General features: G+C 33.0%; 2 protein-coding genes and 1 pseudogene across 5 annotated transcripts; 2 read left to right on the forward strand and 1 right to left on the reverse strand.

Annotated features, from left to right (window-relative positions):
* Window positions 1-22,117: 22,117 nt before the first annotated feature.
* LOC108460625 (60S ribosomal protein L3-2-like) lies at window positions 22,118-25,240 on the forward strand (annotated as a pseudogene).
* Window positions 25,241-26,311: 1,071 nt separating this feature from the next.
* Window positions 26,312-29,273, forward strand: LOC108467016 (uncharacterized). Of its 3 annotated transcripts, XM_017767453.2 has the most exons (4): window positions 26,312-26,652; window positions 27,519-27,654; window positions 27,815-28,211; window positions 28,878-29,273. In XM_017767453.2, the coding sequence occupies exons 3-4, from the start codon at window positions 27,927-27,929 to the stop codon at window positions 29,019-29,021; spliced, it is 429 nt and encodes a 142-aa protein (XP_017622942.1). In that variant the 5' UTR covers window positions 26,312-26,652; window positions 27,519-27,654; window positions 27,815-27,926; the 3' UTR covers window positions 29,022-29,273. The 3 variants fall into 3 exon arrangements, with proteins under 3 accessions (XP_017622942.1, XP_017622944.1, XP_017622943.1); XM_017767455.2 differs by lacking the exon at window positions 27,519-27,654; XM_017767454.2 differs by lacking the exon at window positions 26,312-26,652 and having other exon boundaries at window positions 26,689-27,654.
* Window positions 29,274-29,396: 123 nt separating this feature from the next.
* Window positions 29,397-34,815, reverse strand: LOC108467015 (MACPF domain-containing protein At4g24290-like). 2 transcript variants are annotated; one of them, XM_053025130.1, is made up of 8 exons: window positions 34,280-34,815; window positions 33,508-33,784; window positions 33,073-33,311; window positions 32,610-32,811; window positions 31,885-31,953; window positions 31,591-31,777; window positions 30,893-31,059; window positions 29,397-30,406 (listed from the first exon to the last, which is right to left on the reverse strand). In XM_053025130.1, the coding sequence occupies exons 2-8, from the start codon at window positions 33,766-33,768 to the stop codon at window positions 29,720-29,722; spliced, it is 1,812 nt and encodes a 603-aa protein (XP_052881090.1). In that variant the 5' UTR covers window positions 33,769-33,784; window positions 34,280-34,815; the 3' UTR covers window positions 29,397-29,719. The 2 variants fall into 2 exon arrangements, with proteins under 2 accessions (XP_052881090.1, XP_052881091.1); XM_053025131.1 differs by having other exon boundaries at window positions 34,663-34,810.
* Between the last annotated feature and the right edge of the window lie 37,274 nt (window positions 34,816-72,089).

The following is a 72,089-nucleotide window of genomic DNA, read 5'->3' on the forward strand; positions in this document are numbered from 1 at the left end:
CCATTCCTAAGGATAAAATGCATCACCAAGTATTTGAGTTCGGGAGTTGGCTTGGATGCTAAGACGTTAGTCACTTTGTACCTAACCTGCGCACGAAAATAAACCATACGTTGAGTATACACTTAGTGGTATTTCTATAAACCAATACTTAACATGTACTTAAAACATAACCATAAATTCTAACAATAAGAACTTCATAAGTTTTCATTCAATTATCCTTATATCACAGTAACACTTATCAATAAAATCATATTCAATAAGAAAACACAGTTTCAATCAGTATCTTTCAGTATTCAGTACAATATTTTTCCCCTATTAACATAACTCGGGCCTGGACGGATACGCGGATCCAACTCACACACAGGGATAATATACAGTGTTTCATCGGCAGAAGCCGGAATACACCGTAATGATAACAGTAACAGGAACAGTAGCGGTATACAAAGTACCTCATCGAAACGAATCCGGAACAGTAACAGTAAAAATAAGGCGACACTTATAGTGCCTTATCAACACAAAGTCGGAATATCTCTGAACACTTCCAATCCTATGGCATGCCAATTATATCCGACTAGCCTGATACTGTTAATAGGGTATTCAATTCACTTTCAATTCATCATCAAAAATCAATAAACATTTCAATTCAAATATTCATAAATCAACACCATACCACAATATCAATACTTACCTTAATTTCAATATCCATACATAATATCAATAATATGTATCAAAATAACTATTAAGTTTGGTTATAGAAATACAAACCGTAATTCTCGAGTTTATTCATTATCTTCGCTCACTTTCTCTTTTCCCTTCTTTGATGACGTTTTCGGTGCTACGTTAGCTATGGAAAAATTAACATTTAAAATCATTAATACATATCATTTAATAACTCACTCTTTTATTTTCCATGTAACTTTTACAAAAATTCCAATTTAGCCCTTCCACCATAACCATTCTTTTTCTTCAAATAAATCTCATATTTTCATTTAATACCTACTTTAAACAAGTTTCAGCTCTTCATATTCAATATAAAACATCAATTCTAAAATTTAGACAATTTAGTCCCTACTATAACAAAACTTATATCTCTTTTTACAATTCAATCCTTCTACCATTTCTAACTTGAATTTCTATCACTTTATAACATAATTCATCTATTTATTCAACTTATTTAACATCTAAAAATCCACTAACTTTCTAAATTTCAACATAATTCAAGTAGAGCTTTGTTGTAGGATTCCAAAAACATCAAAATTACAAGAAAATAGACTAAATTGACTTACCAATTAAGCTTCAAACCTCAAAACCCTATTTTTCCTTTTCTTTTTCTTTTTCTTTTTCTTTCTTTCTTTATTTCCCTCAATTTTCGTTACTTCTCTGTTCTGTTTCTTACTTTTGTTTCTTTATTCTTTTTATTATTTCTTTTATTTATTTTACTTTATATTATTATATTATATTTTTAATTATAATTATTATTTCTTAAAATAAACAAATACATATATATATACATACATTTATACCAATTAAAATAATACACATGTATTTATACTTGCCACACACTTGTCACATAAGGCTTATTTGCTAATTTAGTCCCTTCAATTTTCTTTAGTCTATAATTAAACTTTTACCCTATATTCAATCTAGTCCTTTCACTAAATTAGCCTTAATTCAAGCTAATTCACTTAACCAAAGTCTAATTAGCTACACTACTAGCTTCGTAAATATTTCTAATAAATATTTACGAATTCATTTTGCAGAAATTATGACCCGAAAATTTAAATTTTCAATACCCGTAAATTTTGGGTCGTTACAAAGTTACTATGTTCAATCTTATAACTAATTTAACATATGTTTATGCCAAATTAATGTTAAGAACACAATTGCAAGCACCATTCCTACAGGATTATTCACGGTAATAATATATGTCTATATAGGGGTGTTCAAACGGTTAATTGATCGGTTAACCAAATCGAATTAGTATTAACCTAATTAATCGAACTTTTTAATCCTTTAACCGTTAAGCGAACTGAATTATTTCGGTTAATTTGGTCGGTTAACCGAATTAACCAAAATTTATATAAATATTTTTTTGGTTAAAGCAAGTATAAAACATATAAAATAAATAAATTGATAATGTTCATTTGACCGAATTAACCAAATTAGTAATAGCCTAATACATATAATATATAATGTTATTTATTATGTTCGATTAATTTGGTTAATTACCGGATTTTGAACCAAGTTAACTGTTAACCGAAATTCTAAAAAACCTTTAACTAACCTTCAATCGAACTAGATCGGTTAACCAACCGATTAACCGAATTAGATCGGCCTGGTTGATTAATTCGGTTTTTAACTGAAGTTTGAACATCCCTATGCCTATATCATTATACATTTAAAACCAAAGTTTCTCTTCAGTTTTATTTGTTGATTTTGAAACAACAGAAAGAGTATTTGCTGATTTTTGATATAACAAAAAGAGGAGAAGGGAAGAGAAAGGTAAATTTAATTGGTATTTGGTTGATTATTTTTTATGACTAATCTTTTAATGCCTAACAACTAAGTGACTATTTTTTCACTATCAAGTCTTTGTTTCAAATTCATAAAATCAAGTCATTGATTCAAATTGATTTTAACAAGGGGGAGTAACAAATTCAAAAAAAAATTTACATGTTTTTTTATTTAAAAAAGTGGGAGATTGTTAAACTGACTGTATTTGATAAATTGTTTTGATTTTAAATAAAGTTTGTTTTTGAACAAAGAAATTATAAAGTTTAAAGTATAAAAATCATTTCAAGACTTCCAAACATCTTATCAAATGTCTTGAACACTTAGAAAATTTTGAACAAAGTTTCAAAACGATTTTAAACTCTTTAACTCGATTGAAACACTGCTCCTTACAAGAAGTATCGATCTTTTTCAAAAAGTATCGATACCCATACAATTTTTATTGATACCCTTTTCTATATTGATACCAAACCTGCTTACTGATTTGAAACAAAAATTGAAGAAAAGCACAAAGTATCGATACTTTTCAAAATATATCAATACCTATTGTATTTTTATCTACACCATTTTTGCATTCTGACTTGATGATTTTTCAAATAATCACAAAAAGTATCGATGCCTTTTACCAGGATAAAACATTTTTGGTATCGTTGTAAACTAACTTTAACAGCCAGTTAATCAGGTCTTAAATGCTAATTGTATCAATACTCGTAGAAAAAAATATCGATACATTTTGTTGCAGGTGAATTTAATGATCTAGTATTTTCATCCCCAATGGCTCTATTTATTTTGTCAACAACCACAATGGTTGAAAATGAATTAGAAGGTATAAATACCAGCATCCAAAGGTCCTACAACAACAAGAAGAAAGAATATTCAAGCTTAAAGATCAATCAAACAACCTTTGTGCTAAAAATTTTCTATACTTTTCTCAAATAGCTTCATTGTTATTCTTTCAATTCAAGTGTTCTTCTTTGTAATTGGGCTTAATTTGCAAACATTCTGATCTTGCGATGGTTATTTCTTTGTTTGCTTATTTGTATCTCTTTGAGAGAGTTTGTGTCATAAGGTTTGGGTAGAAACCTTAAAGAAATTTGTAAGGTTAAACATTATCCTAAAAGGTTGTCAAACTAGTGAATTTGGAAAAAAATCCTCAATAGTAGAAAGCTAAAGTAGTGGAGTAGGCAATTGAGGCTTAACTACTCTAAATTCTTATGTTCAATCTTTCTATCATTATTCTCTAGCATCCACAAAATTTTAAAAAGTCAATTCACCCCTCTCTTGGTAATTTGGATTTTGATTATTTGAGCTAACAATTTGATTGGGACAAATGATTTAATAATCATTGGTATAAGTAATGATCATTTCCATCATAATGGTGACCATTATATAAAAAAGATCAAATTAGGTTGATAAAAGAGATCAAATCAGGTGAATAGATTTAGTCTTTAAGGATTATGAATATCCTATGAGGGTAACACATATGAGAAGTTTGCTAGACTAAAGTGTAATAATATAAGTAGCTTTCGTGATGGAATATTCTGGGAAGTTCAATCATAACACTTTTGGTGGTTTAACTTCATTATTAAATAACCTTGTAATTAATAAAAAAAAGAGTCCAAAGTTAATTACAAGTTATTTTAATCCTAATTATATTTATTTAACCAGTGTAAGAGTATGCCCAAAGATCAATCACGAGATGGTTGTAATAACATACTTGAATTACCATGTTTATTAATATAAGGCGTTGCCATTATTATTTCAGTTTCTTTTCAGTGTGTATAAATAAACTGTTTTATAATAATGTCCTGAGAATAATATGATTATTCTTAAAAGGTCCTTAGTCAAGTATTATTGTTGACTAGGACAACAATAGTGCATTAAGACTAACATGTAGTTGATTGATGATAAAAAGTTGTCATTGATATGGCATGTCAGAAGCAATGCATGAATATGTGTGTTAGAGAACAACATATTGGACTGACCCGCTATGAGTATGTTTCTTGGATTATTATGTAATTGTCACAACATTACTCATAGTGATTAATATGTATATGATCCTCAGACTGGAGATCATCATTATCCCAACATTGTGAGCTGTATATTTTGATACAGTCAAACGTACACCATAACTGGTTGTTTTATAAAGGTTGATGTTGGATATACCATAATCTATGTAGAGGGATATGGTTGATCAATATAGGATAAGTCCCTCCTACATAATGGGAGTAATATCTTAGGCCACTTGATTGAGTGAGACTAGAAATGCATGGCCATGCTCAAATAAGTTGAAATGAGATGTCATACTTATTTGTGTATCATAGTCTACTCAAGGTGTCATAACCATATTTTTGCAAAAAACGGGGATCGACTTTGGTTTTGAAAATAGAAACGAAAATTGGGAGTCGCCACCAATCTTTTTAGGTGTGATTGGATCACCTTGTAAAAGTGGTTGTTTTTAATAAATGGTTTGATTTATTTAAACAACGATTTTGGTCTACGTAAATCAAGAAAATAGGTTTGGGAGTTGGTTACGTACGAGGAAGAATTAGCACCCTCGTAACGCCCAAAATTGGTACCTAATTGATTAATTAATGTCTTAATATCGAAAATTGAAAAGATTTAAAATAAATTTTGAAATATGATCCCTCTTTATGAAAATGCTCTAGTGTTAAAGACCTTCTCGTCTCAAAATATGAAATGTCACATCCAGTAAGTTAGGACACGACATCTTGAATTTTCGAGAACGAGCTTGCCTTTTATGAAATTTGTGTATTTTAATTTATAAAAAGGGTATTTGATTATTGAGAATAAATGAGAGAAATCGAAACCCAGTAAGTTAGGGCACGTTTTCTCGAATTCTCAAACATCGAATATTGCCTTTATTTTAAAACAAATTCTTATTTTGAGGTGACAAAATATCATACCCAGTAAGTTAGGGCACAACACTTCGTATCTCCGAGAATAAGCATTTTTTTTTAACTCATATTGATTAAAAAGAATACTCCGTTATTTAGGTAAAATGAGAAGAAGTCGAAACCCAGTAAGTTAGGCACGATTGTTTCAAATTACCAAATACGGAATATTACTTTATGAAAGAAATTTTTAATGTATTGATTAAAATATAACGTGATTTATAGTAAAACACGAAAGCAAATTATGGTGCTAATACGCAATAATAAGTGCGATAGTGTTAATAACAATGATATGGGCAATTATAAGAAGATAAAAGCAAGGTTTAGTAATATAAACAAATACATAAAGAAAATGCAATGGTCGAATGCATAAGTTAATAAATAGAAATAAATAGAACATGGTAAAATGGAGTGACAATGATAACTAACGATAATAATAATAACAGAAATAATAATAGTATAATGTAAATATGAAGTAATGGGAACATATATATGTAAAATACGTAGTACTAGATTAAAAAATAATATTTATTGAAAACAAGTGATATATATACAATAGTAACTAATAATAACAATACATAAATACATACATGCATGTATTGAAATATATACGTAATAATAGAAATAATAATAAAATATACGTGGTATTGAAAAATATGTACATAATATAGTATTAAGAATGTACACAACATGCATGGTATTTAAAATAGTATTAAAAAACATAATACAATGGTAATAGTAATTACAATAAGGATGATAATGGTAATAATAATATTAAAGTAAAGTAAACAAAAATAATACTATATATCAATATATATATACATATAATGCAAATACACACTACTATATAATAATAATAATAATAATAATAATAATAATAATAATAATAATAATAATAGAAATACAAAGAGCAAATAAAAATATTAAATTTAAAAAATAATACTATATATAAAAGTATATATATACATATATTTACATAAAATATACACTAATAATAATAATAATAATAATAATAATAATAATAAAATGCGAAAGTAAATATGATATAATAGTAATATTAAAATGAAGTAATAAAATAATACTTATATATAGAAATGTACATACGTATATATATAATAAACATACATTAATTAATAGTAAAAACAATAGAAGTGCTAATAATACTAGTATTAGAATAAAATAAGAGATAAATGCAAACATAATAATATAAATAAGGTAAATGTAAACAATAAAAATAATAAGAAGGACATAATCGAATCTGAGAACAATATTTTGGGGCAAATCCTTAATAAATAAAAGAAGAGGGGATTAATTCGCACACGCAAATAACCGGAAGGACTAAAAGACAATAGCCCTTTGACCCAAAACGCACTTCAAGGGGACCAAATTAGAAAAGAAATCAAATTCTTGGGCATAAATTAAAAGCAGAGGCAAACAAAGTTCAAAAGCAAAAAAGGCGGAAAGGCTAAAAGCGCAATTAGCCCTTCCGTGTGAAAACACGCGGATCCTGAGGCCGACGGGTAGGGTCTCGCGCGGGTCAAGCGAAACGACACCGTTTTGGGTGTTGAGTGTTGGCCCCAAAACGACGTCGTACCGAGGGCTTATAAAAGTCAATTTTTTTGAAATTTCATTTTCTGAGTTTGGAAAGAAAAAAGAAAAAAAGGAGTTTTCTCTATAGAGAACTCGAGTCGGCTTAGGATCCGGCCACCCCTACTGGAGTTCGTGTTGTTGTTTACCACAGTACCTGTGACCTAAATCGCCTAGAGGTAACTTTTTTATTCTTTTTTTTATATTATGTTTTAGATCTAATATATATATATATATATATAAATATTGTTTTCAAGAAGAAAGAGTTGGAATATATAAATAAATTCGAAAATAAAAAATAAAAAATGAAAAGGAAAGAATATAAACCTTTGATTCTATCCCTTATTTCTTACTACGATTTGAGTGAATATAATGAAAACCTTTGAACCTTTTTGATTGCTATTGATATACTGATTTTTTTGTTCTTGAATCTCAAAAAGAAAAATCCCCTCTTAAATCACAAAAAAAAGCCAAAATCCCCCCCGGTTACAATGAACATAGGGCTTTTATATAGCCCAAAATCCAAAGAAAAAAAATACAAAGAATTTCATTTTTTGGTGTTTTTCTTTGCTGTCTTTTTTTGTCTTCTTTTGCAGGCATAGAGTGGTGGAGGCAAGTGGGTGTGCTGGTGGCAGACAACTGGTAGTGGCGGGCCAAGGTGGGCGGTGGCTAGGGTTTTTCTCCTCCCTTTTTTGCTGAAAATTGTTTAGGTTTGGGCTGGGCTTAGGGTTTTAGTCTATTGGGCTAAATTGGGTTTGGTTAGGGTTGGTTTAAGTTGGGCCAAAATTGGGCCTCAACAATGCCCTCTTTGCTCATTGTCGTAAATGTGAATAGAGCAAAGACTTTAAAAGGGCCAATTTTGGTCGGTCTCTCCAGTCTTAACTTTTGGTGCTTCTCTTCTTGGCTAGTCTCATTGCGCCTCGTGGCTTGTCACTTTACTTTGCTCTATTGTAGCTTCAGAGAAATAAGATTTGCTATCTTCATCATTGCGACTTCAAGAAGATAAGACATGTGACTCAATCTACTCATTGAAACTTCGAAGAGATCTGCTGTGGCTTCGAGCCGCTCCAACGCCATTTCAGGAATATAGAATCTATAATTTTCAGCCTGTTACCCTATTACTTTGGGGTTTAAGGCCCATCACCTTCGATTTATTTCCCTCTTGCTAGGGGTTAAGATCTTGTAAATTCAAAGATGTTACCCTCTTGCTTAGGGGTTTAAGGTTCATCGCCTTCGGTCTATTTCCCTCCGCTAGGGGTTAAGATCTGTAAATTCCACCTGTTACCCTACTGTTTAGGGGTTTAAGGTCCATCGCCTTTGATCTAATTCCCTACTGCTTAGGGGGTTAAGATCTGTAAATTGCACCTGTTACCCTACTGCTTAGGGGTGTAAGGTCCATCGCTTTTGATCTGTTTCCCTACTACTTAGGGGGTTAAGATCTGTAAATCTAGCCTGTTACCCTACTGCTTAGGGGTTTGAGGTTCATCGCCTTCGATCTGTTTCCCTACTGCTTAGGGGGTTAAGATCTGTAAATTCCAACCTGTTACCCTACTGCTTAAGGGTTTAAGGTTCATCGCCTTCGATCTGTTTCCCTATTGCTTAGGGGGTTAAGAGCTGTAAACCTATTACCCTACTGCTTAGGGGTTTAAGGTTCATCGCCTTCGATCTATTTCCCTACTGCTTAGGTGGTTAAGATCTGTAAATTTAGCCTGTCATACTACTATTTGGGGAGTTAAGGCCCGTCGCTTTCGATCTGTTTCCCTACTGCTTAGGGGGTCAAATCTTCTATCTTCAACTTGTTCCCTATAAATACCGGGATGCCATGCTGAAATCTTCAATCTGCTTCAATGTAAGCACAATAATGTCAGATCTGCTATCTTCGATCTGTTCCCTATAAATACAGGGATGCCAAATCTGCTATTTTCAACTTGTTCCCTATAAGCACAGGGATGCCATGCTGAAATCTTCGATTTGCTTCACTGTAAGCACAGGAATGTCAGATCTGCTATATTCGATCTGTTCCCTATAAGCACAGGGATGCCAAATATGCTATTTTCAACTTGTTCCCTATAAGTACAGGGATGCCATGCTGAAATCTTCGATCTGCTTCACTGTAAGCACAGGAATGTTAGATCTGCTATCTTCGATCTGTTCACAGGGATGCCAAATTTGTTATTTTCAACTTGTTCCCTATAAGCACAGGGATGCCATGCTGAAATCTTCGATCTGCTTCACTGTAAGCACAGGAATGTCAGATCTGTTATCTTCGATCTGTTCCTTATAAGCACAGGGATGCCAAATCTGCTATTTTCAACTTGTTTCCTATAAGCACAGGGATGCCATACTGAAATCTTCGATCTGCTTCACTGTAAGTACAGGAATGTCAGATCTGTTATCTTCGATCTGTTCCCTATAAGCACAGGGATGCCAAATCTGCTATTTTCAACTTGTTCCCTATAAGCACAGGGATGCCATGCTGAAATCTTCGATCTGCTTCACTGTAAGCACGAGAATGTCAGATCTGCTATCTTTGATCTGTTCCCTATAAACATAGGGATGCCAAATCTGCAATCTTCGATCTGCTCTCCGCCACTACAGAGACGCCAAATCATCTTGGATTTGCTTCAATGTAAACACGTGAAAGCCAAATCAGCTATGTCTTCGATCTGCTCCCCGCCTGATACAGAGATGCCAAATCATCTTGGATCTGCTTCAACGTAAACAAGTGAAAGCCAAATCAGCTATGTCTTCGATCTGCTCTCCGCCTGATACAGAGATGCCAAATCATCTTGGATCTGCTTTAGGGAAGGTCAGATCTCCTATGCTTTAGCCTGTTACCCTACTGCTTAGGGAATTAAGGCACATCAATCTTCATTGTCCCTTGAAAGACTTAACCTGTATAATGTGTATGAGTTCATGCCTAATGATTAAGATGCCATGACTCGATTGAGCCAAACGCTCCTAGGTAGATGTGTATGAATGACATTTGTGTGAATGCAAAAATGTCATTTTTAATGCTTGGTTTGATATTACTTGTCGTTCACCGAGGTTTTATTGTTGACGCATTATTCTGTCGTCTTGTTTAGCTGGCATAAAAAACTCGAAGAAACAATCTCATCTGCTCGACAAGCTTGTCCCACTCAAACTTCATGGAGTTTTTTTGCTTATCTAACCCACTTCAACTCAGGGTATGGGGTTTGTTTCATCTTCAATCAATTTGATCTGTTACACCATTCCTTGGGTGTAATGACCCATTGTATATGCTCGATATCTGTATGAATACAGAATACCATTTTTATTTTCTTGAGAATAATCCCATTACTTGTTCTTTGTCGGGATTATAACACTAATGTTATTTTTCTGCTCAACCAATATCTTTGACAGAAATCCCAATGAGATAATTTCAATTTAGGCTCAAATATTTCCAACCCTTAGGCTTGGTGAGTTCTGAACAATAATCCTGTTTCAGGTTCTTGTATTATTTAGAAACTTCCAAAGTAATATGCAGAACTTCTTTTGTGAAAGTATTATTGGTCCATTAATGTTATTTCAATGCAAAATGCTCGAAAAGATCAAAACAATGGACAAAAAGGAAATTGATTGGGAGCATAGCTCGAAATGAATAAATTAATCAAAGATTGCAAATGCAATAGGAAGGAAATTAACTCAAAATGAATAAGTTAATCAAATATAGCAAATTCAAAATGGGTAAAATAAAAAATTAGGTGCCCTAGATATCGCAGCTTGAGCTTCTCTGTACCAACTTCTTTAGGACTCTTCTGAGCTTAATATGTGTTTAGGGGATCCGGAGTACTTTGTCGATGCCCTAAGATGTAGCATACCTTTTTTATTGTTAATTCAGGCATAGTAAGACTACTGTATGCCCCACTTTAATAAAAATTTGAGCCGCCCTTTTCGGGTTTTCAACTCGAATCCCTTTGGTCTCAAGGTACCCTTTGCGAGTTTTCACCTTAGCCTCTCCTTTTTTTTTTGCTTTTTTTTTTAAAAAAAAATTTTTTAGGCTCCCTTTGCGAGTTTTCACCTTGGCTTCTCCCTTTTTAGGTAGAATACTCCTTGACTGGATTTAAATTCACTGATTTGGGAAAATCTTTGCCATCCATTTCGATCAATATCAATTCCCCTCCAGAACAGGCCTTCTTTACTATATAAGGTCCTTCTTAGTTCGGCAATCACTTTTCTTTGAAGTCCTTTTGCATAGGAAGGATCTTCTTCAATATCAAGTTCCCCTCGTGGAATTCTCTAGGATAAACCTCTTTATCGTAAGCTTGCCTTAATCATTTTCGGTGCATTGGACCTCGACAGATAGCTTTCGACCCTCTCTCTTCAAATTCAATTGATCTTATCAGGATTGGATCCATTCTGTCTTATCCAACTTCAGCTCTGACAAAACTCGGAGAAAAGAAATCTCATCTTCAAAATCATTTTTATCCCATAGACTAATGAAATATGTTGCCCCAGTGAAGGTCTTGGCCAACGTTCGACGAGTATAGAGGGTAAAAGGTCACTTCCTTATGCCAATCTTTACAAGTTTCAGTTATCTTCCACAATTTTTTTGCTACCTTTGCTGCACTGTGATATGGCGTCTGATCTTCGAACAAACTACGAACTTTTGACATTGTGCAGTTAGATATAATCTTTTTGGCATTTTTGTTGTTTTTTTTGTTTTTTTTCTTCTTCTTCTTTTTTGTGTTTTTTTTGTTGTTTTTTTTAATTTGATAACTATCAACCTTGTAATATCGACATATAAAGTTACCTTCACCCTCTTAGTGAAGTAACCGACAACTACAAGGATAAATCGGTGTTGACCTGAAACTTTTGACGAGATCAATCCCTTAACATCAATGCCCCACATATGTAAAAGCCTGTGCAAAAATAAGGCACATAAATCTTGTCTTCCTTAATCCAGTATTTATGGCATAACTGATGCAATCCCCTTCCATGGTGGACTAGCAGTACCCAATCCTCATGATTAGCTTGGCCATTAAAAAAAACCATCATCATATGCCTTTCGAGCATCTTCACGTCTTAGTAGCTTAGGCATATCTTGATTCAATCATGCAAAAACATCTTTAAATTGGGAATAACTCAATGATGTCTTGCTTTTATCTTTTTGGTGAGCTAGGCTTTGATCTTCACTTCTTTCCAAGGCTTGCAATGCCAATGGCCCTTTGCATAATTGGATCTGTTTTTTTTATCTTGTTCTACCATCCTTAACACATCAAAAGATATGTTACAATCTCTATCATTTTCCAAGTCCTGAGATCCCTCAAGACACATATCTCTCTTAAAAGGAGACTCTGGGTCAATAGCAACGTCGCTCATGTCGTTGATATCTGGGGACCTATTAAAGGCAGATGCCAAAGAGTAAATGATTCTAAGGATGATTATTTGTATGGTATGATCATGAATGGAGAATAAATGAATATTTGAAAGAAATTCCAAAAAATAAAAAGAATCTATGAACAATTATTTGTATAGTATGAAATAAAAGAATATTTACTCACAAAAAGATGTATTTTATTAAAATAAAGACTTAGGACACAAGCCTACTTCACAAAAGGATTTTTATTGCTTCTAGGCTCAAAGCAACAAGCGTGTTTTGAATATTACTCTAGATTAGCTCTAAAAATAAAGGGATCTCTTCCACAATCCCATTATTCAAAACACTCCCGAGTATGCAAAAGTTTGGAGACTTTTATTCCTTAGTTCCCTCTTCAGTGATAGTCATAAGGGCCTTTCCTTTATCTGTTGCCCCTTTCAGCACCTGAGCCATTTCAGCAATCATATTCCTTTGGGCCTCCAACATTTGATCTTTCATTTCCTGTTGGATTTTTGCCAATTGTTCCTGTAATTGCTCTTGCATTTTTTTCTGGATCTGCTCAAGTCTTTGATCCATATTCTTTGTCCTGGAGCGTATACCGTGAGGATGTATTGCTTCCAGATTTCCTCTTTCTCTCACTCTCTTTCTCCCCATTTTTAACCTTAATTATGGTCTTTTTATGGATTTAAATGCATGTGCTGTGATGCAATGCAAATGCATGAATGCAAAACAAAAGGAGATGTTGATCTTGAATTCAATTCCATTAGAATAACTTTTCAAGAAAACATATTTCTTTACATGAAAATAGATTACATATGCGGTCTTACCCTTCATAGTCCAAGTAATCGCTGATCTTTTCTTCATGGTCGAATCTTGTAAATTCTCCAAAAGATGCCTTTGCTAGCTCCTTGCTACTTAATTTGAGCCTCGATCTCTTGCTCGCTTATCTCCATGATACTCATAAAAAAGTGTTGGCTCTTGGATAATCTTCGTCGGGAATTAAATCAAGTCATGTATTCCTTCGTGGACTTCTGGCTTTCTCTCGTCATGCTCTTGGATAACCTTTGTTGGCTTGAATCTCCGGCAATTACATCATGTGTTCCTCCGTGGACTATCAGCTTTCTCTCGTTGTGTTTATTTGGACTATATTCAGACGACCGCACTATAATTTACTTTATCAAGAAATTTGTTTCCTTATGACAAACTATTCTATTTAGGAATCGAATTTCGAATCAACACATTCTTTTCTTTGATGTAATGTAATGCAAATGCATGAATGCAAAAAAAAGGAAGGCATTGATTCTAAATTTAATTTTATTAGGACAACTTTTCTAGAAAGCAAATTCCTTTACATAAAACGGATTACATATACGGCTTTTCTCTCATATTCCAAGTGAAGACACCTATCTTCCTCTTCATATCCAGATCTTATGGTCGAGTCTGACGAATTCTCCAAGAGATGTCTATATTAACTCCTTTTTTGCTCGATCTAGGCTGCAACTCGTTGCTCACTTATTACTGTGATACTTGTCAGCTCCTTTAAGAAGGTCAAGACGTGACGGCTCTCGAATAGTCTTTGTCAGTTTCTGTCTTCAAGCAATGAAGCAAAGTCTTGTATTTCTTCACAGGCTATCAGTCTTCTTTCATGTGTTCACTTGGACCATATTTAGACAATCGTATTATAATCCACTTTATCAAGAAATTTGTTTTCTTATGACAAACTGTTCTATTTAGCAATCAAATATGAATCAACACCTCCTTCCTAGGATGATGTAATGTAATGCAATTATAAACAAAACAAAAATAAAACATGTTAGTGTAGGATAAATAAATAACAAATAAAGCAATTCGGGTGACCACTAGGGGTTCGGAGTGGCTCTACATAGGGTGGGCTCTTAGGTCTCTCTATATGTGGTTTGGTTCTAGAGTAAGGGTACCTGAACCAACAGATTCCTCGATCCTCACCCATTATAGGCTCATTTGAATCGAGTTCAATTCAGGGGAATACATTTCCCTATGGCTACACGGAGATGAAAATCTCACGAAGCCATAGGTACGAATGTATTCCGAAAGTGATCCATTATCTTACACAGAGGCGAAAACCTCACGAAGGCGTAGTTTCTCACTCCCACTTAAGGGTGTGACCACAACGGTCATGCAATGCAATACGAGAAGATATATGCATAAAAACTTGAAACGATTAAAGAAAATAGGAATAAAATGATGAAAACAGTACGAAAAACGGGTGAAACGCAATGAAGAGATCGTATATCAAAACTAAATTCTCAATTTTCGAAAAAAGACAAAAGTTAATCAACTTGTGGCTTGACTCTCTTATAAAACTCCCCAGCGGAGTCGCCAAGTTGTCGTAACCATTTTTTTGAAAAAAACGGGGATCGACTTTGGTTTTGAAAATGGAAACGAAAATTGGGAGTCGCCACCAATCTTTTTAGGTGTGATTGGATCACCTTGTAAAAGTGGTTGTTTTTAATAAATGGTTTGATTTATTTAAACAACGATTTTGGTCTACGTAAATCAAGAAAATAGGTTCGAGTCGATTACGCATTTAGGAAGAATTAGCACCCTCGTAACACCCAAAATTGGTACCTAATTGATTAATTAATGTCTTAATATCGAAAATTGAAAAGATTTAAAATAAATTTTGAAATACGATCCCTCTTTATGAAAATGCTCGAGTGTTAAAGACCTTCTCGTCTCAAAATATGAAATGTCACATCCAGTAAGTTAGGACACGACATCTTGAATTTTCGAGAACGAGCTTGCCTTTTATGAAATTTGTGTATTTTAATTTATAAAAAGGGTATTCGATTATTTAGAATAAACGAGAGAAAGCGAAACCCAGTAAGTTAGGGCACATTTTCTCGAATTCTCAAACATCGAATATTGTCTTTATTTTAAAACAAATTCTTATTTCGAGGTGACAAAATATCATACCCAGTAAGTTAGGGCACAACACTTCGTATCTCCGAGAATAAGCATTTTTTTAACTCATATTGATTAAAAAGAATACTACGATTGTTTCGAATTACCAAATACGGAATATTACTTTTATGAAAGAAATTTTTTAATGTATTGATTAAAAATATAACGTGATTTATAGTAAAACACGAAAGCAAATTATGGTGCTAATACGCAATAATAAGTGCGATAGTTGTTAATAACAATGATATGGGCAATTATAAGAAGATAAAAGCAAGGTTTAGTAATATAAACAAATACATGACGAAAATGCAATGGTCGAATGCATAAGTTAATAAATAGAAATAAATAGAACATGGAAAATGGAGTGACAATGATAACTAACGATAATAATAATAACAGAATAATAATAGTATAATGTAAATATGAAGTAATGGGGAACATATATATGTAAAATGCGTAGTACTAGATTAAAAAATAATATTTATTGAAAACAAGGATATATATACAATAGGAACTAATAATAACAATACATAAATACATACATGCATGTATTGAAATATATATGTAATAATAGAAATAATAATAAAAATATATGTAGTATTGAAAAATATGTACATAATATAGTATTAAGAATGTACACAACATGCATGGTATTTAAAATAGTATTAAAAAACATAATACAATGGTAATAGTAATTACAATAAGGATGATAATGGTAATAATAATATTAAAGTAAAGTAAACAAAAATAATACTATATATCAATATATATATACATATAATGTAAATACACACTACTATATAATAATAATAATAATAATAATAATAATAATAATAATATAGAAATACAAAGAGCAAATAAAATATTAAATTTAAAAAACAATACTATATATAAAAGTATATATATATACATATATGTACATAAAATATACACTAATAATAATAATAATAATAATAATAATAATAATAATAATAATAATAATAATAATAATAATAATAATAATAATAATAATGCGAAAGTAAATATGATATAATAGTAATATTAAAATGAAGTAATAAAATAATACTTATATATAGAAATGTACATACGTACATATATAATAAACATACATTAATTAATAGTAAAAACAATAGAAGTGCTAATAATACTAGTATTAGAATAAAATAAGAGATAAATGCAAACATAATAATATAAATAAGGTAAATGTAAACAATAAAAATAATAGGAAGGACATAATCGAATCTGAGAACAATATTTTGGGGCAAATCCGTAATAAATAAAAGAAGAGGGATTAATTCAAGACACGCAAATAACCGGAAGGACTAAAATGCATAATAGCCCTTTGACCCAAAACGCGACTTCAAGGGACCAAATTAGAAAAGAAATCAAATTCACGGCATAAATTAAAAGCAGAGGCAAACAAAGTTCAAAAGCAAAAAAGGCGGAAGGGCTAAAAGCGCAATTAGCCCTTCTGTGTGAAAACACGGGTCCCGAGGTCGACGGGTCGGGTCTCATGACGGTTGTTAAACGACACCGTTTTGGGTGTTGAGTGTTGGCCCCAAAACGACGTCGTACCGAGGGCTTATAAAAGTCAAAATTTTTTTTTGAAATTTTAATTTTCTGAGTTTGGAAAGAAAAAAAAGAAAAGAAAAAGGAGTTTTCTCTATAGAGAACTCGAGCCACCTAGGATCCGCCACCCGACCAAGTGGTTTCAGTGCGTCGGCCACCGCACACGGTGACCTAAATCGCCTAGAGGTAACTTTTTTATTCTTTTTTTATTTATATTTTTAGATCTAATATATATATATATATATTGTTTTCAGAAGAAAGAGTTGGAATATATAAATAAATTCAAAAATAAAAAAATAAAAAAATGAAAAGGAAAGAATATAAACCTTTGATTCTATCCCTTATTTCTTACTACGATTTGAGTGAATATAATGAAAACCTTTGAACCTTTTTGATTGCTATTGATATACTGATTTTTTTGTTCTTGAATCTCAAAAAAAGAAAAATCCCCTCTTAAATCACAAAAAAAAGCCAAAATCCCCCCCAGTTACAATGAACATAGGGCTTTTATATAGCCCAAAATCCAAAGAAAAAAATACAAAGAATTTCATTTTTTGGTGTTTTTCTTTGCTGTCCTTTTTGTCTTCTTTTGCAGGCATAGAGTGGTGGAGGCAAGAGGGTGTGTTGGTGGCGCATAACCTGGTAGTGGCGGCCAAGGTGGGCGGCTAGGGTTCTTCTCCTCCCTTTTTTGTTGAAAATTGTTTAGGTTTGGGCTAGGCTTAGGGTTTTAGTTTGTTGGGCTAAATTGGGTTTGGTTAGGGTTGGTTTAAGTTGGGCCAAAATTGGGCCTCAACACAAGGTATCAAGAATGCAAGTGTGACTATTCCATGACTTGTGTCCATTCCAGAGATAAAGGACTTAAGGATTAATGCATGAAAGGTTAATCACAAAAGGTTATGTCGAATCATGACTTCTTGTAACTTAGGTAGCAATGATGCATTGCTAGATGCCACTCATTGTTTGTAACATTAGAATCGTTTTAGTATTACTGCTAACGTTACAAGAACCTACAAGGTCGCACCCTATGGTTGAAATGAACGGAATAAAACATAGTTGGTTTTGTGTTTGGTTGTCACATGAATTAAATTAATTATAGAATTAATTTAATTGGGCAATCAAATATCGAACATAATATATGTACAAGGATGTTGTACACATAAGGAGAACATAATTCTATTAATATATGAATTTGGTTAGTATATAAATTTAAATAAATATAGTTTATCAAATCTTTATTATAATTAATGTAATCATGATTTTCGGTTAAAACATTATTATATTTATTTATTTTAATAATGATTATTATGTTCGGATTAAAATTTAATAAATTAAGAATTCATTATATACATACCAATTATAAAGGGAGTTATATATAGAAAGGGAGAAAAACCCTAAAAGTGAATATATATACAAACCCGAAGCTTTACTACTAGGTCTAGTAGCCGTCAAGCAAAATATCTCTGAAAATAGTTTTGGGGATTTCTTCCGTTCATTGTCAACTGGGTGGATTACATAGAGGTCGGGATCATAAAGATTGCGGCTTGGATTCGAAAGTAAAATAATATTCTCATTGCCGAGGCTTCACTGTCTACTCAGATTGAAGTTTCGATAATTTCAAAACCTTTTTCACCCCAATTCGTTCCTCGCACATGGATCCATGGTTTGGATCACCGGAATATTTTTTTTTCTGCTGTGCCATGGGGGTACCCGTGTTCCAACAACCAGTTCCTCCACTAACTCATTATAACTCTAAACATATTGTATATATGAACATAAAACTAATAGACAAATCAAACGGAGAGAAATAGATTGCATAAGTTACTATCCACAATAATTGTACTTCTCGATAAGGTAAGGGACGACTTAGAATTTGTAACACCCCTAACCCGTATCCGTCGCCAGAACAAGGTCATGAGGCATTACCAGAGTTTACAGAATATTTTCAGATAAATTGAGTCAAACACTGTTCATTTCCTGAGATTAGTCTTAACGTCCCTTAAGTGGACCCTCGAGGCTCAAAACAGGCATTAGAATCAATTCGGGACTAATCGGGATCTTAGAGAAATTTTTCGCAAAGTTCTAAAAATTTTTTACTTATAGGAGTCACACATTTGTGTGGGCAAAACAAGGCTATTTCCCAAGCCCTATTTTTCACCCATTTCATCTAAAACCTGCACAAAACTTTCCCAATGCCAACCAACCAATTCAAGCATGATTTACAAGCCAATTTTAAACATTTAACATGATATGTATCCTTACAATCTTAACTCATATCTCACATTTCCATAACATACATGTTTAAATCTAATTAACCTAAAATGTACCAAGCATACATGTATAACCATAATTTACTTTATAAACACACCAAAATCAAGTCATTACTAGCCATTCCAATGTTTAGATTACATTCATCCAATTCATAATTAACATTGGTACTAGTAGCCTATTCCTGCCATTATACCAAAATAATAATAAAAAAAACACACATTTTTGTATACCAAAATAAGTAGGTTAATAGTGTGATGTTGCTCCGATTTATCTCCAACCTTCCCGAGCTTCTGAACACTATAAAACATATAGAAAATAAAACCTAGTAAGCATTTAATGCTTAGTAAGTTCATGTGACCAGAAACCAACTTACCAAGTGTTTCATTAAATTTAATCAAACATGCATGCATTCAAGCAAATAATTCATTGTCCTATCGTATACAACTTCATCATCAACGTTAGTCAAGCAATTACACATAATATCATCACACAGATGAGCTCATCATGTCATAGTTTATACTTGCTTATAATTCCATACCATATGTACATTTTCAAGAGAATTTCATTCAAATCCATTAACCATTTCCAAGTTTTGCCCGTTGAATTTATCGAAGTATCGATGGATACTCCATATAGTACACTTAAAGTGTACGTAACTCTCGAGCTACCCTTTTTAAATCATTTGGGCAATTCGTATGCTTCGATGCTCACACATAGCTAAGGTAGTCCACAACATATGCGGAATACTACTAATCTTCGATGCTCACACAGAGCTACGGTAGTCTGCAACTTATGCGGAATACTACCAATCACTATACTCATGGAACTTTATCTCATAATGCCCGAGAGACTTATCAGGATTGCTCATCCAAGCTAAATCCTGTCTGTAACATATGCAGAATCACCTTTACAATATTTCATTGAATTTCCTTCATTCAACTGAGACTTACATATCCCTTTTCTCAAGTCATAATGAACATACAATCATATTTTATATATATTAAATATTCATTTAACATTCATATCACATAATCATACAGTCCAAACATTTCAAAAATCAATATTAAGTTACACGAACTTATCTCGATACTTGTTTGTATACAAAAGTCTACTAATCTGGGACTTTTTCCTTTTCTCGATCTAGCTTCGTATTTGAGTTTTCCAGATCTAAATATATAAGTTAAATCATCAATTTAATTCATTTCATATTCATTTAGACTCGATTTACACTCTATACAAAATTACTATTTTGCCCCTAAATTTTTCATTAATTCCAATTTCATCCCTATTACACAAAACTTTTAACTTATTCTTCAATTTAATCCTTTACCCAATTCTAACTTGAAATTCTATCAATTCAACCCCTAATTCATCAATTAATTCAACATAAACCATGTCCACAAATCTACTAACTTTCAAATCCCTATTGAAATCCCTATTTTAGGATCATAAAAACTCAAAAATTATAAGAAAATGAGCTAAATTGATTTACCAAATTAAATTTGAACCCTTGAAATCCCTATTTTCTCTTTCCTTTTTCTTTCTTTCTTTCCCCTGTTTCGTTTTGCTATTCTGTTTATGCTCTTTTTCATTTGTTTTGTTTTTATATTTAATGATAATATATATGTATATAAAATCTAATAAAATCTATGCCGCCACAACCTTTTTAATTAACATAATTGTCTATTTGGTCCTTTTAACTTTCTTTAATCTATAATTAAACTTTTATCCTTTATGCAATTTAGTCCTTTTCATAATTACTTCTAATTAAGTCAAATTCACCTAATCAAAAATAATTAACTACATTAATTAACTTCATAAATATTTATTAAAATATTTATGAATCCAATTTACCGAACGGAGTCCCGAAATGCACTTTTTTATTTGGTCTTTTTAATCAATTAACTACAAAACTAATAAAATTTTCTTATCAAAATTTTCATGCCACCTTTCTATCATAATATAGACCATGCCATAATATTAAAATAAAATTTTCTTTTTAACTCGGATTTGTGATCATAAAACCACTATTCTGATTTCACTGAAATTGGACCGTTACAGAATTAATTTAATTTATTTAGATTATTGTTTAATTGGATGACTTAATTAAATAATTGAGTCCAAAGTGAAAATTAAATTAAGTAGTCATCGAAAATAAGAAGCGCATTACTATAGATAATTAAATTAATTTATTGACCAAAATAGATACACCCTAATAGTTGGGTACCACTTAGTATAAATTACATAAATATCTAGGTACCATGTAAATTAGACTAGGTTAAATTATGTTATTAGTTCCTATATTTTATAATCGAACCTCCACGATCTTTAGCACAAAATTTTGAGTCTCATGTATCTACCATTTCACCACCAAGACATCTTGAAAGTGAATCGTATTCCATGAATATGATATCTATTTAGTATGATGTATGGAATATATAACAAAGGTGGAGTGTTAGAGTATTTCTATTGATCGGTCATGTCATATAGACTCGAGCCGAATATCCAATTACTTCGATTTGAAGTATCCAATTAAATAAATATTTTCTAGGGCCCATGATTTGGCTTCGATGTAAAACCCTAAAACTTGGTGGCCATGATGTATTGTAAAACAAAAGAACCATTTTTCAAGTTTTTGAACCAAAAAAGATTATCAATGGAGCCCATTTTCATTATTGGACAGTTTGTATTATATAATGAGGCCAAAATAATTAAACATTTAAGTTAATATTTAAAATTTATTTAAACTGTCGTTTAAAATTATTGTTAGAGAGATAATAAATTTTAATAGTAGAATGATCATTTCATAAAAAATAATAATATAATATTTTAAATATAAAATATTAAAATGTAATATAAGATAAATAAAACTGATTATTTTTGTAATTTACTTTTCTCTTTTCCGGTCTTTTCTTTCAGATAGCGTTCAGATTTTCATTTGGATTCCATATATAAGGTTTTTTCTAAATATAATTTTGAATTTTTCTTTAGTATTTTGGTGGATGCTCTTTGTGTATGAAACTGAAACATATTGATTAAACTTCAGTTTCTGGCGATGATTGAGATGGATTTCCCCATGAAAAGACATTGTTGGGAAAATCAAGGCTGGAGTCTCGAAAAGGGCGCTTCTCGCCAGAACCCTAATGGAGGGGGTTTTGGAAAGATATACCAAAAGAGCCCGAGAATTGGCATGCTTACAGTTCAGGCCATAGGCCTTTGGTCTTGGGGTCCATTTCTTTCACTTCGCTAGATCTGCTGTTATACACATGTTTCTACAACTAGTGTTAACTTCTTTTTGGACTGTTTTTCATTTACATTTATCTAGTTGATGTTTTTAGAAGAAAATTCTATGGTTCTTACATTGATTCTGTCATTCAGAATTTCAGGTTTGCTCTTTATGATTCTGCTTTGGCTGAAATAAGGCTTATTTTACTTGATCGAATGGGCTACTGCTCTACTTAACAGATTTAATTTTTATCTTATACTGCTTATGTTATTAACTTGAATTGTTTTTTAGTTGTTTCTCTTTTTCTTATCTTATGATGCTTTGAGTTATTCTGCCCTGATTGAAATCCTCAATGCTCAATTTTTATGTTTTGCTTGTATGATTTTATGAATATTGTGGACGCAAGTTTGCTATCTGAAAAAAGAGATGAGAATTTGGGAGTCGAGTTATAATTTAATTTATTAATGAAATCTTCAGTGCTCAATTTAGGGATTTGATTTATATTTTGCTTGTACGATTTTATGAATCTTGTGCACACAAGTTTCTTATCTGAACTTAAGGGATGAGGATTTGGGAGTCAAGTAATAATTTCATTTATCAAAGAAATATCAATTGCGCATGTGCCAGTTTATAATTGTTGTAATATTTATCATTCAGGAGGTATTTCCTTTATTTTGTTTGATTTGTTTTATACATTCCAATTATTTTCCCTTGGTTTAAGACTCTATTTGGCGGCTTGAATCTGTTGGCATTATACTTGAGCTTAAGTTAATAATGGAATTGAGTTGATTGGAATTTTGCAGGATACTTAATATTGAAGAAAAATGTCTCATCGCAAATTTGAGCATCCAAGGCATGGCTCTTTGGGATTTCTCCCAAGGAAAAGAGCCTCCCGCCACAGGGGAAAAGGTTTCTCCTATTTTCCCTTCAATTGTTTATAGTTGGATTCTGCTATATTTGTTTAGTAACTATTGTTAGATTATTCTATTATTTGAATGGCTTATTGCATCTTAACTAATCATACTGATGCAGAATTAGCTGTGACCAGGTATAATCTTTTCTAGTATAGTAGTTTGCCTTTTAGATTTGATATAATCCCTGAAGTTGTAATCGCTAGCACGCTCCCTTATTATTAAGATTTTTAGCTTGTTCAGGATATATCTTTAATTCCCTCTATGAATTTTTTTTTTTTTTATTATAAAATCTTCTGATTTTTCTTTCTTCTTTCACGGTTGTTCAGTTAAGGCATTCCCAAAGGATGATCCTACTAAGCCATGCAGATTAACTGCGTTTTGGGGATATAAAGCTGGAATGACCCATATAGTGAGGGAGGTTGAAAGCCTGGTTCAAGTAAAAATTTCTCTTCTGACTCATCATCTGTAAATTTTGGAATACTAGTCTGTTGCTTATCTGCTGCTATATGAAATAAAACCATGTGCCTTTTATGTGCTTTCTTGCATTGTTTACTTTCCTCCATGGTTAAGTGGATAGCATAATGTATTTATATGTTCTTTTCTTCCAGAACTTCACAAGAAGGAGACATGTGAAGCAGTTACTATCCTTGTGACACCACCCATGGTGGTTGTTGGAGTTGTGGGATATGTCAAAACACCTCGTGGTCTTCGTACTTTGGGCTCTGTGTGGGCTCAGCATCTGAGTGAAAGGTGAAACGAAGGTTCTATAAGCACTGGTGCAAGTCTAAGAAGAAGGCTTTTACCAAGTACTCAAAGAAGTTTGAAACTGAAGATGGTAAAAATGACATTCAATTGCAGCTGGAAAATTGAAAAAATATTGCACTGTAATTCGTGTTTTGGCCCACACTCAGGTATTTCCCCCTCAAGCAGATCTATATTTTGTAGTTATGTTTTAGTCCTTCCAATTCTGGATGATTGAATGCTTTAACTACTATGTTTTTCTTTTTTTCCTGATTTCTTTTATGTCCTTTATTGCATATTTCTGTAGATAAGAAAGATGAAGGGCTTGAAGCAGAAGAAGGCCCATTTAATGGAGATTCAAGTAAATGGTGGAACTATTTTGCTCAGAAAGTTGACTTTGCTTACGGTTTTTTTTGAGAATCATATTCCAGTTGATGCTGTGTTCCAGAAAGATGAGATGATCGATATCATTGGGGTGACCAAGGGTAAAGGGTATGAAGGTGTGGTGACCAGATGGGGCGTCACCCGTCTCCCACGCAAGACCCATCGTGGTCTTCGCAAGGTTGCCTGTATTGGTGCATGGCATCCAGCCAGGTTTTCTTTTACGGTTGCCAGGGCTGGGCAAAATGGCTACCATCACCGTACAGAGATGAATAAGAAAGTATACAAGATTGGAAAGGCTGGACATGAGTCGCATGCTGCCATGACTGACTACGACAGGTTAGCCAAGTGCCCTCTACTCAGTTTGCTATTTATTTTGTAGGATTATGATAGCCACAGGGCATTATTAATTGCTTCCGTCTTCTGCTAATTTCAGGATAGAGAAGGAGATTACCCCAATGGGTGGATTCCCCCATTATGGTGTGGTGAACGAGGATTATTTGGTGATCAAAGGGGGGTGTGTTGGGCCAAAGAAACGGGTAGTGACTTTGAGGCTATCCCTGGTGAAATCAAACTTCAAGGGTCGCTCTTGAGGAGATCAAGCTCAGGTTCATTGATACATCATCCAAGTTTGGGCATGGTCGCTTCCAAACAACACAGGAGAAGGCCAAATTCTATGGAAAGCTCAAGGCATGACGAGGGACTTACTATTTATATTTTCAAGTTATGTAGGGCTAATCTACAAGTTCACATTTATTTGCCTTCTATTTCTGGTACAATTCACACTTTTTCTTTTTATGGTTGACTACAACTTTCAATTTCATTTTAGTTGGGACCCACCAAACACTGTAGTTTAGTACAGCTTTCGACTTTCAAGCTCACTGCTCTGCATATAGGACCGCTTAGAACCACTGTTTTTGGAATGGTCAAATTGGGTTTTTGGTGCATTCGGTTTAAATCACATAAATTATTAAAAAGTATATAGAATTTGATTAGTTGGCATTAATTCTCATATCAAATGATTTTTGCCCTTCTTTGGATGGATTTTTGATTGGGATTCAATTGGTTTGAAGGATGGACGAAGTTGTATGTTGTTGGAAACTTGAAAATCACATGTAAATTCTTTGCTCTTTTGCATTTAATATATTTATTTATTTTATTGGTAAAATTGTTGGAAAAGGAAAAAGGTCGGCTGACCTGGCTATGAAAATAAAAAGAATTGACGGAGATAAATAACAGCTTTGGTTTTTCCAAGACATGCTTCAGTGTGCTTTCCTTTTCAAAGGGGTCCTCTTGTCTTATATGGGAATGGGAAACAGTGATCTTTTAGAAATGTGTATTTACGCCTCATTATGAAATTGGCTTTTTTTTTTTTATGTATAATTGTAATTGTTATCGCAAAAATTCCATTTGAATGAATGTCGATTGTATATAAAATATATAAGGATATATTCCAATTTTAAATATATTTTACTTGTTTAATAAAAATTAAAAAAGGGATAAAGCTACTGTCTTTTGATATTATTATTATTTTTATCTTTTCTAGAACTCTGGAATGAATATTTGCTCCCTATTACTCTCCTCCTAGACGACTAAAACCTCAGTGTAAAAAAAAATAAAAAATCTTGTTTCTGTTAAGCTTTTTGTTATTAATTGAGATGTCATTATCTATGAACTATAATACTAGAAGATTATAACTTGTTTTAAATCCAAAAACTTTATGAAATTATCTTATTTTTGGTTAGGCCTTAGATAAGCTTTCACATCATTGTCAGACATTTTGATTATCTTGTTTGACAAAGAGTCCTTACTTAGGTAACTGTTTCTTTTTCAAGGGTCCTCATTATTTCTGCTGTAAGTAATTATTGCTTCAAGTTTTTTTCTTTCTTTCTTTTTCATTCTTTTTCTAGTTATATGAATTCTAAGCTTCATGGAAGAAACAATAAGAAAGCGATGTTGGTATGTTGAAGAAAATAAAAATAAAAATAGATTCTTCCATTTTTACAAAATAATAGAGGTAATTTTGTAAGTTGTTAGCTTTAGTGTTTCTGACCAAAGTGACGGGTTCCTCTCAGAGTCACCTCACCAGGTTTTGCTTTAAAAACTTTAAAAGAAAATATATATGAGGAATAATAATTGTGGTCTAAATCACCCCTTCCCCCTTTTTTTTCAAGCTCTTTGCTTTAAGCCACGGTCCTTTTTTCTTTCAACTCTAGAATCATGACATATCTGCCACTGCATATGCTTGGTTGTAAGGTATCCCAACATTACATCTCCCTCTCAATCACCTCTTTTCTTCCTAAACTTTCAAGTCAATTCTTGTTCTTCTTTTTCATGTGCTTTCTACCCTGTTTGTTCTTCTTGTGTTTGCAGCTTCTTCTTTTCTAGAAAAATTGATACTATAATCAATTGTATATGACATATTAACAGATAGTTTAACCTTGCATGAGTCTTTATCTTTTTTTTTATTTGGTTTATTTGGAGATTATGGTAGATTTGGCTATTTGGCTATCTTTCCCATGATTATGTTGGACAGACATAAATGATACATAGTAGATCTTTGCAGCCTACCTCGTGTAACCTCCTCAAATATTATGTACTAATTCTTAATGATAGTTATAATCAGTGAAAACTTGGTTAAATATTAGTTAGTGGAAACAATTATTAATCTTTGAACTCTTTTTTTTTTTTTACCTTCGAAACTGCTGTTAATAATTATAATTATATTGGAGATATTGAAAAATGATGGCTTGGTATCATCCTATTAGGACCCAGATTTAAATAAATTCAGAATTCCCAACATAACATCTAAATTCAGCAACTAAAAAGTGACAAAGTTTGAAAAAAGGAAACCAATAGGCCATTCTTTTTCTAAGGGTCTCCAGACAAGAAGGCCAATGCTCTTTATTCCTTTAGGTTTGCTTGTTGGGACAAGGTATAGTATTGATTAAGCTAGGCATCATCAGGATCATGTACCATCATTCCAATTCAAGAAAAAGTGTACTGCTGGGATTATCATATAACTTTGTCTTTACATTTGCAATTGGGTATAAAGCTAGCTGGTCTCAGCCTCGTCTTAGTTTCATTTACAAATGGTGGCTGTGGCTGCCTTATTTTTCCAGGGCAGTGTTAAGAGGTGTATAGGATGGGAGGGATAAGTTGATGTTTGCAGCTCTTAATTCCAAGTACCAAAACCCAAGTTTTTATAACTCGTTTCAAGAATCTCATTAAAAAACTCTGCTGGTTTTTCCTCTCTTGGTAAGTACCTACTGATAAGTTTATTTTCATTTGTAATGATGCGCCATTGGGATTCTAATCACTGTCTTTCATCATACGTCTATGATTTCTTGGATTCAAAACTATGTTAGTTTCTGTGTATTAAGGATTCTTAATGATTGCCTTTGTCAATCTTTTACAGAGACTATGTCGAGCCATTAATGAGGAAGGGCATTTTCTGAGAAGAATAACCTGCAACTACTACTAAACCTGCTTTATTTCACAAGTACTGTTTGTTCCTACAAAAACGAGCCATGAATGAGTTTGGAACTGGAAGGTCAGTGCCATGGAACATATACCCAAGTTCAGATCCGACTCCATCTCAACCAGTAGTTGATAAGGAAACTCCATTGAAAAACTTGGGGACATCCATGAATGCCATTTCTTTTGGCTTTGTTGCTACTGCCATCTTGATATCAATGTTTGTTATCATGGCCATCTTTGAACACCTTTTTCAGCCAAATCCTGCTTTTTCTTCCCCCAATCAAGACGGTGCTGTTGGATCTGGCGCAGCTGAAAAAGTCGGGAATCCACAAAGAGTAAGCTTCTATCTCTTCAGGCTGTAAAGTTGTAATATACCCCATGGTAAAAATACCGTATAAGTCATTAGGAGTCAGATTATATTTTGCTTCCTTAAAACATGAGCAAATTCGTCTCCATACAATAGCTTTCACCTCAAAATGAGATGCATCAATTCTAATTGTTTAGTTATTCTGTCAATCATGCTAGTTTTTAATACTAAAAATGGACAGTTTTTTAACAAAAAAGATTAACTTGTTTTTTTTTTATATAACATATAAAGGTTAATTTGCCCACTTTTTGAATAAAGGGAGAAAATGCAATATGAGTCTTACTACAATGACTTTCATGGTACTTTTACATACCCCAGTTTCCTTTCTCTTTTTGTTTTGCATTGTCTGCATGCTTTTTTGGCAGCATTCCTTTAAGAACAAGGGAACTTCAAACAGATAATCGTCCTCTAAGCTAAAAACCCTTTGGCCCTCTGAATGGCTTACCAATTTCTCAGAGCTAGGATGAGAACCACACTAAGGAAATGCAGCCTGTAAATTCTGGTCACCTTGTATATAATATGTCTGGTTATGGAAGAATGATATAAAAGTAAAACATATATTGTATGTCTAAAACATGCTCTATATTTTTCATTCAATGTTGAAACAGGTGTTTGATGAATGTTGTGATGGCAGGTATCGACATCATATGCAACTGATTTGTCAGTAGTGATGCCAGGAGAACAACATCCTACCTATATAGCTCAACTTGCTCCCCTCCCTTGCCCAAGGGAAGGCATCTATTGGCCTCCCCATGAACATAATTTTGTATATCCTTAAACATACATCATCCATGAATGATGCATGTATATTTATCAGCAATCAACCTTCCCTTCTTCGATACTATTTATCCAATGAAATATTATTACATCTTGAAGCTGGTTTGCGAGCCCTCATTTTTGGAGCAAATCTGTCAAATATCACAGATGACCTATTTGGCAAATGCAAATTCCTCTGTTACAAATTTAGAGCTTATTGCTAGAAAGTTTTCATTGGTATTATGTTTCAATTGAACAATCCTTGCATCAAAAATTTTATATCATGTATTGATGTTTTAATCTCAATTTTTGACAACTGAGACAGATAAAGAATCCAGACCTCCAAAATAAGCAAGATAAATTACATGCAATTTAATTAGCTATAGTGTCAAAAGGATTATTATTCTACATGCAAAGGAAACAATCCCTTGCAAATCATAATCATCATTGAGCATGAAACTTGAAGAATTTATATTAGAAACAAGCAATGATAAAATTTACATTACAAGAAATGCAACTTGAAGAATTTATATCTCCTAAGCTCTTTAACCTCCCTTCCATTCACCCATTCCCATTAAGTTTATCCCTGTAAATATGACTTGTTATGTTTCCACTCCCCACTCCCCATTCTCTATACTCATCTTCAGTAACTTTTTTCTATTAATATCTACTAACATAGCGGGCAAAGAAAGCAAGGTGATAAGTGGAAGGGAAAATCTGCTAGTGCTCATCAATGTCATCTTCATCAGGTAATATTGCAGTCAGTAAAGAATACTTTACCAGGAGAGAGATCCTTCCCTTCTTGACGACTAATCTTGCCCCAGAAACAACCCAATATCCAGGAACCTCTTGTGGTCCTCTTGTTATCTCTGTTGTATCAACAAATTTCAAAAGCTTAGGAGCTTGAACAGGTACAGGAGGGCCTCCCGGGTAAACAGCGGAGTTTATATTCACATCAGCTGGCCCTGGAGGTGGTTTCTGAACTGTTGTGAAGTGATGACTAATTAGTGTGGATATGAGTCCAGACTTAGGTGCCAACCGAGGTGATCCATCCCATTCTGGATGCTTAATAGACATCGCTCCCAAGACAGTCGAGAAGCGTAGCCGTAAAAAGAGAATATTTTTAAAACCATGATTCTCAACCTGCAACTGGGCTCCGGTTACAATTGAGAGTTCCTCCTCAGATTCAATGGGAGCAGTGCATACGTGAGAGTAGTTCTTCCAATAAACTCTCTCATAGTAGTTACGATCATGAGACTCTTGGCAGAAGTTCCCTTTTGGATCATCTACAAGTTGGAATATTTTTGGAAGGGAGGAAAGGTGCTGCAAGTGGATGGCCAAGCGGTTGCTCCTTTTACCTTCTAGATATAGACGGAGGCCAGTCACAGGCCTCTTACCCACATCAACCTGTCATTAAATTATATAACTTAAAATTAGCTATAGAGCAAAGACTCCCAAAATAGGTTTGCGCTCAATGATCCGAGTGTTAATATCAGCTTCCAACTTTAAATCCACACTATGTGACAAAGTATAATTATGCACTCTTCAGGAGACCAAAAGAAGACGATGTCTAAGATAAAGTACTACTTATATTAGTTCCCTAGGAGCATTTTCTTTGATGGAACTATAGATAAATCTTATCTTGCTACAAAATGCTATTTCCATTTTAACATACAGTCGTTAGGGCACAGAGTTTTTAAAGTTAAAATGCTGAAGAGACTCTAGTGAACATCTATAAATCCAACACCAGCATACCAATATGTTTTGAAGTTTATGTAGCTGAAGGGCTAATAAAAACTACTCAAACACATACATGCATAAACCTACACGGTCAAATACTCAATGCACACAAACAAAAGCCAGAAAAAATTTCAAATTTAGAAGATTTTCTACCGGAGTAGTATTCACAAAAAGCTTGGGCCCCATGAAGCTGAACTGCAAAGAGGCAGTGCTTTGTTGCTTTCGCTGTGGACCAAGAGGAAGTTCACTGAACACTGGGGCCCACTGTCTTGGAAGCTGAAATTCCAGAAACTGGTGGAGCTCTTCAACTGGTGGTTTATCTGTAAGAGCAATAGCTTACGGATGAAATATGTGTAGACTATTCGCTATAAAATAAGTATCAATTGCAGCAGTAAGGCAAGATGAATGAAAATGAGGTCCAACAACAAATTCTCATTGTTTCATGACAAACTCTATGAAAAGCTAGAAATACCTATCAATTATTTGGTTCCAAATGTCTCTCAACTCAAGCACCGCTAGTTAATGATATCATGATAACAAAACTGGTACTTACTAACAGCTTATGATAATTTAACAAAGGCTTTAATAAAAATAAGCTCATAACTCTTGTATTGGTTGCTTTATATTATATGATAATAAGTTGATTAGCGAACTTATAGTCTCAGTATAACAAATTATTAGATTTTAAAAAAAAAAGAAAAAAAGAAAAACCCAGAAGTATGAGGCATGCTTCTTTCAGAAAATAATAAGTATGAGGCATGTTCAGAGAAGAGGAGATACAATAACTTGAAGCAGTAAAAGAAAATAAGAAAAGCATTAGGTAGACATAACGAACTATAGATCTTGCTTACATCGCAAATATAGGTTTATGGCATGGCTCAGAAATCCACTACCAGGAACTCCATTCAATAGGGAAGTAATAGGGATAAAGGACATTGAGATTACATCAGGCTCTGACTGAACTGTCTGTAACCAGTCATTATGGGAAAGGTTTCTATTATCATTTCCACCCCTCCTTTTGTAAATGCTTATAATATCCTGCAATTTTTAGGTAATTATTAACATCTATATCGGGAATGAAACTTAAACCTTTATCAAGGAGCTTTAACTATTAAGCAAACGACACCATATGAAAGAAAACAAACCTCTTTCTGTGCATATGAACTTGATGGACTGTTACTAGCAAACCTTAGCCGCTGCTCCCTAATTTCAAACTGAAACGGAAATAATTAGATTAGATACCTCCCCAGGGTTTTGGGGGGGGGGGGGACCACACAAATTATGCCAACTGTTTACTATAACGATGATTGACAGATAAATTAAAATAAATACGGTTTTAACACCAAAGGAGGCAGCAGATCAGAAATATGAAGAATAGCCATAATTTCTCTATTCCATAGAGATTAAATAATCTCTAGTATTGAAAGGCCAGCAATCAAAGCATAGAGTACCAAAGCAATCAAATTAAAAAAAGAAACTGCCAACCTAGATGAAAGGCCTAGAAAATAACACTGTCGTGATAAAACTGTGGCAAAGCCTGGTGTAAAACCTAAACATTCAAAACAGTAGCAGACTTTTGGTCTTCTCTGGCAAATATTTAGCTGGTATCACACTAGCAATCATATAATACTAATGTGATACCGGGTTGTCGTTTTAGTATGTTAAGACGCTTCTCAACACAAATTTTGGCAACAATATGCAACAACCTGCAGCAACTTCCAATTAACACACTTCTTGTTAGGTCAATCATGGAGATTGTACACTGTTCTAAAAGAATATTGATTTCATTTCATCTCAACAAGAAGCATGATTTATCTAGATATGCAGCAATAGGTTAGACAAAAAAAATCAAAACAGTTCTATTGAAAACCTTGTCACTCTGGAAGACTTGCTCAGGCGCCAAGTTATAATGTCCACTGGCATCTAAAAACCTTTTATCAGCCATATCCTTCAATCTTTTCTGGATATCAGCAGGTTGAAGAGTAGATGAATGCTGCTGTTTTATGTAAATAACATCCTTCCCTCCCATCTTCACACCAACAATTATATGGGTTCCATAAGTGTCAATAAACCTGGGATGTCATAAATATACATATCAAACTCAAATGCGATACATCAGAGAGTAAATAACATTAAACAAAGCAGGCAATAGAAATCAGAAAATGCATAGCCATCAATAAAAGAAATAAAAGAAAGTTGATCATTGAATTATTCTCCAAGTGATGACAGAACTCAAAGAGAGGGAGCGAGAAACACACATTGGCTGGAGCCAATTCATTGCATAAGGAAGAAAAGGCCCCCTACATGCAAAGGTCTTATTTATGGCAATTCACCTTGCTAATGCTGCTGGCTCCCATGTAGATGGGACTGCTTTCTTGACATGATCTCGTAGCACAATTTGAGATTTCTCCAGTGCAACTGAGTAGAGGGTGATGAAAACCCCATCAAAAGCAAGTGTCTTGGTATTAGCAGCATCTTTTTGCCAACAACCAGAGAATTCAAACATGGAATTGAAGTGGCCTGAAGGTATTTTTCCAGTCAAAGATATTTCTTGGTTGAATTGCTCTGACATCTGGAGAAAGTAAAACAAAAGAAATGATTTAAAAAAAGCACTCTCATGACAGATAAAAGAGTATGAAAACATAACCAATTTACCACATGACTAGCAATTCTCATATACCTTCACAGGATTTGACTCATGCTACAACAATTGAACTAGTGATACATATATGGATACAGATAGCATTGAACAAACAATACACTATTACCTGCTGGAAGGAGAGGACATCAGACCTGAACCGCGTGCGCTCTCCTTTATCACATTTTATTGACTTGGACACATTGGGTATTGAAATTCCACCAGGTAAAACAATCTCATGGCGTCCATCTTCATGAATCTCAATAAGACATGAATCTTTTGAATTCCCTTTACAGTACTTCAGCCGAAGATCCATTCCAATATCATATCCACATCCAATGGACCCTATGGCAATCTCAGCCGCCTTTAGAGCTGTACTCTTAAGCGCCATTGCTCAGTGCATCACTCTTTTTCACCAAATTTGGAACCAAATTCACACGAGATTCAATTATTCAAACCAAACACAGTACACTCCAAATAAAGCAACATTGTTTCAATCATTTACACAAATAAAACTAATCCAAATTCTACAAATAGCTGAACGTGTAAAAACAGAACAAAAATCATCATATACAAAATTTTTTTTTAAAGTATATATTACTACAACAGAACAGATAAGAAGTTCATAAATAGCTCAAATACTGAAATTTATATATAAAGAACGGCAATTTTCATAATCTTTCCAGAAACAATCACAACCAAAACCAGTTTAGCTCACTTTAAGAAGCAAATTAGCCACTTTTCAGAAATTAACAACATTCAATCAAAACCCAGATATTGTTCAGACTGAACAAACACACCCCAAAAAGCTGGATCCTAAAACTTAAAAAGGACCAAAAATAGTTTTCTAAAGAAAACTTGTAGCTCATATTAGACAAAAAAAAAAGAATAAGAGTTCGTACATTTTACGCAGGTCAAAAACTAAAGTGGGAATCTTTCTAAGAGCAGATTTTGAAGCTGGAGGAAACCGATAAAAGTGAAGCTCAAACAATTTGAAGCCGAAACGCCAATCCTTTGGTTCGATTTCGATGTGTCTTGAAACTCCCAAGATTTTCAGGTTTGGAAATTCCAAGAACGAAACTTGAATGGAGAGAAGGATAAAAAAAGGTTCCTTGATGAAGAAGTGTAAACAATAATAATAATAAAAACAAGTGAACTTAAAAAATAAAAATAAAAAATAAAGAGAAAGGGCGAAACCCTAAGAAGGGGGATGGTTTGAGAGAGACAGAGGTTAGTAAAAATAGGTTTGACTAAGAAAAAAAAATTCTAGCATTGACATATATACATGTGTGAGAGTTGTTGAGCGTGAGAGTCCCTCAAACATTAACTCCAGTTTTTGATTGAAAAACCAAAAAAAGGAAAGTCAAAGGTGCTGCTTTCAATGCTTGGCCCTGCCTTCCATTAACTTCCCACCGCTTTTACACCATTAATATATTCATTCCCTTAATTTGTCTTAACTAATCATTAATCAACCAACTTGCATTTTTTAAATTAATATATCCTTTTAAATTTCTTTCCATATCAATTAACTTCAATGATTTTTACAATAATTTTAAAAAAAGTATTGGTAAATTTTATTAAACTCATTTTTTTATATAGAGATTAAAATACTATAAGTAGGGTACTTAACTTTGTGCCAAGTTATTGATTTATAATTTAAAGTTAAGAATTTGAATTCCAATTTGTACGGGTTAATTAGCCAAAAAGGCTGATTTTGAAAGTTTACGAACCCTTTTTTTCTTATATTTACGTACGCCTTTTTGTTTAACGGTATGGTAATTTGTTTTTCAAACCGCTAAAAACAGTTAATTTATTTGCTATATAAATCTAAGTCATCTTATTTCTTTTGTATTTAAATCCAATTCTCTCAACTATTTAGTTCTTAAATTTTCACTCAATGTCTCTCAAAATATTGTTATTTTAATTTTATATTTTGTAATTTCTTTAATTTTATTTAATTTTTATAATGACAATTTCGCTTATTCGCTTTGGATGACAAACACATTACCAACGCCTAATTACAAATGGTAAGAAAATATTATTAAATTATTTAATTTTAATTAAGTTCGTTGTTAACATTATTAATTTTATCATTTTTATGTTTATATAACCAAGTCAAGATCGAACTTTAGAGATGTACATACACAATTTAACTACGAAGGCATCGCGTGTTATTGAACAACACTTGTGTAATAGCCCAATTTTCAATAATGTCATAAAAGGTGGTTTCAATACCTCATTTCTATAAACTGAATCCTTAAATATTAAATATGAATTTTTACAGAGTTTCTATAAAAGTATATTAGAGTTTAGCTCGGTAATTTTGTCAATTAATTTCTTAATTAGGATACAATGACTAAATTATAAAAATCTAATCCTATAGATTTTTATTAGTTAAAGATTCAAAACGTTAAAAAACTATTTTGTTACATCAATAGTGGAGGATGATATTAACTTTCACTAACTTTGGTTAATTGTAATTAAGGTTTAATTAATTAAAGTTTAATTAAGTGATTAAGGATTAATTAAGGTATAAAAGGCTTAACTTATTGAATTTTCTTCTCCATTATTCGTATCAAGCATTCAATCATTATTTGGTAAGTAATTTTAGGTCATTTTCTTGAAGAAATTAGCGTTAAATTGTTAGATTTTAAGCTTAGATGTGAAAATGACAAAATTATAATGTTTAATTGTTAGTTTTTTCATAGGGACTAAAATGAATAAAATTTGAAATTTATGTGAAATTTCTATAATGATAGATAGTAGGGAGTCCCTAAGGGATGTGATTGAAATCGGTTTTCAAACAAAGGCTCAAATTGAAAGTTATGGCTATTTCGATTTTAGAGACTAAATTGAATAAAATGTAAAACTTTAGGTATATCAAAAATGAAATTATTTAGATTCATTCATGACATGGAATAGTGTATAAATGTTTGGTATTGATGGATTGAATGGAATAATTGTATATATAGATTAATAATTGAATCAAACTAGTGATAATCGATAAAAAAGCCAAAATTATCGATTAGTCCCTGAAGATTTGATTATTTGTTGCTTTGACCAAGTAAGTTCACATGGAACTTACCAATTAATTTTTACTTTATGTATGAATGATATTGAATTCATGCTTGTATATCAATATATATGAATTAAGTAAAATTAATGAATTTGACACTTATAGCTTGAAACGGACTGAATTGTAAATTCATGTAAATGTTGGTTATATGGAAATAGTACTGGATGTAAATGTGATTTTTGATTGAATGTATGCCTCATAAGGAGAAATGAAATTGTGTACAGGAATTGATAATGTCAATTACACGAAAATGATGCTTGAGTAAACTTAGTAAAAGGTTAGGATGTGTATGGCATGCCATTAGAGTTATACGCACGATTAATCAAGGATTTACATGTTATCACGTGATCTAGCATTTGTCACATCCCAAAATTTGGCCTAGAAGTTTTGAGGCTAATTTTGAAATTTATGGCCTAAAATTGGGTTCGGAGATTCAGAATGTGGCAACCTAAAAATATCTTCGTTAAATGGCTTTTGAAAATAAAATCAATTTATGAAAGAAATGAGAAAAGGTTTTCAATTTTTAAAAGAGGACTGATTTGTAAAGGGTTTTAATTTTGAAAGTAGTTTAAAAGAAATAATACCAAAGTTTTAAAATCAACCTATTTTCCCCTTGCACCTTATAATAGACTCACGACTCCCTTTCTCCCATCACTTTTTGCCATCAATTGAAATCCCCATATACCATTCACCATTTTTTGTCTCCATTGCTTTAATCCTTTTTATTTTTATCGTCTTCCAAACATTAAACCTCCTTTGAATTCAAAGGAGAACATCATTAATTTCACTGATTTTTTCCAAGTAGGTTTTCTCAAAATTCAATCAACCGTTCATTGTTTTCCTTAATCGGGGTAAGGTTTTTCTTTTCTAATAGTTTTTGATGTAGTCTAGCCTTTCAAATCAAGTTTTAATCAGTTGAATCATAGATTTTGTGTGTTAGTTAAAATTGGTGTCCTTAATGGCAAATTTTAGATTTTTAAACGAAACTATTTTTTCTACGTGTTTTTCAACTTGATTAGGTGAGATTAGAATGTTTTTAAACTTGTTTTAAACTTTTGTTAAAGGATTTGAAAATTATATTAATTTTTCACTAAAAGTAGCCATGGAAGTCAAAATTTTCCAAAACCATAAATCTGAGAAGTTCTATGTGTTTTAAAGGTTGAGAATTATTCTTAAGGGAGTAGTCATATGATTAGAATTGATTTTAAGCAAAAGAAATTAGTTCAAGTTAAGAAATTTGAGTTGCGACTATAGTAGTCGAAAATTTCGGTTCCAAGAGGAGCTAGTTTAAACTTGTGTTTTTGTTTGATTTGAGATGTGTTATTGGCTTTTGTGTATGTTGTGTAGTTAACATTTCTAAAGATCCAGAACCATTGGAGCTCTCTTCAAGCAAGACAAAAGGAAAGGAAAATTAGTTTGAGCTTTCAGCTAATAAGTAAAAACGCAATTGGTGAGTGTTTTAGTCATTACTAGTATGCACGATTCATTGTGTTAAATGGGAGCTTAGGTTAGCTTAAACACCTATCCTAAGTTCCAAGTGTAAGCTTTCTTACTCTTTTTTTTCATTTTGCAAAATTGTGACTGTGTGATTTGAAATGAGTATCATGATGTATTAGTGTAACAAGTAATGTGTAATTGTGAGCATGTGATGTGGAATTACTGGCTTATGCTTATATATGTAACTTAATATGGCTATAGCTTATTAAACTTTATGTTAACACTTGTGAGTGCATAAATAGGAAGTATGGTAAGCATGATATGTGGAAGTGATAGTGTTGTGTATATAATGATTAAGAACTGTAACACCCCTAACCTGTATCCGTTGTCGGAATAGGGTTACGATGCATTACCGATCAACCACAACATAAATCATACATTTGTGTAATCATCATTAAAAACTCATTCATCTCAATCACTTTGTCCCTTATAAGGTCCTACGAGACCTTAAAACATGCTTAGAAGTGGTTCGGGACTAAACTGATAACATTCACGAACTTTGAGAAACTTATAAAATTTTCAAACTTTAAAAGGTCACACGCCCGTATGAACAAGCAGTGTGCCTCACACGGTTACCAGACACGCCCCTGTCACAGGCTGTGTGAAAACGGGGCATACATACTGGCTTGTACCACACAGCTGAGGACACGCCCGTGTGCCATGGCCGTGGGAAAACTGGGGACGTTACTAACTTGGGTCACACGGCCGACCACACGCCCATGTGCCAGCCCGTGTGCTACACACGTCCAGTAGATAAGCCTATGTGTCTAGGCCGTGCCAAACCTGTGGGGTATACTGACTTTAATTCGAAGGGCACCCTAGGGGACACACGGCCTTGTAGTAAGACCGTGTGTCACACACGGCTGAGACACACGTCCGTGTCTCTGTCCGTGTGGACAAAAATAGGATATTTGCAAAGCCAATTTGCCACCCTTTTCTCATGCTCACCTAGCCATCAAAATGGTATCATTTTAACACATAAAGAGACAACCAAAAACATGCCAATTCATACACATATCATGCCATCTATTCACAACCATTTTAACCACTCAATTCCATAGTCAAACATACCAAGATGGCACTAGCCTATGCATACCATATACCATATATACAAAGCTCTAAAAATACCAACGAGATGATCGATAGTGTGATGACGTTTCCTGACGATCCCTGAGTCTGAGCTAGCTTCAATAATCTATAAAATAGGGAAATAACACACAAAGTAAGCTTCAAAAGCTTAGTAACCATATACAAATAAAGTCAACACATAAATATTTGCATATCAATTCAAATATGCTAAACATTACTAATCACATTCAAATTCTCAAACTTTTCTCATTGAACATATATTCAATGTCTTAATCAAGTTCATCAAATATTTCCCCTTTTTAATACTCATATGAATTTCGTACGTACCTAAGTCACTTAGCTCATTCACATACTCTTTCTCGACTTGACTTTTCTCATTGAACCATTCGGAATTCGTTAAGGATACTCAGCAATCACATATAGCTCATACAATGTCATATCCCATATATGGTTTTACATGTTATCACATATCGATGCTACTGTCCCAGACAAGGTTTTACACGAAATCGATTAACAATGCCAATGTCCTAGACATGGTCTTACAAATAATCTCAATACAATACCAATGTCCCAGACATGGTCTTACATGTAATCACATCTTGATAACCTAATGTCATGACATTTGTATCCTATACTATTCCTAAGGTTCGTACGGGACTTTTGGATGCCGTAACTCTATCAATTCTTGCTCGTATTTTCTCATTCAACATTCATAGAAATTCAATGATAATTAAACATGTATAATTCAATTTAAAGACATTTATTTACATATGAACTTACCTCGTAGTCGGAATAGAGGGAGGGGATCGACTATTCGATAACTTTGGATTTCCCCCGATCTAAATACAATTTCTTTCGTTCTTGATCTATGTACATTCAAAATTAACTCTTTTATTCATCAACACATTCAATTTAGTCTACAAACACATATTTGGACATTTTTTCACTTTAGCCCCTAAAGTTTCACATTTTTACAATTTAGTCTTTATTTCACAAATACACAAAATTCATAAAATTCAATATGGCCTATGCTTAGTCAAAATCTCTATGGCTTCATAACGGCCCATATTTTCATTTATTTTACACTTTTAACCACAACTTTTCACATTTTCTCAATTTAATCCCTAATTGACATTTTTACTCAAAATCACTTTACAAAACATGTATATCAAACACCAAGCTTTCATATTTCATCATCAAACATCCAAAAACACATGAATTCATCAATGCAAACTTTCAAAATCATCAACATTTTTAAAAATTATGGCATGGGCTAGCTAGAACACGAAGCAACGATCACAAAAACGTAGAAATCATCAAAAACCGAGTTCAAAGCATAACTCAATCAAGCTATGTGTATGTCAAACCTTAAAGGAACAAAATGAATTCTTTTCTACTTCAATATTCGGCCAACGAGAAGAAAGATGGACAACATTTCATGTTTTGTTTAGCTTGATGCTACACTTAAGGGATATGTTGGACTTTTTGAGTCATTGGTGTGATGGAGATTTGTGTATCCAATATGAGGTTATAGAGTTCACTCTTATGCTTTAAAGTCTCAAGTTGCCAAATTATCGTAAATGATTTTTACATAAATTATGATATATGTAAATTTATAAAAAATGAAAGTTAATTACTTGAGTTAATGATGCATGAACATGGTAAATTTCTTATTACATATGTGCTTGAGAATGTTCTTAATTTAACCGGTGTTGATGTGTATGCTTGTTGTAATTTTTGATACATTTACTGAGTTTGTTTAAGCTCACACACTCTTCACTAAATTCTTGCAGATAGTTAGCATTGTCAGTGTGAGCGGTGCGACCAAGGAAGTGATCCAAGTTAGGGAATAAACATTTGATAGGGAGTGTTATAAATTTTGGGTATTTTGAATAATGACAAATGTGGGTTAGAGTTTCGATTGGTTTTCATCATAATTTTTTATTGGTTTATTATGATGTTGGACTTTTGAAGTATTGGTATTGCTTGGGATTATGTTTCTGAATAATTTGATGACTGATATTGTGTTTGATAATGCATGTTCGAAGGGAATAATATTTGTGCATGAATGTTTCCCTGTTTTGTTGTGATTTTGCTTATTTGTACAGAAGCATTGATACTCGAGGCATAAATTATGATACCTTGATGTTGGAACGTATGTGTAGGAAAAATAGTAGCTCAATTTGGTATTGATACCTATTCACAAGTATCGATACTCATGGAAGAAATATTGATACCCATGCCTAAGTATTGGGTAAAATGTTCTGAATCAAAATTTAATAGAATGCTAATTTGATATTGATTTTCTTATTAGTATTGATACTTGCAATTTTGTATCGATACCTATGCTGATTACTTTGGAATTTTAATAAACAAGCCTTAATTATGTATTAAACTATTTTTAATGTCATATTGTGTAAATTAGACACGAACACTTCTATAAATGCTTAAACTTAGTAGCTGTTGTTCATAATTGAAGCTGTGTGAGCATGTTTGTAAGATTTGATGTTTGTTGTAGCGTCCTGTTACTTGAGTTTGGCAACCGGGCTGGGTGATGTATGTTACAACATTTGTTTCAAATTCTAAGGTTATAAGTATCATTGGTTTAGCCCAGACGAGTAACCTCGATATGATGTCAGCTTGTGTGAACAATTCTATTAAAATGTCAACTTGTGTGAGCAACCCTGAAATACTGTCAGCTTGTGTGAGCATTACATTCCTATGTATCTGAGTCTGTTTTACTACAATTCCATCAGGCAATGTTCATTTGATTGGAAATGAAATTTAAATCATGAATTGAAAATGAAATTATATTGATGATACTTGACATATAGATTGTTATATGATTATGTTTTAAATGTTGAGAGTATTTATATTTAAGAAAACAACTAACGTATTCGATTTGTAGTGATGTTGCCTGTATAAATATGTTTTTATATGCCAAAGAAAGTTAATTTGGTAGCAAAATAGAATATTTTTTACCTTAATGATCAAGGTAAGCTTTAGTTTCCATATGAGCTTTCTAAGCATTTTATATGTTTACTTAGTTCGTTTTCCATTTTTCTATGTAGATTGTCAAATTATGGAACATGTCAAGCCGAATCAACACAAAACTCACACTATCCTATCCTGGAATCTATAACTTTTTGGTCATTTCAAGTTAGGGATTGTGGATACAAGTATTTTCGTACGTACCTTGATGTATAGGATGTTTTAATAAGTTTGGTAACTTGTGATGTTTTGGTGTTTTGAATTCATATATAGAGATGAATATATATGCATTTCATGCTTGATGATGTGATAATTTATAAATATATGAATGTCATATGAAAATGGTATTGAACTTGGTTTGTGGTGATTTGGATGTTGGTCTTGGTATGTGATTTAGAAATGCATGAATTGGCATTTTTGATGCCTAGTTGAATTGGTATATTTTGATTGATGTGCTTGGAATATGTATGGCATTTAAATTGGCATGTTTCAAGATGGTTTAATATAGGTAAAGACTTTGTTTTTGGATAATTTGGTTCATATGATGCCATGACAGTGGAATGTTAAATCTATTAGTAGAATAGGTAATGAAAGTTGTTAAGAAGTTAAATGTGGTTATTTAAACTTGATTGATATGTTCTTGGAGTGTTTTGATTTAAGTGAAGTTAGTAATTGGTGTATAAATTTATGGGTTGGGTTGGAAACTTTGTAATAGGTACCAAATTGCACATTTTTTCCAAAAAGGGGTCTCATCCTAACGACCAATTCACCTTGTCGCAACATCAGCCGATAATGAGTCATGTCGTGACATCGAGTGACTTAAGGTCATGACGTGACAATCTGTTTGGAGATGTCATGATGTAGGGAAGATGACATCATGACATTGGTCCTGAATTTCTAAAAATTTACAATTTGGTCCTATTCGTGCTCGGTTTGAAAAATAAACTTTTATAAGCTCGAATAAGACTCGAAAATGAGGTATAATTGTAATTTAATAATGATTGATGTTCAATGCATGTGAAAATGGTTATTTTATTGTGAACCTGATTGTAGTTGCTCCAGTAACGAATATAACGTCCTATAGCTCGAACCCAATGATCAGGTCGAGTGAGGGGTGTTACAATTTCCAAGAAGTGAGACTCTTGTACGTGTCTCTTATGCTCGGGGACACTAAATTGGATCCCGCACTTATCAACACTTTGATGGAAAGATGGAGACCCAAGACACACACATTTTATCTTTTGTGTGGTGAATTACAATTACACTCGAGGATGTAGCTTTACAACTCAATTTACTGAAGGACGGACAGTCATTATGGGGGCAATGGGCGTTAGTAATTGGAGCACTATTTGCTAGCAACTATTAGGCAATGTGCCGAACAGGTTTAGTGATAGCCAGATAGAGATAAAATTGTTGGAAGACAATTTCAATTATATAAAAAACTTTGTAGTGTCACTGAAATAGAACAATATGCTCGAGCATTTATCCTGAAAAACTTTGTAGTGTCACTGAAATAGAACAATATGCTCGAGCATTTATCCTGAGGTTAATTGAAAGTCTTCTGATGCTCGAAAAATCTCGAAATCTGGTACATTTAAGGTGGCTACTACAACTCGTCAACTTGAAAGAAGCAAGACAACTCAGTTGGAGATCAATTTTGTTGGCAACATTGTACTGAGAGATGTGTCGGGCAATAAAACCATAAAAAATTAAATTAGATGATTACATATTCCTTCTTTAATCATGGGCATGTTACCCGCTACCATTTTTACACCATCGAGTAAATGTCCATATATATTCCCACTTGTAATAAGGTAAAATTAATTTGATAATATAATTATCATAATATTTCTTCATTATTATATTTTTGAAATAACGTATTATTTGAATAAGTGGAACAAAGAGGCTAGTCATGTGGGTATACTGGAAGAGCTCAAATATGTTCGGGTATTGTTATATCAACGATTGGGAGCCGAAGTTAGTTTTTTAATTTTTAAATTATATAATATTTAATTAAAGATTTGAAATTTAATATTAGGAACTTAATAAAATTTATAATTTCGTATTATAGTTTGAATGGATGCCATATGTTGATACGAGAATTCTAGAATGCATCCCGATCGAATTTTTGTTCAATCGCAATATCCGGCACGTCAATGTGCCATTGATAGTTTTTGCGACAGTCGAGATGCAAGAAACCAATTGAGTGATGAACCAGTTTGGGTTTAGGTAAAGTATTCAGCTGTCACCCTAGGACATTGAAAAATTGCATAAGATTAACTTGCGGTGGAGAACCAATGAAGATTTGGCGAAATTCCATGCCAAATATATCTATATTTGGGAGCATAGATATTATTCAATACCTATGCACGAACCAATTCTTCCATTTGGCTTACATGACATGGTTTAGAATTCACGATAAGCCATATCTACTGCTGGAGGAGGAAAAAAGTAGTCAATGTCATCGTAGGAGGCCAAGATGACCCCACATGAATCCTAGGTTAGGAGTACATGCATCGATAGAGTCATCATCAGCTCCAACCCCATATGAGGCATCTTTAGGTACACCACCTCTATCCCCAGCACCATATTACATGCCAATGCCGACAACAGCACTAAAGTATCCGCCATCTCTAACAATTCTAATATTTTATCTGCAATTAAGTTATGCAACACTATACACTTATCTTCTGATAGTGTCATAAACACTCCCAACATCATTGTTCTACCGGGGTGGCTTATATTTGTAACCACTTGTTACTATAATAGATGATATAAAATGGCAACCTAGGACAACACGACACTCAAGCACGAAGGTATGAGATGAAGATGAAGATGGAGATGAAGATGAAAGTGGAGGTGAATGTAATATCCCAGAATAAGTCTTAGGTGTTTGAGGCATGGCGAGTTGGTATTTTCCAGTAGGCTTGGTGAGTAGGGGTTTGCCAGAAGGCTTAGTGAGCAGGGGTTTATTAGAAGGCTTGGTGAGCAGGGGGTTTTCAGAAAGCCTAGCGAGCTGGGGTCGCCAGTGGGCCTAGTGAGCTATGATTATTGTTTTGGGCCAAAAGTCAAAAATAGGAATAGTCAAAGGGTAATTATACCAAAATTAGGAAGTCAGCTTACTTTTCTCTTCTTCAAACCATCAGTGCACATAACTTTTTCCTACTTCTACTGTGACTAGGTATCCTAATAACAAACATTTACAGTGTGTTTGGTTGAAGGTAATGGCTAAGCCATTACATGCCTATTACCAGCCTATTCTTCAGGCCCACTTAAACTGGCATTTGGTTCAATGGAATACCCTATTACGGGTGTACTCCATTCCGGGCTTAAATAGAGATTTTTGGGAATTTCTATTCTGTTCCCTCTTCACTGTTTAGCTAATCGTTGCTTGAAGAACCCTATTCTACCCTTACCAAAATTTCATCTCAAAAACATTCTCAATCGGTAGCCATTTCACATACCCTTCGACTCTGGCATTCCTCCCATTCATCCAAGGTCAGGTAAACATTTTTACTTCTTCTTCCTTCACATCATCTTCCTTCATGATCTTCCTTCTTCTTCCTTCCGCCATTCTTGCCTTTTCATTTTTTTTTGGTATTAAAAAAATTCTCAAGCTTTTTGTATGTAAATTCCTACTTTTAAGGTAGCATGAATCTGATGTCTATGTTTTCCCTGTTTATCTTTTCTACAGCTTTTTGAAAGAATTTTAGAAATTCCAGCCACATGGCTTAAAGGAGGAGCCACTGGTGAGGTGCTTTTCTGAATTCACTTTTTTTTTCCTACAATTTTGTTTTTTTTTCTTTAAATTTCATTGTTGACTTCAATAGAAGTTGCTGAGTGAATTTCATGCTTTACTTCCTATTGCTGAGTGAAATTCAAGGGTTAGGGCATTGCCAAGTCTTTTCTATTGCAGGCTTCCCAGAGCAGGTGCCATTGTTATCCATCCTACCTCTTAATTAATTGATAAAACCAATATTCCAACTTTCAGTTTTATATTGATAAGCAAAAAACTTGTTGCAGTAACTAATTAAGAAAAAAAAGGAGTTGTAGATGAACAAGGCGGAAGGTGCTGCTAGCCTGAGGTAGAAAGTGAAGCAGGCTTAATAATAGTTAGACTCTTAATAATAGTACTGCCAGTCATAGCATGCAACCAAAGCTATCTCAATCTTTTTCAAATAATTTGGATGGAGCTTCTGAATTGAGTTCATCTGGCTCAGGGTCTGAAACTTGACTTTTCACTGTTCTTACATAGTCAAATCCAAAGGAGTTCCAATTTATTATTATTATTGTAGATGATTAGTTCTTCTTCGTCTTCTTCCTTTTATTTTTTTTCCCTTTCTTTGCCTCACTTTATCTCTTTTTTGATGTCTTCTGTTAGAAACAAAGCTGATGAGTTAGGTATTTTAGTGGGTAGGTTTTGGTTTGACAGTTCATTTTGCAAATGTTGCAATAAGTCATTTCTTATGTTTCATGAGTTAAATGTTTCACGAGTTCTTCATCTTTCTTGAAGTACCCATATCCGGATATTATGCTCGATAAACTTCCGAACCTTATACAAGGATATGACTCTTCAAGGACACTTCATATACATGACAAGAAAGAAAAAACTTAGAAATCCGTGCAGACATATCCAAGACTCACTCTCAAACCAAGTTTGAGTAACATAGGTCCTAGTTTCGTATAAGAGAGAATTGATTAGTTTTCCATGGTGGGTCTAGGATAAGAATTGATTTGGAAAAGATTCAGTGAAAGTTGTTGCATCTTTAGGGAGATATTTCCTCCTTTTTCTTCCTTTTACTTTAAAGAGAGTTCATAGAAATATAGCTTATTTGTGTTTTTGGTTAATTTATGGAAAAATATATGGAAATAAAACAAGTTTAATTTAGTTTAGTTCATTTATTTATTTATTATATTGCTATTATCATTATTATTATTCCATGCTTATCTTTTCAATTCATTCAATATTTGAGTGTGATTCAACAGATAAGATATTTGTAATTTGTCAAGTATCCGAATTTGATCAAATTACATGATATTACAATGCTAATATTTGAATTTATTAAATATTTGAAATTTTAGTAAATTTTATAGTTTTTTGTAATTTTATATTTTTAATATATTTTTGTAATTTTTTCATTTTAAATATTTTATTAGAATTTAATCTTTATCCTTTTATTTTTAAATTTTGATTTATTTGTTAATATTGTTAAATTTGAAATGAAAAAGGTACTCACTTGATATCTATGTAACAAAAAAAGAAAAAGAAAAGAAGACATTGTAATGAAATTAAATTTTATGGCTCTGCATGAAACTTAATAGTATTCATATAATTGATTTTTTTATATTAAGGTTTTCTTTTGCAAGTTGTATATATTGATGTTGTCTGTGAACATCACACTAATCTTGCGTTAGTTTTGGTAATATTCTCTCATCTTTCTTGACATTTGAGACTGGAAAAAGTAGTCTAAGGTTTACTCCTCTGCCTTTTCATTTGATTATTTTATGTTCATGAATGATTTGCACTTGCATTGATACATTTAAATCAGTTAAACTTGAGCATTAGGTTAATGACCTAATCTTGTATGCGCTCTAAAGTTATTGATCTATCCATTTTTTTCTTTGCAGGATATTTTAGCAAGTTTATGTTTCCGGGGTCAGAGAATATTCCTTCATAATACACGTGGTTGGTTTGGTGATGTTCCTTTAGAAGCTTCTGCAGATTTTGGCATCCACCCTGAGGAAGGAGAATTCCATCTAATGTGTCAAGTATTTACTTGAGCATATTCTAGCCAGGCTTTACTTGATGACATGGTTTCTGAATCAAATTGTGTTATTATACCAGAAGAACTCTTTTTTCAGAATTAAGAATAAAGGTGATGCTGCTATAGATGCTAAAGTAAATCTGGATTTTAAAGCTATTCAATAGGACTATTAGAGGTTTTTTATGCAATTGAAAGAGGGATAATCCCTATTGATAGTTCGATGGTCGATTAAGTTCTTTTCTTTGTAGCTTGAGCAGTTGAATACATGATTTCTTAGGTAGTATTTTTCGCATTGGTCTAGTTTGAGGTTTGTTAAGGCCATTTATTTAGGTTAGGCTTCCCACTTCCTCAATTTGCTTCATTTTGGATGCCTAAATTAGTATGAGAGCCCAAGATGTTTATTGTCAATTTATTATTTGTGACTTATAGCATTTTTACTCCTCCTTGTCAAGAAGTAGGCTTGTTCTATTTGTTTTAGTTGTTAATATTGTGCCTACATGCTGTTGGGAGTTTTGAGCAGTGCCATCACATATCAGTTACGTTTTGGGATTGCTATAGTGTTATATTCAGGTTGGACTATTTTGTCTATTGCCAATCGATTTTGTGTTTCATGTTTAACATGATCTTCATGTTTCCAAAAAGAAAAAAAGAAAGTTTTAGTTAAAGTTTTAGAAAAAAAGAAAATTTAATTTAGTTAAAGTTTATTAAGTTTTAGTTATTAAATAAAATATAAGTTAAATATGTATAAATATTTTAGTAACTAAATTTTAATTGATGATGGACCGATTAGGATTTTTTCTAATATCTTATCTTTAAAAAAAATGTGCCACATTCTCAATATTTTCTTTAATTTTTACGCAGCAAACTATTTTATTTGGCTTGGAGTTTAGTTTTTAACTATATCCTATTGTTCATTTTTTCTTTGACAGTTTGGTGAAGTACTTATTTGGCTTGTTTGATTGGTTCCTCACCCAGAGTTGAGCATCTTGTATTCACCAGCTCACTGTAAGTTCTATGGCAATTAAATTCTTTGATTTTGTTTTATTTTTATTGAAATTAGTATTGGAGAAATGTGACCCTTTTACTACAATTTGAAGATATGTAACACTTTAATATCTTGCAATAATGGCTCGTCTGCCTTTAACAGTACAAAATGAGAGGCGTAAAAGAATTGTTCTTGCTATTACAATATGGTTGCAAATGTGTACAGTTGCGAGTTGGTTCTTAGTTGCATAGGGTGCCATTCATAGCCTGCATACTTATAGACCAAGGATTAGATCCTATATTTTAGATTTTTATGCAAAACGATATTATGTGAAAAGACTTGTATATGCTAGTGACGAGACGTATATTGAACAAATTAGGATGAATAGAACTACCTTTTTTAAACTATGTGAGATGTTACAAACTTTAGGGGAATTGAAGTCGTCAGGGAACATACTTGTTGATGAGCAAGTGGCAATGTTTTTACATATCATTTCTCATCACCTTAAAAATCGAGTTATCAAGCATCACTTTAATAGGTCCGGGGAAACCATTAGCAGATCATTTCACAATGTCTTAAATGCTGTTATACGCTTACAAGATGTGTTATTTAAAAAGGCAGAGCCAATTACAACTAATTCTACAGACCCAATGTGGAAATGGTTTAAGGTATTGGAGTGAGTTCTATATATAGCTCGTATATAATTTAGTACATTTGGGATTAAATATAGTATTCTAACTCGAGATTTTATACATGTGATGTAGAATTGCTTAGGTGCTTTAGATGGAACCCACATCAAGATTAGGGTTCCAACAGTTGATAAACCTAGATATCGAACATGAAAAGGTGACATAGCAACAAATATGTTAGGTGTTTGTACACCTAATATGCAATTTGTTTATGTTCTTCCTGGTTGGGAAGGTTCTGTTGCTGATGGATGAGTTCTTCGAGATGCCATTAGTAGGAGACATGGACTAAAAGTTCCTCATGGTAAAATACAAAAATTAGAGAAATTTGAATTAATTTTTAAGATCATACTTTTTTGGGAAATTAACCATAACAAATAGTTTCTTTTTATAGGTTGTTATTATCTAGTTGATGCTGGATACACAAATTGTGAGGGATTTCTTGCGCCTTTTAGAGGAAAAAGATATCATTTGAATGAGTGGCGTCAGGGTTACCAGCCAAGTACTCCGGAAGAATTTTTCAATATGAAACATGCTTCAGCACGTAATGTTATTGAAAGATGTTTTGGGTTATTAAAACTTAGATGGTGAATACTTAGGAGTCCATCATTCTATCCTGTAAGGGTGCACAATAGAATTATTATTGCATGTTGTTTGCTCCATAATTTTATTCGAACCTATATGAGTCTTGATCCTATTGAAGAAGAGTTGGAGAAGGATTACCTAGTAATGTGATAGATGACAATGAACCGAATATCATAAATATTCATCCGTCAGATGCATGGGCTACTTGGAGGATGGAACTAGCCAACCAAATGTTCGATGAATGGCAAGCATCTAGAAATTAGTTAGGTTTAGGGTAAAAATAGTAAACGTTTAAGTTGTTTATGTTATTTCATATATCTAGTTTATGAAACTTTGGTGGTGTTTGAATTGTTTTTTTTTTTTTGTATTGTACTAAACTTGTTGAATGATAATTTATTTTCTTTTGATTCATCATGTGTTATAATTTTATAAAGTGTTGACCTTTTGATGTATAATATTGAACTTAATTTTCATTTGCGTTTTTTCTTAAGATAGTTATGTCAGGTTTTTCCCAATCAAGTGTTTCTTCCTAAAGTTCTCAAAGAACCAAAAGGAAATGGGTTCCAGAAGAAGATGTTGCGTTGGTTGCTTGTATGGTCGACTTGCACAATGCTGGAACCTTTAATGCGGATACGAGATTCAAAGCCGACTATTTAAATGAATGAGAAAAAATGTTAGAAAAAAGTTTTACCCAATGCCATGTTGAAGGCTAAACCTAATCTTAAGTCGAGGATTAGGACATTGAAAAGGGAGTGGTCAATCATATATGACATGCTTAGTGGAAAAAACAATAGCGGCTTTGGTTGGGATGAGCATAGGCAGCTTGTTGTTGCTAAAGATGCGGTGTGGAACTCATATATAAATATAAGAATTTTTTCAAGTCTTTATTATCTTATTTTGACAAAACTTATATCTAATATGAATTTCTCAATTTTATAGAGTCGTAAAGAAGCAGCTCAATTCAGACATTGGAGTTTCCCTTATTATGACCAACTTACTGCCATCTACGCAAAAGATCGAGCCACTGGAAAAGATGTTCAAACAACTGCTGATATTATTGAAGAAATAAATGCTGAGGATGTAACTGCTACAAATACTCATGAAGAAAGAAATGATGTCCATGGATCCGAAGCTGATGTTTCTTTGGATGACATGGATCTTTCAGCTACACAACCGCAACCAGAACCGCAACCAGCTAGAAACCATGGTGATTCTGTATTTTCAAAGAAGAAAAAAAAAATTTCTGATGTAAGTGATTTTTCTACTTCATAAGGATGCTGTCGCTTTATTGGTGGAAAATATATGAACCGTTGGCCTTGAAATCAGTAAGAGTATTGCCTCCGAAGTGGTAATTCAACAAAAGTCAGAAATGACCATTCAAGAAAGTGCTCTGAAATTATATCCAACATTATGTGAAGTGGAAGGTTTAATTGAGGATGAACGCTATCGAGCATTGAGCAAAATTCTAGATCACCCAATGCAAATGCTCATTTTCTTTAGTTTACCTTATGCTGTGCGATTGGAATGGGTTAGAAGATTTCTTGCTGACCATTAAAACCATGGTTGTGTTGATATTTTGGTAACTTTTTGTATTTGTAATATTTGGATGGTATAATGACATGATAGAATGTCATTACAATGTTGTAACTTTTGATGTAAAATTTTAAAACATATGGATTATGACATATAAACTAATGAAATCATGTAACTTTTGTTAATATATGAATATTATACTTGGATGTGAAATATAATTCTCAAGTTATTTATTACTTTTTAGCAATGAGTTTTATTACTTCTAATATTTAATTATTTTTATTGTAAAATAATTAAATTATTTGTTTCATTAATGATATTTTAGCACATTAAATATATATTACAGTTTAAAAATAATAAAGTAGGTTATATATTTTTTATAGTATTATATATTTTGATTTTTAATTCATATAATAATAATTATATAAAGAATGTTATTAAATTATATTTTTATTAAATTATATTTAATAATAATTATCTTAAAATATGGTTAAACTATTTATTATTTTGATTAAATTATTTTAATAATAATCTTATTAAAATTTAATAACAATAACAATAATCATCTACCTTAAAAAAATTCGCTAAGAGTATTCTGGTCATTTTAGTTTTTTCCTTATGCTATTACAACATCATTCCATTCAACCAAACACAAGAATACTATTACAGTTCTATTCCATTCCATTCAACCAAACAATTGAATTACTTATTACAGCTCTATTTAATTACAGCCCTATTCCATTACAGTGAACCAAACGTACTGTTAGTGTTTATAAATTAAGCGTTTTCCTTAAAAAAATCATCTTCTTTTGAATGAAAAAATTCTCTCAAATTCTTTCATCGATTATCTTGTTTTTAAGTTTCTACAAAATCCAGAACCCAGAACTTAGCTATTAGAAATTAATGTAAGACTATGTTTCTTTAGAACTCTTAAGAAGGTTCACAACAAAAGAAATTAGGTTCGCCAAAAGACTAGCATGTGCAAACCTAGGGACGCTTATGTTTATGTGTGAGTTTTAATGTGTTTTGTCTATTAGTGGCTTGTGTATTTATGAAATTGAGAACCTGACAAAATCGTCTACAAGCAAAGACAAGGTAAAAACAGAACTTGTTTAAAGTTTTAGCAAATTGGTGAGTCTTTAGGGATCGCCACATGTATGTGCGAACCATAAAGTAAACCAAGACCTTAAGGTTTTATTCTAGGTTTCGAGAGTAAGTTTTTAAAAAAAATCTATTTTGTGATTATATATGTGTTTTTATGAACAGTGATATGCAAGCTCTATATTGCAAGCTTAATATGAATAGTGCTCTATGAGCTCTTCATGATTTGTGAGCTCTATGTTTTAAGTATATGTTTAGACACTATAATATTTTGAAACTATTGGATATAATGGCATGCCATAGAATTGTGAGTACTTACCTTATGTTTTGTGTTTTGGGCGAAAGGCCCTAGAACAAGTTAGAGAGATAATGGCATGTCGAGCTAAGCTCCACTCAATGTGACATGTTGGTGTGCTTGGAGTGTACTTTGCTTTATGTTACACTTATGAGACATGTTAAGACTCATTGAGTCATTCTGAGACGTTATAAGGAGATCCATTTATCTAACAGGAAATAACATGTGAATAAGATTATAATTTCTGAAATATTGTGTTTTACAGTTTTTAAGCCATCTGATAGTAAGTGTTTACGGACCAAGTTTTGTGTAAGTATGGCGAATCCAGTTCGTAGCTCTATAACCTTGCCAAAGCTTTTGTTTAAACTTATGCTTTGTGCATGCTGTGTGATTATTCTTTCCTGTATATTAGCTGAGTTCGCAAGAGCTCACACATTCCTTTCTAAACACTGCAGATAGTTAGATCGCACAGTGAGTAACAGTAAGGCTAGTGATCCAGGCAAAGCATAAATACTAAGAAGGTGAAACAAGCGAACTTTGAATTAAAGGCAATGTAGGAATCTGCTTGGGCTTAGAGTACTGTTGACCTCGCCCATTATTCTAGGACTTAGTTATTTTTATGATTTCTTTATGTTTTTATTTACGAACCGTTAATACTTTATAAACACATATAAAATTTAAGAATATGAACGTAGTCCAGGATTGTTTAATTTTTTCTTAATTTTAAAAGTTCCTATTTAAGCAATTAATTTTTAAACATAGTGTTCGCCATATGCTATAGCCTAAAATATTCTAATCTGACAAACTTATGTAGAGTTCGCCAAATTTTCTGCGAAGTGACAGGGTTGCCGAATTATGCCAAGTACAAACCGTAGCGATTGGCAAACTACTATCTGCGAACCTTTAGTTAGTTTTGATAAACTGTATAGGAAGAACCCTGCGAATAGTGTTTGCAATATCTAAGTACTTAAGAGGTGGTTCGCGAGACTTACCCTGTTTAAAGAGTCTTACCTTACGAAGACTTAGAATGCGCAAGCTAAGCAAAAGTGCGAACCCCAATGTCAGGTCAATGAACAACTGTATATTATTTTGAAAACTTAGGGTTTGCCTGTTCTTAATTCCTTTCTTCAAATATTGATGACTTCAAGAAAAGAGTAAGTTAGGTCCTTGTAAGCGAAGTAGGTTCACATGTTATTACCGTTGCATATCATGAAGCAAGTGAAGTGAGTTCACGAGCTTGTGCTTTCTTAAACCCATACATGGTGTTTTATTTTAACTTGTGGTGTGTTGGAGGTTAGGTTGGGTGGTAATGGGGAGTCACTTAGGTGGCTAATGTGGCATTCCATAGCTCGGGTTCGGCGATTAGACCGGGTATAAGGTGTTATAGTGAAGATAAAGATGAAGAGCTGGAACCCCAACTACAAAGAAATCCTAGCATACATTCGGGTTGATAACGCTGATGATTTTTTAAAAATTTTTCCATGTAAACCATCATTTACTTTATTAAATTTTAATTTGTATTATATTAAAATTTTCCATCCATAATGTCATTATTCCATTTATATGAGAAAATTTGTTCTATTGTATTTTACATCAATAATATACTCATTTACAACCTATGAAAAAAACTAAAAATTGTTTGTATTGTCTTTTATTGTATTTCATATCAATAATATACCCATTTACAATCTACGAAAAAAATTAAATTTTTTTTGTGTTGTATTCTATTGCATCGAATATCAATAATATAAACTTGTTTACAATCTATGAAAAAGAATAAAAATTTTGTTTATATTGTATTCTACTATATATTACATAAATAATATATTAATATTTATAATGTACCAAAAATAGAAGCTATGAAAAAAATTAACAAATTATTTGTTTGTTTGTTTCTTTTTGTATTTCTATAAAAAAATAAACATTTTAATTAGGTCTTGTTCTCAATGTTGTCCCCAAGTGTGGACATGTTGGCTTAGTATGCCCTGGGTTCCTATAATAACTCGATAACCTCGGTTGCTCTATTGTAACACTCTGAATTTGGGCCTAGAAGTTTTGGGCCTTGAGCATGGGAACGGTTGAAGGCAGCTTATAATATTCTGTTGTGCGTGAAAATTTCGTTAATGAAGCCTTGTTTTAGTGGTTAAGTGTGCTGAGAAGTGTTGGAGAAGCGGTTCAAACCTGGACTCTAGCAAAAATTTTGGTTTAAGGTGAATCAAACCCTGGGTGTAGTAGGTAGGCCTTAAGAATATTGTTGGAGAAATTGTGACACAAAAAGCCTTGTGGCTTAGTGGCAAGTAGCGTGTGGAGCATTTAAGGGGAGGCATGGATTCGAATCCCATGGCAAGCAAAGAGCATTTATTTTGCTAACAGGGGGCGGCAAGAGCGGTGTTGAATTTAAACTCGGTGATGGAGGATCCCACATCGGAAGCTAACATAAGAGTGGATGCTGGTCGGCTTTAAATAAAGAGAACCATGAGGAGAGTAAATGTACCTTTCTTGGCTGATCCCTTTCGCTTTATGGCGTGCTCGTTTGGGTTGGGCGTCGACTAAGAGTGCTTGGAGCGCGGATTAACTCCAGTCTCCTATCAGGTGTGTATTTTCTCGCTACTCTAGCTGTACGATGGCTACTTCGGGCCATGTGGGCCCAATGGGCCTACAAGCCCAATTGGATAAGTTGTTTGATTATATAGTAAATATTGGACTAGGCTAGGTGAATCTCATATCTGTGGCTAGATTTGGGCTAAAAGGGCCACACGAGCGCAGGGCCCATTTAATGAAAATAGGCTTTAGGGCCATTCGTATTGTTATCCCTGTTTAGAATACTTTAGTTTACCAAATTACTAAAATACCCCTAGTTTGTAAAATTACTAAAATACCCTTGGTTTATAAAATCACCAAAATACCACTGGTTTGTAAAATTACCAAAATACCCTTGGTTTACAAAATTACCAAAATACCCCTAGTTTGTAAAATTACTAAAATACCTTTTGTTTATAAAATTACCAAATACCCCTGGATTGTAAAATTACCAAAATACCCCTGGTTTGTAAAATTATCAAAATACCCCTAGTTTGTAAAATTACCAAAATATCCCTGATTTGTGAAATTACTGAAATACCCTCGACCTGTAAAATTATTGAAATACCCTCGACTTGTAAAATTACCAAAGTACCCTTGATTTACAAAATTACCATTTTACCCTCAATTTACAAAATTACCGAAATACCCTTGTAGGGTAGAAATACCGAAATACCCTTGTAGGGTAGAATTATCGAAATACCCCTGTAGGGTAGAATTACCGAAATACCCCTGTAGGGTAGAATTACCGAAATACCCCTGTAGGATGGAATTACCGAGATACCTTGTGGGGTAAAATTATCATTTTGCCTTTAAGGTGTTAAATGACTGTTTTGCCCTTGTGACCAAGTGACTAACTTGGACTGTGTGGTTGACGAATTTGATTGTGAATATATGTTGGTATATGAATGACTTGACTGTGATTGTTTGATTCAAATATGGGCATGACATTCTGCATACATGACATGTTGCATGGGTTAGGATTTTGTACAGAGGAAGATCTGGTCTGTTAGGATCGCATGGTTGCTTGACAATTGTGGATCCACCGAAGGCTTAAGAGCCGTATATTCGTACTGATTTGATAAGGTCGCACGGGTCGCCCAAGACAACTGTGGACCGATCAATGGCTGAGTGCCGATTATATTTACCCGAGGCTGTGTGCCGACTATATTATCGTCGCTGATGGCTATGTGCCTAACATGATACAGCTACTGATGGCTTAAAGCCTTCTGATTATGGCTTTGTGTCAACCTACATATGGCTCTGTGCCAACCTGATTATGGCTGTGTGCCAAACGTATTTGCCTAAGGCTATGTGCCAATATATGGTTATTGACGACTTTGTGTCGATCACATTTACCTAAGGCTGTATGCCGATTATGTTACTCTAGTTGATGGCTATGTGCCTAACATAATGCGATTATCGATGGCTTTGTGCCACGATTCATTAAGTGGCTTTGCCATATTATTCGCTTCGTGGCTATGCCACAAATATTCGCTTCTAGTGGCTCGCCACAATATTCAGATCTGTGACTCTGTCACAATATCTCGATAACCGAGAAGCAATGCTTTAACTGTAGAGTGTAGAAATTTGGGTGGGTTGAGCTATTCCCACATGGAGTGTAGGGCTGGTGCGGTGGAGTGTAACGGTTGGTTATAGGCTAGGTTGGGATTGCATTCACATTCGATTTTGATTCACATTACGATCATCGATTCGATTCTAGTTCGATAATGTTTCTTATTCTGTAATGGGTTAAAGCCCATCTGTTACTGTCTGTTAAAATGGGCTAAGACCCAATTGATACTGAAACTATAAGTAGGGCAGGGGCCAACTTTTAATTCTTTTATATGACTGACTGTTCCTTTTATATAGTATGGGATTTCACATCGAGTTTTCAGAAACTCACCCCGCTTATTAACCTTTCGTAATTTCCACCTTAGACAGATCGGGGTCATGCGAGGGGCTCGGAGGAAGCCACACACACTGTTTATGTTATAGTTTTGATTATTGCTTTTAAATGTTTTTAAGTGGGTTGTAGTAAAGCCGTTGTAATTTTCTAGATTTCAAATTTGGAATTTTATTTATTGTTCTTATAATTGCTAGTATTAGAACACGCTTTTCCAAAGCAACTCATCGTTGTTCAAAACATCACGTAACCGCAATTGTTTTTAAATTAAGCTTCCGCAACTGCCAGGATTTTTTGCAAAGTTGTTAAGAATGTTATTCAGCTGAGGTTTTCTAACAAGGTTTAAAAAGGGTACAAGGTTTTAATTATTAAGAAGGGTTTTTAATGGAAACATGGTTTCCGAAAAACACTTCAATGTGACACGCCAGATTCGAGCCAAACTTTCAGGCCGGGTTTGGGGTGTTACATCTATCATCTCCCGAATATTCATATTTTCGTGTATTCGATTAGAATTTGGCCGACTTTTTGGCTAGCGATGCAACATAATATTCGGTACCAACTCGAATGGGGCACTCAAGACAGATCACTATATACTTTTATTTGGGATTAATAGGAATTCAAATTTTCATACTTTATGTATGCGCTTTAGCTTATATGCTTCGTCAACATAGCTCATACAGTCCAGACATGTCGAGGCACATGCAACAATTGCATGTGTGCTGTTGGAAAAAATCCAGTTTGAAAATAAATTTCTTGCACAGTAGAAAATTAAAATTTTGAAAACCGACCCAGTTTGTGATATTTATAGCAATAAATCCTAAACCGAAATCGTACCTGTGTTTTCGGATAGACGGATCATTTCCATTCCCAGCTTTCAACCATACAATCTTCTGCACTATTCTCGTACAACAAATTGCTTCAAGTATGGGCTAGAAATAATTTTCTTTTCTTTTTGGGTGAAAATAAAAATTCTCTCTTGTTATTTCGGAAAATATATTTAATTCTTAGAGAAGAAAAATCTCTCTATTTTTGGGCCGAATAACAATATCTAAAAGTTGCGTGTATTGCCCTACCGGTGCCATCTATTTATAGGGAGATGAAACACCCCTCGCCTAACCTAGTTGTTGGGTTCGAGTTACGGAATGTGGCAGTTGTTGCTGGAGCAACTACTGACGAAAACATTGAAATTAAACCATTCAAACATGCAAACATTTAAAAATTTCAATCCTTACATGATCAATAAACTTTCCTAAGACTCAATTAGACATACAAAAACTTAATTGATAATCCGTACATGAGATAGGACCAAATTGTGAAATTTTAAAATTTCAGAACATGTACCGATATCCCATGAAAGGTATCGATACCAAAATTAGTTTTGAAGTTTGGAAAATTGACCCTTAAATTAACATGTATTGATATTAGAATTATGGTACAGATACTCTTTTTATAAGTATCGATACCAAATTCTAGTATCGATACTGTTCTGTGATTCTGTTTCTTCTGTAAAAACTTATCAAAGGCCATGTGTATATATACCTTTGTAAAGTATCGGTACCTTGATGTAAAGTATCGATACTTTAGTTTGATATCGATATTGTTTTGAAATTCAATATTTGAAAATTTAACTTAAAAATACTAAGTTCTGATACCTTCACTCGTGGTATTGATACCTCAATACCAAATATGTCAAAATATTCCATTTTGGTCCCTTTTGATGTCGAAAACCAAAGTAAAATAAAATAATGCTTAAAACACCCTATAAACCTGCAAAAAATCAAATAAAATCTTACCAAATACCACCAATCAATACTTTCTCAGTCAACTAAACATTAACATCAACTAAACACTTAGATACTTCATTTTCATCTATAACTTTAATATCATTGAAGCCATATATTAGCTATACCATTTTCAAGATCAAAACATACCATTTCTAACTTCTAAGATTCTCAAACATTCATATTTATATCATCATTTCATATTTTCATCATAGTCATGCCAATTGACTTTTAAACTTGATATTCTAATAAACATGTGCATACTTTTATATAACCATTAACAACCATAATTTAGCTTTAACCAAGACACATAACAAACCATCATCCAAATTAACACATTTATAATAACATCCTAGTACATGCCACATAACCAAGATTAAAATGAGCCAAAAGACTACCAAATTAGAGGTTGGGTAGTGTGATCTTCATGAAAATCCAATTGACAAGTTCCGCAAACCGACAATCTATAGAAATGGAAAAATAACTAAGTAAGCATTTTGAATACTTAGGAAGTTCATAGGTAATAAATAATAACTTACCTCAATATACAATTAATTTTATTAAACTAAATAATTGGACACAACATACTTGACATATCATATTCAATAAATAGGTGAGTTCATCATAAATTGAGTCATATAGAAATTCAACATTCAATAAGCTAATCAACTTAGTACCATTCACATAGAGTTCACATTTCTATACCATATACATTATCAAATCATCATATACCATATGAGCACTAAGCTCGTAACATGTCATTTTCAATTCTCTTTCCATTTGTCAACTAGCCTGATGAACTTTAGTAAATAAACTTAAATACACGAGTAACTAAACCACACCAGAAAACACCGTAGTGTTAAATAGAGAGCACATAAATCTTAAGCAAAGAGTACTGAAGTGCTAAGCAGAGAGAACCGAAGTGCTGAATAGAGAGTACCAAAGTACTGAAAAGAAAGCACAAAATTGCTAAACTCGTACAAGCGCGCAAATAACCCTATTGGCATGTCAACGGTATCTTAATCGTTTACTAAGTTCACGCGGGCATTAACACTGTATTCGTAACATTTTAGTCACTGTAATGTCATCATATACATATCATCCCAACATAAAACACTTATTTATAATTTAGTTCATGCCTCACCTTTTTGTTCCAAATCGTAACAAGCTCAAAATTACATTTACACAAACAATTTCATAAATCAAACGTATTTAAAATTACTATTACATATAATTGCACCATATGAACTTACTTGGCAGAAACAACAATAACAAGATGTCAGGGATAATTCATTCCAATTTATCAACTCCAAATACTTTATAACATGTTATTTTATGCATATGATAATTCAATTTCATTTTTTGAGTTTCCCTAAAATTTTGCATTCTTTTCAATTTAATCCCTAAAATCAAAATTTCTATAAACCTCAAATTTGAGCTTTAATTTTGAAATCGATATCAATTACATCCTTCTATAGCCCGTTAATATCTAAAATTATAGAAATTTAATATCAATTTTAAAATTTTTACACATTAGTCCCTATGTTCAAAATTAACAACTTTCACTTTACAAATTAGTTCTTTTACGCTTCTAAGCTTAAAATCTAACAATTTAATACCAAAATCTTCAAGAAATCATCAATGTTAACTTTTGAAGACTTTAACAGTTTTGCAAAATAATACATAGATCAGCTAAATCAAGCTCTTGGAATCTAAAAAATATAAAAAATTACAATAAAAAGACTAAAAATCACTTACTAATTGAGAGCTTAAGATTGAAAACGTTGACACCCTTGTTCCTTTCTTTTCTTTTGTAAGGAAGAAGATGAATATTCAATTGTTTTGAATTTTCCTTTTAATTTTATATATATATACTTATATTAGCTTTTATTAATTATACTTAGCTTAACTAAAATATAATTAACATTTCTTAATCAAGTTTAATATAAACTAATGAGGACATACAACATTCTGCACTATCTATAAAAAAAGTGTCTAATTGCTTAATTAGTCCATTGAGTAATTAAAATTCATGGTGATTGAAATTTTATCACTTTTAAGATTTAGTCCTTGCACCTTAATTAATTATCATTTAATAAAATTACTAAATCAAAATTTAATATAATATTATAATATACACGAAAATATTAAATAGTAATATTCATGGACTTGAACACCATAAAACGGGGTTCTAAAACTACTATTTCTGATACCACTGAAAAACGAGCTATTATAAGAGAGAAGATAGAACCCTTGTTAATTTAGAGAAGTTTATTTCAACTAGAAAAACAAAATCCTAGTTTAACTAAGATGTAAGGGGTGACAACCATAGTTAATTGTATTAGGGTTTGTCATCCCCCCTTTATTATATAGGGGGCTTTTAGGCCTATTCTATATCGAGTCCAATTATAAGTAATTTTTAGGCTTTTAACCTAATATTTCATAATTTGATCCAACCCAATATATGTTTTTCTATTTCCTAAAAATAAACTTCAATATATTTCTAATTAAATAATTTTCTCAACCTAGTTCTGACTCCGTTAAAATCATGACGACTTTTCCATAAAAGAATCTATGAGAAAATATATTTAATATTTTTGCATTCAACAGTTCACTACGACCAAATGATTTATTTCCATTTTCAAACTTCATTTTTTTGAAAAAAACATAAATTCATTTTTCAGGTCATTTTCATTTTCATTTTGGAAAAAACCACATTCATTTCCAAATGATTTCATTTCACCATTTTCATTTTCATTTTGGAGAAAACCTTAATCATTTCCAAATGTTTCCTATTTCTCCATTTCACCAATTCTATTCATTTTTGTTCATTTTTGTTCATTTGATTCAACATGCAATTTATTTTTGGTTTCAACAAGCTAATGGTGGGACCAATTAGACATATGCAATTGAGGCTCAAATTATTTATAATTAAGTTCCAGTTTTCACTTATATTATAAACTCATTTAGTCATGAAGTTATTCCACTATAGTATCGTGACTTAGCTCTCCCCAGCAACATGCCATTATGAAAGCAACTCGACCAGTGCTCATCCAATGACCTTGTCATAAGTGTGTTACCCTCATAGGATATCCTTAATCTCTTTATGATAATATCCGTTCTCCCAATATGATTTTATTTTATATTATGGTAACCATTACATCTTCTTTCATGAAAAGTTAATTACTATCAAATAGTAATCAAGTTATCCATCATAAGGACAAATGACCCGAAGCCATGTTTACTTTTCACCAACCATGTAATGCCATTAAGAGGATATCATTTACCCGTGTCTTGGGCTATGAATTCTACTATTATGAATGATGTTACATACTGCAAAAGTCGTACACCCAATGCACTAGCTTTCAGTTCCTTATCTATTCGAACTCAAGTTTTTACTTACATCAAAGTGTACGAGTCACGCATATATTGTTCGTCATTTACTCAGGATTTAGGTGTGTAACACTATGAAAGTCACAAGTGAATAAATCTATAAATGGAATCAGGATATATTCTTCTTGGGTCCAGTCCGATGTATTGTCAGTCTAGTCAGTTAAATCTATGTCTCTATCTTCTGGGAATCATTCGCTTCGATGCCCAAGACAAAACATCTCCCTAATTGAACTTGATAGACGACATATTAGTCTTTCAATCAATTTCCTAATTTCTGATTAGACTAGGGATATGTTTAGGTTCGTCTACTAATATAAATTGTCTTTCTGTATATCACTTAGTATTAGTTTAAACATTAGACAACCAATAAGCAGCATTTGCTTCCATTCTACTTTGCGTGCAAAAACCATATGAAGTTAATCATACAAAGTATATTAATGTAATCAATAAAATTTTTTTATTAACCAATCTGTTTGAAAAATTTACCAGTTTACAAACGAATATACTACATTCAGTGCACCAGATTCAACATGCGCATGAAAAACGATGTGCTTGAAATCTTGCACAGTCGCTGGTCTTTCGTCCTATGTGTAAACTGTACGATCCCTCAATAATACCTTCGTCAGGTTTTTGGAACTCTATAACCCAAAATATTTTAATTTGGACATGAGTGACACACTACAGACATAGAGTTTGCTCTTTCTGTATTTTTTTTAATTTCTTTCATCACCTCTTCGCACCAAACGTGACTGCCCTTTATCTATTCAACATATTTTTCTACTCAATTTGGAAATAAGGCTTCTAAATGGTAATTTTTTTCTTTGACCACTGAGGTTATTGACAAATGACACATCCCCTTCAATATGGAATTTATGCATTTTGTAAGGTTCGTTATCATGTACCCATATTATTGGCCTCCATCATACGATTGAGTTCATTGCTCATTGGGTATCCTATCAAGGTATTTTGAACTGTATTTTTTTTATAACCCACAAGTTTTTCAACATTTCGTGAAATCAATATTGGATGAGCTCGTACCCAATTGAAGAAAATAAAGAGTATATCAATGAGTGCAAACATTGTATATGTTAAAGAATGATATAGAAAATAATACTTACAATGTACCCATGTTAATAAAATGTTTCCACTCAACATCTTTATGATATCAGCCCATGTAGTTATACCCCATATGTTGTATACAATAGAGGCTTCCACACTAATCAATTGTAGCTTGTATTTTGGGTCCCCTATTAGAAATGATGTATATATTGGGTTGTGACACAACATGCCTTCTCAAGTTAGTTAAGAAGAAATCCCAATCATTAATGGATTCTCATTTTGTTATTGTAAAATATAGTGGTAGGATTTGTTTATTACCATCCTGTACAACAACCAACAATAATCGATGCTCATATCTCCCATACATGAATGTGCCTCCAATTTAGACTAATGGCTTACAGTACCGAAATGCTACAACGCATTACTTGAATCTCTAAAAAAATGATGGAAAACTCTTCTCCTTTAGACCAATCGATCAATATAATACGCATGTTTCGTTGGCAGATTGATTATGGTACCTGAGACGTATTGGTTTAGTACTTAACACCATTGCCACAAATCATTATATGATTTATCCCACCTGTTATGTATTTTTTCCATAGTCTATTTTGCAACCCATGTCTTGTAGTACGATACGGTGTAATCGTACTGACTACAGATATTGGCAATCAAAACCAATACGAGAATCCTATGACTTGCTTTCACAGCAGGTAAGATAATGTCAGAGATCATGTCAGAATCCAATTTGGGATGATTTTGTGGAATACTTAACACAAAACGAGTATTTCAAAATGAGTAAGACAATGTTAGAATCCAATCTTGGATGATCATGTAACATACTTACGACAACACATGTATGTGAAGCATTATATTTTTTAATTGCCTAGAACTCCATCTTCTTTCTCATAAATGTCATGGTTTTCCATGGACATCTACTGTCATGCATTGCACATTTGGCCTTAAAATTTTCAGGTTGGGATTTTGTAACATGAAAGCTAAGCCCATGCTTTATGATATACCGCATCACCGCAACAAAAAAGCATTTTTCGAGGAAAACTCCATTTTGACTTGTAAAAAATTGATATTTAACGAAGAACTTGCTTGGTCCGGTCTTCTGTGAGGAAGTTTTGGAAATTCTAACTCACCTTCAGCATGGAGGTTAGCATTATATGTGAAATTCAGATGGGTTCTTCCAGTATTGTTTGAACCTTCACCGTCAGAACCACTCTCTTATGGTTTAGTAGGAGTCAACTTTGGTTCAAAAAATAATGCAATTTCTAAACTATCCGACCTGGACTCCTGAATTGGATCATTATCTGTAACAGCCCATTTTTGGGTCAAATCAGAACAGTGGTTTCGAGACCACAAATCTAAAGTCAAAATATTTATTTTATTATTTTAACAAGGTTTAAAGTATGATATATTAATTACATGAAAGTTTCGTAAAGGAGTTTTATCATTTAAATGCTTAATTCAGTTAAAAGGACTAAATAGCGTAAAGTGTAAAAATTGAGTTCTATTAGCTAAAAGTGTTTAAATGCTATAGAATTTAAAGTAGGAAGTCCTTATGTGTCAATTAGTCCAATTATGAGATAGTTCTTGAAAATGGTTTGGCAATGTGGTTAATTGAATTAATTTTTAAGGTTAATTTTGGTATTTGATATAATGTTATATTAATAAAACAACAAAAGCCACCATCTTTCTTCTTCAATTTTCCACTGAATTTTCATGCTAAGAACAGCCATGGAAGCTTGAGCATTCATCCAAGCTATTGTGGCCAATCAAGGTAGGTTTTTGTCCCGTTTTTAATGATTTCTACGTTTTTGAGATCGTTGCAGTTTAATCTAGCTAGCCCGTATCTCTGATTTCAAAACTGTTAAAGTATTTGAATGTTGACATTGTTGAATGCATGAGTATTTTGTTATTTGATGATGGAAAATAATTCATTGTTGTTAGATGTACAAGTTTTGTAAAGTGAATTTTGGTAAAAATGTCAATTTTGGATTAAATTGTAAATTATGAAAATTTAGTGGTTGAATTTTAAAATAAATGAAAAATATGGGTTGATATGAGAATGGGTAATATTCAGCCAGCATGAATTTGTATTAAATTGAATGAATTGTGATTTTATGTGATAATGACTAAATTGCAAAAATGTAAAATAATAGGGGTAAAAATGTAATTTTTCTAAAATGTGTAAATTGTGCTAAATTTAATGAAATGATGATTAAATAATAAAATTTGATATTATATAGATTGAGATAAATGAGATTTGGATCTAGAATGGGGGAAAACAAAGTATCGGATTAGTCGACCTAATTCGTCGGTACAGCGAACGAGGTAAGTTCGTATGTTTAGTAAGCATTAAATTATATATGTATAAATGCTATATTATTGAAATGAAATATGAATGTTATTGAGATTCAATACAATGAAAATCTCGGTTGAACCTAAGGAATAGATACGATACAAATGTCATGGCATTAGGATTACTGAGATTATGTGTAAGACCATATTTGGGATATGGCATCGATATAAGACTTCATGTAAGACCATAGATGGGCTATTGGCATCGATACGAGATTATATATAAGACCATATCTGGGATATGGCATTAGTACGGTACTGTGTGTACGAGATTCTCGAGTATCCTTTAGTATTCCAAATGGTTCAACGGAAAATGTTGATGAAAAGTGATTACAAATGATGGTATGACTCAGTTGAGGTATTTGTGACAAAAATTGTCAAGTAAGTGTTAAAAGTGAATTTCCTATGATGAGTAAGTGGAAAATTGTGACACCCCTAATGTGACCCTAGTCGGAAAGTGGTTTCGGGACCACAAAACCGAGTCACAAAAATAATTAGATGTTATATTCTGTGCTTATTGTATGTGGAATTTGTATGTGTGAATATTTCATGTTTGAATTTTGTTAATTGTGAGTGAATTTTATTAAATAGGACTTATGTGAAAGAATTTAGAAATGTGCTAGGCAAATGTAAGTGGCCTATTTATGCATGTTGCAAAATAATTGTACTTGCATGTCAAATTCCCCACTCTAGAGGAAGTGGCCGGCCATGATGGTATGGGATACAAAAAAACATGCACTTTGTGTTAACATTATAATGACTACATGGTTTTATAATAGGAAATAAGTATTAGAAAAAAAAAAAAAAGAATCCATACATTCCCACCTTGTTCTTGCCGAATGTGGGAGAAGGAAAGAAGAAATATGCTTTGAGAATTTCAGCAAGATAGCAAGCTAAAAATCCAAGGTATGTGCATTGGGTCATAGAGAAAATTGAATCAAAAATTGGTTGATCTTTGTCCTCTATTGCCGTAGCCTAAAGGGAGGGAGAGGAAAGTTTGGTTGCTTTGATTTTTGGCTTAGAAGATGGCTAGAATGAGGTATGTATTGAATGATTCTTGAAAATCTATGCATGTTTGAGATGATTAGTTCAAACTCTACTCATCCCATAGATGTGTTTTGGTTTTGGTTTGATAATGATGTTAATGATGGTGAGTTTCGGTCATGCATTAACTGAAATTGTAAGATGATTTATGGTATAATTTGTATGATGGAATGGTCTTGAGAGTTGGCTTGATTAAATGGGTAAAATGCTAAGTGTTTTAAAGATGATGTAATGGTTATTTCGGTTTATGTGAAGTAAATATAGATGATGGTTATAAGCTGTTTTATGATTTGATAATGGTGATTAAATCTTGTAGTTAAGTGTTAGATATATATATATATATATATATTAATAATGAATTTAGTTGTACTTGCTATGTGAGAAATGTACAATGCTATAAGTATTTGATTATTAGATATGGTTATTTTAAGTTGATTTGTGATGGTATGATTGCATTGATGAAGTGGTGGGAAGAATTAGCTATTATGCTTGATCCTAATGCGAAAATGAGAATGTTGTACTTGAAAAATGTAGGTGAACATGACAAGTGTATTCGCTTAGGGCCTAGAGGATATGAAAATTTGGTATTTATTTTGATTGTGTGTGTATGACCATGGATAATTGGCTGCACAAATATTATGAATACATAATGTATGATAAGTTTATTAAGTTACAAAACATTATACATTTCGCTAGTATAAAATGTATATGGATGTCGTATGACTATGTTTAATTTGGGAAGTAAATTGTTTGATCTAGCTCAAGAGCCTAGAGGATCAAAGTTGGATAAGGGAAAGAAAGAGGTGATCGAATAGCCGTCAGAATCGTTCGGCAACTTCCGAGGTAAGTTTTAGGTGATCAAACGTTGAGTAAATTCAACCAAAATAGGACATACTGAGTTGATTTAATAAAATATGATGTGGTCATGATATGTTTAAAACTCAAATGGTAAGTTCATAAGTGTTTGGACTTGAAATTTAAGAGCAAATTGTAATAATTTGCTTAGGACAGCAGCAGTAACGTGATTTTAGAAAATCACCATAAATTGTTGGTGTGGAATTATAGGCTGAATAAAATATGTAATCAAAGCTTAATTAGTCTAGTTCCTTATAAAAGAGGCCGTGTGAGCAAAGAAATTTCCTATAAAGAGATATTTAAAGTTGTGCGGGATAGTGTCGGAATGACTCCAAAATCCCCTATTCTGTTTTTGGAAAATCATTATAATTTGTACAAAAATGGTTATGAGATAAGATTTATATGCTTAGACTCCTTAATGAGTCCAGTTTCAAATGGAATCAAATAGAACACATTATGAATTCTGTACAATGAAAAATTTGATTCGTAGTGAAGAGTGGTCAGATTAGTCAAACAGTGAAACAGGGGAAACTTTAAGAAAAATCTGGTATTGATTGGCCACACCTAAAATTCTGAAAATTTTATGGATGAAATATACATGAGTCTACATTCGGGGAAATTTAACGGCAATTGATTTTGAATTTCGTAGCTCCAGTTATAAACAATTTAGTGACTGTTGCTCAGGAAAACTGCTTGTAGTGAATATGTGATGTTGTTGTAAACTTTGATGAAACTATTTGAGTTGCTTATACGCTATTGCTGAAATTGATGTACAAGAAAAATATGAAATTTGTATGAGATATATATATGTGATAAGGCCTAATGGCCGATGTGATGAATGTGAAAGTGTGTATATATGTGATAAGGCCTAATGGCCGATGTGATGAATGTGAAGGTGTGTATATATGTGATAGGGCCGAATGGCCAATGTGATGAATGTGAAAGTGTATAAATGTGATAAGTCCCGAAGAGCATTTGTGTCAGTACTATATCCGGGTTAAAACCCCACAGGCTTTATGCGAGAATATTTTCCTGATTAATGTCCGTAGGCGTGTTTCGTACTATATCCGAGCATTAAAGACCCGACGGCTAAATGCTAGGATTCAAGTAAGACTTTGATATTGAGTATCTGCATTAAGTTACCATCAAATAAGTATTATGTATTTAAGATGTTCAGGTACGTATCACTTACTCATCGGTGGAGTGATTTCGAGGTGAATTATCAGTATCAAAGAGGTAAGGATTATGATTTGTAAGCTTAAGTATGGATGTGATTATGAACAAGTGGAAAGGATTATTGAAAGCTGATAATTGATGAAGCATGTGCTTTGGAAATATTTGACCATCTAGGTTATTATTATTCGAAAGTATATATGTGGCAGCCAAGTGTTGCGTTTAATGACATTATAGATCGAGATGAAGCTCTAGATTAACTTCATCGAACAGTTGTAATGAATGACCAATGATAGTGATTGAGAACACTTTGTTTTGCTTAAAACTTACTAAGCATAAATTGCTTACTCCGTTTCTTTGTTCTCTGTTTTATAGATTTTGCTCGTTAGCTATCGGATTCGGGATCATCGAAGTCGAAGTCATCCACACTATCAAAGCCCTTTTGGTACTCTTTAGTTGAACTCTGGATATGGCATGTATAGGACTATCCTTTTTCTGTTTTTCAAGTACGTTTTGTGATGTATGTGTGTACAGCCATGCGAAAATGGCTCGTAAAGTGGAGTATGGCATGAGACCATTTGTGTTTATGTATATATGTATGGTTTCATGATGTGACTATGGACTGAATGGAAGTGTTGGGCAAATGATCAGCCATTGGAATGGCTAAATATGATTATATGTGGACCTATGTATGACAAAACTCTAGTTGGTCCATGGGAACCACAAAATAGGTAAAGTTACCTTGAAAATAGATGCTGACAGCAGCAGTGGTGTGGATTTGAAAAATCATTAAAATTTGTAGGAATGGAATTAAATAGTAAATAAATTATGTAAATGAACCTTGATGAATCTACTTTCATATGGAGGAAACGAAACGGTCATATGAGTTATATGTTAAGAGATATTAAAGTTCTCGTGAAACAGGACCAGAACGGTTTCTGGATCCTCTGTTCCGACTTTGGAAATTCATTATAAATTATCCAGAGATTATTAGGAGTCATGCCATATATGTGTAGATTCCTCTTTGAGTCTAGTTTCTAAAGAAACAAACGGCATCAGTATTGAAGACCTGTACTGGAAGATATCCAATTCGTAAGGCATAAAGGTCAGTGTAGTCGAACCCTGGAATAGGGGAGACTTTAACTAATAAACTGTACTAATTGGCTTGGCCAAAAATTCTAGAAAAAAATCTGTAGATGGAAATATGAGTCTAGTTTCGGAGAAAAATTATGAAACTGATTTTCGAGCCTTGAAACTCAAGATATGATTTTTAAGGCGACAGTGATGCAGTAACCAGCTTGTCTGGAAATTTCTAAATGGACTGTGAAATAGTTAAGTTAAGTTTGTGTGCACCTTGTGTTCGATTCCGGTAACGGACGCGGGTACGGGGTGTTACAATTTTATTGGTATCAGAGCCACGGTTTAGTCGATTCTAGGACTACCGTAATACGTTTGGGTCTAGCTATACATGCAATTATGTGATTATTTGATAGTGTGGTAACTTCTGACAATTGAAAATGTGTTTATTTATTGTAATGAATTCCGATCCCGATCGAGCTGTAGCAGATGGTATTGAGAGGACTGAGACATGCTTATGGTGTGTCAATATTGAGAAGGGTATAACATAAGTAAGTTTTGAGTAATTGAAGTTGGTATTTAATTTAAAATGCCATGAAATACATGTATGATAGATGAATGATGTCCCATTGTCCTTATCATAATAAGGTTATTAGAGAAATGAACAAAGGAAGAGATTGGGGATATATGCTTTTGTGTGATTGCTTATTGAGCTGAAAGTTTAGTAAAAGAAACATACATGTATTTGATTTGAATGATATTTACGACTTAAAGTCAAGAATCATGTTATATGTTTACATGTGAATGAATTGATTAAATTATAAATGTGATTTGTGCCATGTGAAACATGATACCATGTGAATAAATATGTATGAGACTCAGTGATGTGAACCCGAGTTTAAAGACCCGCTGACTATATGAAGAAATTATGTCCGGGTAAAGACCCGATGGCTATGTACAGAGATTATGTCTGGATTAAAATTCGCTGGCTTTGTGTGGAGATCTCATTCGAGCTAAAGGTCTCGACGATGATCCGGGCTAAGTCCCGAAGAGCATTCGTGCTAGTGATGTATCCGGGCTAAGTCCCGAAGAGCATTCGTGCTAGTGATGTATCCGGGCTAAGTTCCGAAGAGCATTCGTGCTAGTGTTATATCCGGGTTAGGTCCCGAAGAGCAATCATGCTGGTGACGTGTATTCGGCCTTCGTGCCTAGTAGGCTTGCATCGGTAATTTGAGCAAAGTTTAAGTATTCATTACTATACGAATTCAAATTTAAATGAGATGATATGTTTAAAAGTGTACATACGTGATGTTTATAGACTTGGTTAAGTCATTTCAATGTGTAATAACGAATGAATAAGAGCACTATGTGTGTGAATGATTAGAGGCACTGTGTGTGTGCGAATTCCTTTAACCGAGCACTATGAGTGCGAGATCGGTCAGTAGGCACTAAGTGTGTGAAGTGGAATGAATGTAAGACCTCGTCTGGGACGAAGGCATTGATTTGAGATAATGTGTAAGACCATGCCTGGGACATGGCATCGGCTCGATATGTGAGAATATGTAAGACCATATCTAGGATATGGCATTGTAAGAGCCATATGTGCTCGAATTAGTTGAGCCCTTACAAGTAAGTATTCGCTCAGTTGATAAACGAGCTACCGGCCTTTGGCTAAGTTGATCTTTTGTGTATGAACATAAGGGTTGGTAATGTGAAGTAAGTTCTTGAGTAAATAGAGCTTAAATTATGATTTGATTAGATCATGTTTTAAGCAAATCGAAATCATGCTCTTGGTGTGTGGCTATTGAGCCGAAATTGTAAATATGATAAGTGTCTTGTGTTTGAGCTCTGGTAATGAGAATGTAATAAGAACG

This window comes from Gossypium arboreum, chromosome 2, assembly GCF_025698485.1.
Source record: "Gossypium arboreum isolate Shixiya-1 chromosome 2, ASM2569848v2, whole genome shotgun sequence".
In the NCBI taxonomy this organism is placed as follows: domain Eukaryota; kingdom Viridiplantae; phylum Streptophyta; class Magnoliopsida; order Malvales; family Malvaceae; genus Gossypium; species Gossypium arboreum.

Excerpts from the sequence above, each read along its gene's own strand:
- LOC108467016 (XM_017767453.2), top strand. The coding sequence starts at position 27,927 with ATGAATGAGTTTGGAACTGGAAGGTCAGTGCCATGGAACATATACCCA. Across the intron at positions 28,212-28,877 it reads AAGTCGGGAATCCACAAAGA|GTATCGACATCATATGCAAC; the intron begins GTAAGCTTCTAT and ends TTGTGATGGCAG.
- LOC108467015 (XM_053025130.1), bottom strand. The coding sequence starts at position 33,768 with ATGGCGCTTAAGAGTACAGCTCTAAAGGCGGCTGAGATTGCCATAGGG. Across the intron at positions 33,312-33,507 it reads ATGTCCTCTCCTTCCAGCAG|ATGTCAGAGCAATTCAACCA; the intron begins GTAATAGTGTAT and ends TACTTTCTCCAG. Across the intron at positions 32,812-33,072 it reads GAGCCAGCAGCATTAGCAAG|GTTTATTGACACTTATGGAA; the intron begins GTGAATTGCCAT and ends ATGACATCCCAG.